General features: G+C 36.1%; 2 protein-coding genes and 1 long non-coding RNA gene across 3 annotated transcripts; 2 read left to right on the top strand and 1 right to left on the bottom strand.

Moving 5' to 3' along the window:
- Positions 1 to 28,969: 28,969 nt before the first annotated feature.
- LOC140181798 (uncharacterized) lies at positions 28,970 to 30,017 on the bottom strand. The gene is made up of 2 exons (XR_011877192.1): positions 29,805 to 30,017; positions 28,970 to 29,422 (listed from the first exon to the last, which is right to left on the bottom strand). It is a non-coding gene; the product is annotated as an uncharacterized lncRNA (long non-coding RNA).
- Positions 30,018 to 46,926: 16,909 nt separating this feature from the next.
- On the top strand, positions 46,927 to 51,148 carry LOC112776148 (serine carboxypeptidase-like 27). Its single transcript, XM_025820176.3, has 9 exons — positions 46,927 to 48,079; positions 48,183 to 48,278; positions 48,387 to 48,479; positions 48,574 to 48,659; positions 48,768 to 49,028; positions 49,322 to 49,449; positions 49,529 to 49,624; positions 50,429 to 50,534; positions 50,628 to 51,148. Exons 1-9 carry the CDS (start codon positions 47,704 to 47,706, stop codon positions 50,772 to 50,774), a joined length of 1,389 nt encoding a protein of 462 aa, XP_025675961.1. The 5' UTR covers positions 46,927 to 47,703; the 3' UTR covers positions 50,775 to 51,148.
- A 2,158-nt stretch (positions 51,149 to 53,306) lies between these two features.
- LOC112779538 (tetraspanin-6) lies at positions 53,307 to 55,663 on the top strand. Its single transcript, XM_025823837.3, has 3 exons — positions 53,307 to 53,979; positions 54,875 to 55,218; positions 55,344 to 55,663. The coding sequence occupies exons 1-3, from the start codon at positions 53,485 to 53,487 to the stop codon at positions 55,381 to 55,383; spliced, it is 879 nt and encodes a 292-aa protein (XP_025679622.1). The 5' UTR covers positions 53,307 to 53,484; the 3' UTR covers positions 55,384 to 55,663.
- The last annotated feature ends 16,426 nt before the right edge of the window (positions 55,664 to 72,089 follow it).

The raw sequence follows: 72,089 nt of genomic DNA, 5'->3' as shown, positions 1-72,089 counted from the left end.
TAGATAGCAACAATATCTTACATAATCTAAACAAATCTATCATACAATGCCAGCTGGAGGATAAGGAATAAGCCTTATCTCTTTCTGACTTTTCTTAGACAGGTGACAGAGGTCACTTTATTTTAGTGCACTCAATAATTAAACATAGTGGGAGCATTGTCTTAATAAAGGGATGGCTTGAAATAGTCTTCTGGAAGGGTCCCATCACCATCTGAGAAGGATGATGTCTCATTAGAGGCCAAATTGACTACTCTGAGATCCATATCCGGGTCTTGTAGATAGGTAAACGGGTCTTCCGTGTTTCCTTCATTAGGATCTTGGGCATCTTACAGATATGAGTCATATGGGTCTGAGTATGGGCCTTCAGCGTCATTGGGTATCCCTGCATCAATTCTAGTTGGGTTTGGTGGTAAGGCATATACTCTTCCACTTAGATCTTCAGAATTCAGATCTTCCTAAGAATTTCTGTTTGGGATATTGGTGTGGAATTTATAACCACAAACTAACCGGCAAGTGCACCGGGTCGTACCAAGTAGTACCTCAAGTGAATGAGGGTTGATCCCATGAGGATTGATGGATTAAGCAACAATGGTTGACTAATTTACTTAGTTAGACAAACAGAAGAGAGTGTTTTGGTATTCAAAAGTATTAAACAATAATTCAGAAATTAAAAAAAGTAAGCAGTAAATTGATGAGAATAATATATGGAGAAACAGTTATAAGGCTTTAGAGATATCTATTTTCCGGATTGAATTTTCTTACTAACTATTTTAATCATACAAGATTCAATTCATGGCAAACTATATATGACTAAGCCCTAATTCCTTAGACCTTCTTAGTCTACTCTAACTTTCATCAACCGCCAATTCCTTGGTCACTTAATTCCAATTAGAGGATGAAGTTCAATTCTAGTTTATGTGCCACAGAAACTCTAATTACCCAAACAAAAAAGAATTATATGTCATGTATCCCGTTAAATCCAGATATATTAGAAGTTTGGGAGAAATTGTTTTCAAGCTGTTGTTCAAGTAAAGAGCTTTTTCAAGTTATACAAGAACTCAATTAGAACAAGGGTCGTACTTCCGTTCCACCCAAATTCATAAAATAAAGAACGAAAACAATTCTTGAAATAGAAATCAATACATGAATTAAAATAGAAAAATAATAGTATCAATCCATACAATAGATAGAGCTCCTAACCTTAACAATGGAGGTTTAGTTGCTCATGGTTCAGAGAGAAAATAAGGATTCTGAAATACTGTAAATTGCGGAATGAGGTAGAAGAGAAGAGAAGAGAAACCCGAAGGGCTGATTCTTTTCCCTTTTATATCTAATCCTAATTAATGTAAAATATATTTTCTAAAACTAAAATAATATCTTTTCCTAATTGTAAATAAAATAAAATTTGAATCAAAATTAATTTAATTGATCTGTGCGGGGCTTGAAGAGTGTGAGGACCATTGGATTCATTAAGCTCCACGCTGAACTTGGCTTTTTCTAAGTTCAACGTGGAGAAGGCAGCAAGTGCTTCAGCATGTTCCTTTGAATCCACGCTGAACTTGGCTTTTCCCAAGTTCAGCGTGGAGAAGGCAGCAAGTTCTTCCTTGGAAGTTCTCCAATCCACACTGAACTTGGCAGGAACCAAGTTCAACATGGGGGATGCAGAGGTTGCTGGAGGAGAAATATGTACTATTATATATCTTTGGAAAGCTCTGAAAGTTAACTTTCTAATGCCGCTGAAATCACGTCAATTGGACCTCTATAGCTCAAGTTGTTCCAGTTTGAGTGCAAGGAGGTCAGGATTGACAGCATCATTTGCTTTCTCCCTTTTCTGCTACAAAACTCCGTCAAATCCCTCCGGATGCTACCTGAAATAAATAGAATTGTGCATAACTCAAAGTAGCATCCATAGTAGCTAAAATATATTTAAATCTTGATTAAACTCAACAATTTGAATGCAATTTTACTAGGAAAAGATAGAGAAGATGCTCACGCATCAGATATGTCTAGACGTGCTAGGCTGGTCTCTTGAAGAATAAAAAGAGTATTGTCCAAATTGATTAATTATTCCTGAAGTTACGAATCTGGACTGAAACTCTTGGAGAGTTATTGGCGGTACATATGTTTGAAATGGGAGTCCTTCAACTGCATCTCTTTCTCCATATAATCCAGGTTTCCAAAGTTGACAGAGGTATTTGGCCAAGGCATTTATGACTGTCTTTTCATCCGTGGGCCATATGGTAGAGTATCCAACAATATCGACTATGTTCATGGTGTGTGGGTCTCCTCCAGTAAAATAATTCCTCTGTAAGGTGACAAAACAACAGAATTTCTGTTTTGCCTGAGAAGATTTATCCCACAGTTGATGCCGGCCAAGCATGTTATATAACATTCCTCTCCATGCATCAAGTGGGGGCATACATAGAGAATAACTTGACTAGATGGGATTGTGCTTGAGTGCGATTACACAGGATATGGTATACAGGGAAGATTGGCACTTGATGAATGGATTCTTGACGGTTTAGAATTCACAAATGAAATCTCGTTGCAATATAGTTTCTAAACCAACAATAGTCCTTTTATACAAAAATTTGGTTGTCACAAGTAACAAACCCCTAAAATTATAAACTGGAGTATTCAAACCTCGGGTCGTTCTCCCTAGGAATTGTAATAAAATGTTCTTGTTATTGGTTATGAAGTATGTTTTGGGATTTTTTTATTAATAGACAAGAAATGTAAATGGCAAAGGAAATAAACTAACAACTAGAAAAGCTCTTGGCAAGGTATGAGAACTAGAAGTCCTATCCTAGTTATCCTTATCAATTGTGATGAGAATTGTCCATTGATCCCACTTAGTTAACCTCTAACTATGGAAGAAAGTCAAGTAGATGAATTAACTTGATTCCACAAGTCCTAGCCTAATCATGATGAAAGACTAGCTTTAGTGGCATTCAAGTTAATTAGCAACTTCTAATTATCAATCAACAAAGGAGTTTGATAACTCAAGAGTCACTAATTACTCTACCTAGGCCAAGAGGAGAAAAACCTACTCTAAAATCCAACCAAGCATTTTATCAAACACTTGGAAGGCATCTACACTACTCAATTGCAAGGAATCAACAACAATAAAGCAGATCAATCAATAAAGGAAATCAAAACATGAATTGTATTAAAATGAAAATGGAAGAACAAAAGTGCATCAACATAAAAGTAAAGAATTACAAGAATTAAATGTTAGGCTAGAGAGAGGAAAGGTAGAAGAAGAAGAAATTGCAAAGGAAAAGTAAATCAAAGCATGAAATTAACCTAGATCTAATATTATTGACCTAAACCTAATCCTAATCCTAGAGAGAAGAGAGAGCTTCTCTCTCTAAAACTAACTTTCCCTCCAAAACTAAACTAAAACTAAACTAATGTGTTCTAAAGTTGTGATTCCCATTCAGTCCTTGGGTTAAATAGCATCAGAGATGAGTTGGATTTGGGTCTGGAAAGCCCAGAAATCGTCCCCAGTGGATTCACTTTAAATGGGTCACGTGCGAACACCGACGCGTACGTGCACGTCACGCGTACACGTTGCTTGGCAATTTTCCATCCACGCGTACGCGTTGCCATGCGACCTCTTCATTTCACGCGTGCGCGTCTACTGCGCGTGCGCGTGGAGTGAATTTCTCCCAATCCTTGATTTTCCATGATTTCTCCACTTTGCTTGCTTTTCTCTTCATTCCTTTGATCCATTCCTAGCCTTTTCAACCTGAAATCACTAACACACACATCAAGACATCTAGTGAAATCAAAGGTGAGTTAAAATCAACCAATTAAGGGCATGTTTTCACACTTAAACACAAATTAGGAGACAATCATGAAACCATGCTATTTCCTTAGATAAATGTGGGTAAAAAGTGATAAAATTCCCTAAAATTACTACAAGATAAACCCTAAAAATGGGGTTTATCAGCACTATGATGACAGGTGTATATATGGAAGACAGAGCCCAAATATACCACATCATTTCCTCTGGTATAGGTCCTTGGATTATTGGTATAGTGCAAAAAGGGGTATCCATGTTGAAGTACCTTGGGTTCGGATGGATTTGGGTTATGATAAGGAGCTGATGTAGCCAATAGAACAAGGTTTGTCTGGCTAGATAATCTATTTGAAATTTTGTCCGGGGTCTTGCTTTGAGAGGATAAAGACCAATCTTTCTTCTGTATGGGCTTCTGTGGAGCGGACAATCAGGGAATGGAATGGTGTATGAAGGATTGTGTGTACTCATAGTGTAAATATAATGGATTATTTTTGGGATTGGTTCTTTGGTAGGTCTAGATAGAAAATCAGCAAGTGTGCTTTGGTGTCCCTTTATGTGTCTCACTTCGAATTTATAGCGAGAGAACCAGTCTTTTCACCGTAAGAGTTGAGAGTCTGGTAGGATCTTTTTCTTGACTTCCAGCATTGATGGGAAAGAGGTATTATCTATTTCCACAGTAAAATGATAAGAACTGAGGTGAAAATTGAATTTTTTATCCCTCGTTTAACAGCAAGAATCTCTTTGTAAGTGGCATGGTAATGTCTTTCAGATTCTTTGAATTGTTCACTAGCATGCGCATAGTAGTGTCTTGTCCCATCAATTTCTTTAAGTAACACAGCTCCCCAAAATTCATCACTAGCATCTGTCTGCAATATTCTTTTTCCTGTGCTGGGAATCTTTAAAGGAGGGGGTCTTGTGCTATCTTCTTCAGGATTTTGACAGCTGTGGTTTGCTCAAGTCCCCATGGTAGGGCTTCTTTTTCAGGAGTTTTGACAGCTGACTGGTGTGTCTGGTCACATCTGGGATAAAGTCTCTGATGTAGTTTACACTTTCCAAGAATTGTTGGACTTGTTTGACCGTCATGTTTTCATTAGGGAAGTGGATTAATTCTTTGGTAATATGATCTCCTGGTTGAAAGAATCAATCTTTGAAGACCATTCCGAGGAACTCAATCTTTGTTTTAGCAAGAGAGCTCTTCTTTGATGATAGCATGATTCCCTATTTTTTGACAATTTGAGTGAATTGGGCCAGGAGTGTCTTATGGGCTTCATTATCCTTTGAGAATAATAAGATATCATCAATGCAAATAAGTGTGGAGTGTAGTATGGGCTCAAATATTTTGGTCATGGCCTTTTGGAAAAGAGATGGGGCTACTTTGAGTCCAAATGGCATTATTGTCCATTGATATTGGGCTTCAGGGATGCAAAATGCTGTTTTGTATCTATCTTCAGGATGGAGCCCAATTTGCCAAAAAAGACATTAAGTGGCTTATAGTCAATGACAAGCCTCTTTTTTTCTATATTTTGCTCGGCTCTTTTTTCAACGTAAAAGACTTGACATGCTCAGTTAGAATTGGTTGGTTCAATGAGTCCTTGAACAAGAAGGGCTGCACATTCAGCTCTTGCTAACTTGAGATCTTCAAGATTCATCCCTGAGTGTGTGGCCTTTGTTGGGTTGATCTCCTCATTCTTTTTGAAGGGAGACAAACATAAAATTTTGGATTCTTCCACAAAGGTGCAGGATGGTTGAATTGATCATGACTGTCACAACAGGTACTAAGGAGTTGTTGCTGGACCTCCTTATATTCTTCTGGAGCTTTGATGAGCGGATATTTTATACGCTTTTTGGGGTTAATTTCAGATAGTTTTGAGTATGTTCTAGTTAGTTTTTAGTCTATTTTCATTAGTTTTTAGGAAAAATTCATATTTCTGGACTTTACTATGAGTTGTGTGTTTTTCTGTAATTTCAGGTATTTTTCTGGCTGAAATTGAAGGAGCTGAGCAAAAATCTGATTCAGGCTGAAAAAGGACTGCTGATGCTGTTGGATTCTGACCTCCCTGCACTCAAAGTGGATTTTCTGGAGCTACAGAACTCGAAATGGCATGATTCCAATTGCGTTGGAAAGTAGACATCCAGGGCTTTCCAGCAATATATAATAATCCATACTTTGCACAAGGATAGACGACGTAAACTGGCGTTCAACGCCAGTTTTCTGCCCAATTCTGGCGTCCAGCGCCAGAAAAGGATCAAAAGCTGGAGTTGAACGCCCAAACTGGCACAAAAACTGGCGTTCAACTCCACAAATGGCCTCTACACGTGGATTGCTTAATTCTCAGCCCCAGCACACACCAAGTGGGCCCCAGAAGTGGGCCTCTGCATCATCCATCATAGTTTACTCATTTGTTGTAAACCTAGGCTACTAGTTTAGTATTTAACAACTTTTAGAGACTTATTTTGTATCTCATGACATTTCAAATCTAAACTTTGTATTCTCTGACGGCATGAGTCTCTAAACCCCATTGTTGGGGGTGAGGAGCTCTGCTGTGTCTCGATGAATTAATGCAAGTATTTCTGTTTTCTATTCAAACACACTTGTTCCTATCTAAGATGTTCATTCGCGCTTAACTGTGATGAAGGTGATGATCAGTGACATTCATCACCTTCCTCAAACCATGAACGCGTGCCTGACAACCACCTCCGTTCTACATCCGACTGAATGAGTATCTCTGAGATCTCTTAATCAGAATCTTCGTGGTATAAGCTAGAACCGATGGCGGCATTCATGAGAATCCGGAAAGTTTAAACCTTGTCTGTGGTATTCCGAGTAGGATTCAAGGATTGAATGACTGTGACGAGCTTCAAACTCCTGAAGGCTGGGCATTAGTGACAGATGCAAAAGGATAATACATCCTATTCCAACCGGATCGAGAACCAACCGGTGATTAGCCGTGCTGTGACAGAGCGCGTGAGCGTAGTTTTCACTGGAAGGATGGAAGGTAGCCATTGACAACGGTGATCCACCAACATACAGCTTGCCATAGGGGGACGTGCGTGTGTGAATCAGAAGACAGAGGAAAGCAGAGATTCAGAAGACAAAGCATCTCCAAAACTCCAACATATCCTCCGTTACTGCGCAACAAGTAATCTTTAATTTATGCTCTCTGGGTTATTCACAATTCAACTGATAAACATAATTGACTTCCTGACTAAGATTTACAAGATAACCATAGATTGCTTCAAACCAACAATCTCCGTGGGATTCGACCCTTACTCACGTGAGGTATTACTTGGACGACCCAGTGCACTTGCTGGTTAGTGGTACGTGTTGTGAGAAGTGTGATTCACAATTCGTGCACCAAGTTTTTGGCGCCGTTGCCGGGGATTGTTCGTGTTTGAACAACTGACGGATTATTTTGTTGCTTAGATTAGGAAAAATTTCTTTTTTGTTTAGAGTCTTTTATTATTTATCCCTTGTTAAAACACTTTAAATCTATAGCTCAATTAGTTAGAACGTGGTGTTTATGTTCATGGTAATTGGCTATCATATTTTTTTTTTTAAAAAAAAAAACCTTTTTCAAAAATAATTTTTTCTATTAAATCCTGTGCCAAACTTTAAGTTTGGTGTTTTCTTGTTGATTTCCCTTTGGTTTTCAAAAATTTTGACTTGATTTTAAAATTTTTAAGTTTGGTGTTCCTTGGTATTTTCCCTCCAAAATTTTCGAAAATAGGGAGCATTAGATCTAAAAATTTTAAATCTTGTGCTATCTTATTGTTTTTCTCTCTCCTCTTTAAATTCAAAAATATCTTCTCTCTCTATTTTAAAAAAAAAACAAATTTTCGAAAATCATATAAAAAAAAATATTTTTTAAAATCTTTTCCAAATCATATCTTTTTCAAAACTTTCTAACCACTTTTTCTCCCCTCACTTTTTCGAAAATCATAATTTTTATTTTTGGTTAAGCTGTCCTCTTTCCATAAAATAAAATAATTAAAAAGGTAAATCAGTCCAAGTTATATCCATATATCCATCATGGACATAATTGGAGATGAACAGTCCAGGAGGACTCTGGGGTCATATTCTAACCCCTCTACTGCTTCATATGGGAGTAGTATCTGCATACCCTCCATTGGAGTCAGTAGCTTTGAGTTGAATCCTCAGCTCATTATCATGGTGCAGCAAAGTTGCCAGTATTCCGGTCTTCCACAGGAAGAACCTACAGAGTTTCTGGCACAATTTCTACAAATTGCTGACACAGTACATGATAAGGAAATAGATCAGGATGTCTACAGACTATTACTGTTCCCATTTGCTGTAAAAGATCAAGCTAAGAGGTGGTTAAATAATCAACCTAAGGCCAGCATAAGAACATGGAAACAGCTGACAGAAAAATTCCTGAATCAATATTTTCCTCCAAAAAGGATGACACAGCTAAGGCTGGACATCCAAGGCTTTAAACAAGGAGATAATGAATCTCTTTATGATGCCTGGGAGAGATACAGAGAGATGCTACGAAAATGCCCCTCTGAAATATTTTCAGAGTGGGTTCAGTTAGACATCTTCTACTATGGGCTTGCAGAAGGAGCTCAGATGTCTCTAGATTACTCAGCTGGTGGATCTATCCATATGAGAAAGACAATTGAAGAGGCTCAAGAGCTCATTGATACAGTTGCCAGGAATCAGCATCTGTATCTAAGCAGCAACCCTTCCATGAATGAAGAGGTTAAAACAGTAACTGCTGAATTCAGTACTGTAAAACAAGCTGCTGAATTCAATCAGCAATTGGATTTTCTAACAAAGCAGTTAGCTGAATTCAAGGACAGGCTACAGGAGACAAGGATAGCTAATATACATATGGACGAACAGTTTAAGCAAACAAAGCAGCATCTATCAAGGCAAATAGCAGAAGAATGTCAAGCAGTTCAATTGAGGAGTGGGAAAACACTAAATACCCCACCTCAAGGCATCAAAAATTCAAGAAATGAGCGACCCACCAAAGATTCACCTGAGGACAGTAAGAGCCCAGGGAAAAATAATTCTGGCACTAAAACGCCAGAAAATGGGTGGAAGGCTGGCACTGAACGCCCAGACCATACCCAAAACTGGCGTTCAGCGCCAGAAACAAGGCAAGATTGGCGTTCAACGCCAGAAATGGGCAAGAACCTGGCGTTGAACGCCCAATTGGGGCAGAATCCAGCGTTGAACGCCCAAAATGGGCACATTTCTGGCATTCAGGCGCCAGGAACAGACAGTGAGCTGGCGTCTAACGTCACTCCAGCTTCTGACTCTGGCACTCAATTGCCAGTGAGGGATCAGACACACACAAGTGCTGATAACAACCCCTCTAAAAAGGCTTCTTTAACCACTAAGGTTGAAGAATATAAAGCCAAGATACCTTATCCTCAAAAACTCCGGAAAGAGGAGCAGGATAAGCAATTTGCTCGCTTTGCAGATTACCTCAGGACTCTTGAAATAAAGATTCCATTTGCAGAGGAACTCGAGCAAATACCTTCTTATGCCAAGTTCATGAAAGAGATCTTGAGTCATAAAAAGGATTGGAGAGAAACAGAAAGAGTTCTCCTCACTGAAGAATGCAGTGCAGTCATTCTAGAGAGCTTTCCTGAAAAGCTTAAAGACCCTGGGAGTTTTCTGATACCATGCATATTAGAAGGTAATTGCACCAAGACAGCTTTATGCGATCTTGGGGCAAGCATCAACCTAATACCTGCATCCACTATCAGGAAGCTTGGCTTAACTGAAGAAGTTAAACCAACCCGGATATGTCTCCAACTTGCTGATGGTTCCACTAAATACCCATCAGGCGTGATTGAGGACATGATTGTCAGAGTTGGGCCATTCGCCTTTCCCACTGACTTTGTTGTGCTGGAGATGGAGGAGCACAAGAGTGCTACTCTCATTCTAGGAAGACCCTTCCTAGCAACTGGACGATCCCTCATTGACGTCCAACAGGGGGAAATAACCCTGAGAGTCAACGATGATGAGTTCAAGTTGAACGCTGTCAAAGCCATGCAGCATCCAGACACATCAACAGACTGCATGAAATTTGATCTCATTGACTCTTTGGTAGAAGAGATCAACATGGCTGAGAGTCTCGAATCAGAGTTGGAAGACATCTTTAAAGATGTTCAGCCTGATTTGGAGGATTCAGGGGACATGAAAGAGCCTCTGAACTTTCTTCTGAAAGAGGAAAAACCCCTTAAACCCGAGCTCAAGCCACTACCACCATCCTTGAAATATGCATTTCTGGGAGAAGGTGACACTTTTCCAGTGATCATAAGCTCTGCTTTAAATTCACAGGAAGAGGAAGCACTTATTCAAGTGCTAAGGACACACAAGACAGCTCTTGGGTGGTCCATAGGTGACCTTAAGGGCATAAGCCCAGCTAGATGCATGCACAAAATCCTATTGGAGGACAATGCCAAACCAGTGGTTCAACCACAGAGGCGGCTAAATCCAGCCATGAAGGAAGTGGTGCAGAAAGAGGTCACCAAGTTACTAGAGGCTAGGATTATTTATCCTATTTCTGATAGCCCCTGGGTGAGCCCTGTTCAAGTCGTCCCAAAAAAGGGAGGCATGACAGTGATTCATAATGAAAAAAATGAACTGGTTCCTACAAGAACAGTTACAGGGTGGCGCATGTGTATTGACTACAGAAGGCTCAATACAGCCACCAGAAAGGATCATTTTCCTTTACCATTCATAGACCAGATGCTAGAAAGACTAGCAGGTCATGATTATTACTGCTTTCTGGATGGCTACTCAGGCTACAACCAGATTGCAGTGGATCCCCAGGATCAAGAGAAAACAGCATTCACATGTCCATCTGGAGTGTTTGCTTATAGAAGGATGCCATTTGGGCTATGTAATGCGCCTGCAACCTTCCAGAGATGCATGCTCTCTATTTTCTCTGACATGGTGGAAAAATTTCTGGAAGTCTTCATGGATGACTTCTCAGTATATGGAGACTCATTCAGCTCCTGTCTTGATCACCTGAAACTTGTCCTGAAAAGATGCCAAGAGACCAACCTAGTTTTAAACTGGGAAAAGTGTCACTTCATGGTGACTGAAGGAATTGTTCTTGGGCATAAAATCTCAAACAAGGGAATAGAGGTGGATCAAGCAAAAATAGAGGTAATTGAAAAATTACCACCACCTGCCAATGTTAAGGCAATCAGAAGCTTTCTGGGGCATGCAGGATTCTATAGGAGGTTTATAAAGGATTTTTCAAAAATCGCAAAACCTCTAAGCAATCTGCTAGCTGCTGACACGCCATTTGTGTTTGACACAAAGTGCCTGCAGGCGTTTGAAACGCTGAAAGCTAAGCTGGTCACAGCACCAGTCATTTCTGCACCAGAATGGACATTACCATTTGAGCTAATGTGTGATGCCAGTGATCATGCCATTGGTGCAGTATTGGGACAGAGGCATGACAAGCTTCTGCATGTCATTTATTATGCCAGTCGCGTTCTAAATGATGCCCAGAAAAATTACACAACCACAGAAAAAGAACTACTTGCAGTGGTTTACGCCATTGACAAGTTCAGATCATACTTAGTAGGATCAAAAGTGATTGTGTATACTGACCATGCTGCTCTTAAATATCTACTCACAAAGCAGGATTCAAAACCCAGGCTCATCAGATGGGTATTGCTTCTGCAAGAGTTTGATATAGAAATAAGAGACAGAAAAGGGACAGAGAACCAAGTGGCTGATCATCTGTCCCGGATAGAGCCAGTGGAAGGGACGTCCCTCCCCTTTCTTGAGATCTCTGAGACGTTTCCTGATGAGCATTTATTTGCCATTCAGGAAGCACCATGGTTTGCCGATATTGCAAACTATAAAGCTGCAAGGTTCATACCCAAGGAGTACAACAGGATACAGAAGAAGAAATTAATTACTGATGCAAAGTACTACTTGTGGGATGAACCTTATCTCTTTAAGAGATGTGCAGACGGAATAATCCGTAGGTGTGTGCCTAGAGAAGAGGCACAGAGGATCCTATGGCATTGTCATGGATCTCAATATGGAGGCCATTTCGGAGGTGAGCGAACAGCCACCAAGGTCCTCCAATGTGGCTTCTATTGGCCCACACTCTATAAAGATTTCCGAGAGTTTGTACGTAACTGTGACAGTTGCCAAAGAGCTGGTAATCTGCCCCATGGTTACGCCATGCCTCAACAAGGAATCTTAGAAATTGAGTTGTTTGACGTATGGGGAATTGACTTCATGGGACCTTTCCCACCATTATACTCAAACACTTATATTCTGGTGGCAGTTGATTATGTATCAAAATGGGTTGAGGCCATTGCCACACCCACCAATGATACTAAGACAGTGCTGAAGTTCCTCCAGAAACATATCTTTAGCAGATTTGGTGTCCCTAGAGTACTAATTAGTGATGGGGGCACTCACTTTTGCAATAAACAGCTTTCCTCTGCCATGGTTCGGTATGGAATTCACCACAAGGTGGCTACTCCATATCATCCACAAACTAATGGGCAAGCTGAAGTCTCTAATAGAGAATTAAAGAGAATCCTAGAACGGACAGTAAATACCTGTAGAAAGGATTGGGCACGGAGCTTGGATGATGCTCTGTGGGCTTACAGAACAGCATTCAAGACCCCTATAGGGACCTCTCCATACCAACTGGTGTATGGTAAGGCATGTCACCTGCCCGTGGAACTGGAACATAAGGCCTACTGGGCAACCAGATTCCTAAACTTTGATGCCAAATTAGCAGGAGAAAAAAGATTGCTCCAGCTAAATGAGCTAGAGGAGTTCAGATTCACAGCTTTCAAAAATGCCAAGCTTTATAAAGAGAAATAAAAAAAGTGGCATGACAGAAAGCTGTCATCTAGAATCTTTGAACCAGGACAGAAGGTTCTGCTGTTCAACTCTAGACTCAGGCTATTCCCCGGGAAATTGAAATCCTGGTGGAGGGGACCATACGTGATTACAAGCGTATCACCATATGGTTATGTAGAGCTTCAAGATATTGACTCTGACAAGAAGTTCATTGTTAATGGACAGAGAATCAAGCACTATCTTGAAGGCAATATTGAGCAAGAGTGCTCAAGGTTGAAGCTAGATTAAAAGCTCAGCAAGGTCCAGCTAAAGATATTAAAGAAGCGCTTGTTGGGAGGCAACCCAATTTTTATTTATTTTCATGGTTTTTCATGTTTTATTAGGTTCATGATCATGTGGAGTCACAAAATAAATATCAAAAATTGAAAACGGAATCAAAAACAGCAGAAGAAAAATCACACCCGGGAGGAAGCACCTGTCTGGCGTTCAACGCCAGAACAGAGCATGGTTCTGGCGCTGAACGCCCAAAATGGGCAACATCCTGGCGCTGAACGCCCAAAACAAGCATGATTCTGGCGTTCAACGCCAGAAATGGCTAGTAAATGGGCGTTGAACGCCCAAAATAGGCACCAACCTGGCGCTGAACGCCCAGAGTTGTGTGCAAGGGCATTTTGCATGCCTAAATTGGTGCAGGGATGTAAATGCCTTGACACCTCAAGATCTGTGGACCCCATAGGATCCCCACCTTCCCTCCTCATAATCCTAGTTTTTTTTTTCCACATCTTCTTCTTCATCTATTCCTTCCTCTTTTGCTCGAGGGCGAGCAACATTCTAAGTTTGGTGTGGTAAAACAATTATGTGAAGGATCTATAGCTCAGTGGTAGAACATGTGGCTGCAAATCAAGAGATCCCTGAGATACCTCAGGGGATGCACTTCCCTCCACATAATTATTGGAAGCAACTGAGGATAGAAATACAAAAAAATCACTAGGAATCAAACCACAAAGGCAAGGAAGAGACATAAAAGAGCTCAAGAACATCATTGGTTCCTCAAGAAGGAAATGCCATCATCACTAAGGTGGACTCGTTCCTTGTTCTTACTTTCTCTGTTTTTCGTTTTCTCTATGTTAAGTGCTTATCTATGTTTGTGTCTTCATTACATGATCATTAGTAGTAATTAGTGTCTATTTTGATTTTATCCCCAATTAAGCTATAGTTTACTTTTCTCATCATCAGCAAACATGAATAAAGTAGTAGATCTTTTGAATAAGAGGCAATAAAATCTCGAGTTTTAATAAGAGAAATTCTAATTAGTTAAATGTGGTGGCAATGCTTTCTGTCTTCTGAATGAATGCTTGAACAGTGCATATGTCTTTTGAATTTGTTGCTTAAGACTGTTAAATATGTTGGCTCTTGAAAGAATGATGAACATGAGACATGTTATTGATAATCTGAAAAATCATAAAAATGATTCTTGAAGCAAGAAAAAGCAGCAAAGAACAAAGCTTGCAGAAAAAATTAAAAAAGCGAAAAAAATTATAGAAAGAAAAAGAAAAAGCAAGCAGAAAAAGCCAAAAGCTCTTAAAACCAAGAGGAAAGAGCAAAGAGCCAATAGCCCTTAAAACCAAAAGGCAAGGGTAATGAAAAGGATCCCAAGGCTTTGAGCATCAGTGGATAGGAGGGCCACGAAGGAATAAAATCCTGGCCTAAGCGGCTAAACCAAGCTGTCCCTAACCATGTGCTTGTGGCGTGAAGGTGTCAAGTGAAAACTTGAGACTGAGCGGTTAAAGTCAAGGTCCAAGCAAAAAGGAGAGTGTGCTTAAGAACCCTGGACACCTCTAACTGGGGACTTAAGCAAAGCTGAGTCACAATCTGAAAAGGTTCACCCAATTATGTGTCTGTGGCATTTATGTATCCGGTGGTAATACTGGAAAACAAAGTGCTTAGGGCCACGGCCAAGACTCATAAAGAAGCTGTGTTCAAGAATCATCACGCTGAACTAAGAGAATCAATAACACTATCTGAATTCTGAGTTCCTATAGATGCCAATCACTCTGAGCTTCAATGGATAAAGTGAGATGCCAAAACTGTTCAGAAGCAAAAAGCTACTAGTCCCACTCATCTAATTAGAATCTGAGCTTCAATCAAAAACTCTAAGATACTAGTGCTTCTCAACCTATTAGTCTTCTATTTTATTTGTCTAGTTGCTTGAGGACAAGCAACAGTTTAAGTTTGGTGTTGTGATGAGCGGATATTTTATACGCTTTTTGGGGTTAATTTTAGATAGTTTTGAGTATGTTCTAGTTAGTTTTTAGTCTATTTTCATTAGTTTTTAGGAAAAATTCATATTTCTGGACTTTACTATGAGTTGTGTGTTTTTCTGTAATTTCAGGTATTTTTCTGGCTGAAATTGAAGGAGCTGAGCAAAAATCTGATTCAGGCTGAAAAAGGACTGCTGATGCTGTTGGATTCTGACCTCCCTGCACTCAAAGTGGATTTTCTGGAGCTACAGAACTCGAAATGGCATGCTTCCAATTGCGTTGGAAAGTAGACATCCAGGGATTTCCAGCAATATATAATAGTCCATACTTTGCACAAGGATAGATGACGTAAACTGGCGTTCAACGCCAGTTTTCTGCCCAATTCTGGCGTCCAGCGCCAGAAAAGGATCAAAAGCTGGAGTTGAACGCCCAAACTGGCACAAAAACTGGCGTTCAACTCCACAAATAGCCTCTACACGTGGATTGCTTAATTCTCAGCCCCAGCACACACCAAGTGGGCCCCAGAAGTGGGCCTCTGCATCATCCATCATAGTTTACTCATTTGTTGTAAACCTAGGCTACTAGTTTAGTATTTAAACAACTTTTAGAGACTTATTTTGTATCTCATGACATTTCAGATCTAAACTTTGTATTCTCTGACGGCATGAGTCTCTAAACCCCATTGTTGGGGGTGAGGAGCTCTGCTGTGTCTCGATGAATTAATGCAAGTATTTCTGTTTTCTATTCAAACACACTTGTTCCTATCTAAGATGTTCATTCGCGCTTAACTGTGATGAAGGTGATGATCAGTGACATTCATCACCTTCCTCAAACCATGAACGCGTGCCTGACAACCACCTCCGTTCTACATCCGACTGAATGAGTATCTCTGAGATCTCTTAATCAGAATCTCCGTGGTATAAGCTAGAACCGATGGCGGCATTCATGAGAATCCGGAAAGTCTAAACCTTGTCTGTGGTATTCCGAGTAGGATTCAAGGATTGAATGACTGTGATGAGCTTCAAACTCCTGAAGGATGGGCATTAGTGACAGATGCAAAAGGATAATACATCCTATTCCAACCGGATCGAGAACCAACCGGTGATTAGCCGTACTGTGACAGAGCGCGTGAGCGTAGTTTTCACTGGAAGGATGGAAGGTAGCCATTGACAACGGTGATCCACCAACATACAGCTTGCCATAGGGGGACGTGCGTGTGTGAATCAGAAGACAGAGGAAAGCAGAGATTCAGAAGACAAAGCATCTCCAAAACTCCAACATATCCTCCATTACTGCGCAACAAGTAATCTTTAATTTATGCTCTCTGGGTTATTCACAATTCAACTGATAAACATAATTGACTTCCTGACTAAGATTTACAAGATAACCATAGATTGCTTCAAACCAACAATCTCCGTGGGATTCGACCTTTACTCACGTGAGGTATTACTTGGACGACCCAGTGCACTTGCTGGTTAGTGGTACGTGTTGTGAGAAGTGTGATTCACAATTCGTGCACCAAGCTTCTTGGATTTCAAGGATGCTTTGTATCCCTGTAAAAGGCAAGAACTGCCCTTTGTAACTTAGATCAGTGGGTTTGATATGTAGTCCATGGGTTCGGAAGAAAGCATCAAACCCGAACAGGACATCTTTGTCTGGGAGATAACTTCCCAGGACCCTGAGCCAAGTGGTCTGGCTTGCAAATATCTCCAATCCAATAGGTTTTTTGGAAATGAGATTGATGGTGAAGACTTCACTGTTAGCTACTGTGAACCTTTTGGAAAAAGGTGCCCATATTTCTTTTAGTAAGACATGTGGTTTTAGGACAGTGGCACAAGATCCAGTATCCATTAGTGCAACAGCCTTTATTGGTTTGTCATAGATGGATGTCTTGACTTTTAAATCGAAATGAGGTTGAGGAGTACCATCAATCTGTTTTATTCCTAAGGATCCAAGGTATCCAAGTTCTTCTTTTGGGATGCTTGATCCTTTAGGAATTCTTGTGGTGATAGAAGCAATGGAGGATATGGAAAAGATTGATCTCTTTGGTGGTAGGTCTTCTTCTGAACTGCTTCCTCCTGAATCAGAGTCTTGGAAAACATATTGGGTTTCACCATTTCTGCTTTCTTGTTCTTCAAGTACTGATTCAAGATCTTCTTCATCTTCGATGGAAGCTGCATCCATTAAAGACTGAAGCATTTTTATCTCATTCTTTATCTTATGAGGACATGATTTAGCAAAGTGGCCCTGTTTTTCACAAATGAAGCATTTGTTTGATTTAGTATGGGATTTTATTCTTTTGAAATAATGGTATCTTTGCTTCCTTCTTCCCCTTTTGAATGCCTTCTAATGGAATGTTCTGGCTGGTGGTTGCCAATGTGTCTTCTTCTTTGGCTTACATTCACACATGCTTGGCTCTTTGCATTTGATCTTCAAGTAGGATTTATTGCATGCCCCTTTGAGTTTGCCTGAATTATTGTTGAGCTGTTTGAACATTTGTTGTTGTTCACACGATTTGTCCAAAGCAGCTAGAGCCAACTGATATATTTCTCCAATGGTGGTAGCCACTTCTTTGCAAAGAGTCATCATCATCCGTTGTAATTCTGGCTGAAGTTCATCTGGCAAGGATGCCATGAAGACTTGTTTAAGTGGCGGATTATTATTTCCTCCAAGAGGATAATATTTAGCAGCCATCTTCTTGTAATGTTTCTCCAAGTCTTTTCTGTTGAGTGAACAACACTTCATTTCAAAATATTCTTAGGAATTTCTTTTCTGGATAATTATAATGTCTCCCAAGAATTCTTGATATATTATTCCCAAAACTGAGAAAGAGTACTATTAATGAGTTGGAGTCTTTCATACTCAGAAAGGTTGTTAGCCCATTCTCGGAGATTGCCAGTCATCCAATTTATGAAATCTACAAGGACTTGTCTGTTTGAAAGATTTGGGTTGGCCGTGAGAGTTTTAATCCAAGCACTAAATTCATTTAACCTTTCTCTATATCTTGCTAGTGGGATATCATCAAAGGTGAACCATTTGTTAGGTGTTTTTACTTCAAAAGACCCTACATGAGTATGATTAGTTGAAGCTGCTGGTTCATCCCTTTCAGAGGTTATTTCCTCTTCTTCTTCTTCTACATGGTTGACCATGGCTATTGCTGAAAGGTCTGCTTCATAGTCTTCTTCGGACCATTCAACAGTTTCTTCACTGGATTCAGCAAATTCATCAGTGATTTCTTCACTGTGTGATTGATTATCCAGAGTAAGGGTATTAATTGTCCGTCATGGGGCAGGTGACCCTTCTTTGATGCTCTTATCTTTTGTAGGAACATTAAAAGGTGTATCTTCTCTGAAAAAAATTTCTGGTTTCCAAGGAGGACGAGGTCTGGGTTGGAGAGATGGCTGAGACTGAGATGAGTAACGCCGCCCTTGAGGAGAGATAGATCTTTTGGTGTTTGCTTGTCTAGCTAAATGATAGGTGGATTTGAAAATGGACTCATAATCTGGGGTTTCAGGTGGTGAATATGTTGAGGGAAATAAAATGGGCGAATATAAGGGATATGGTTTAGGATACATGGATAATGGATCTATAGCCAGTGCTTGAGGTACAGCCGCTTTGCCTTTGTCCATCTCAATTTGTCGAAGTTGGGCCTTGACTTGATCCAGCTCTCTATTTTTCTTGTGAAATTCTGGGCCAAAGTACCTATTATCAATATAGGTCTTGAGTTCTTGATCAAGTTGAAAAGCCTGTGTGGAGCTGATTTCTGAGTTCAGCAACTTGTTCTGCCATAGAACCTAGTTGTGCTGAAAGACCTTCAGTTTTTTCCACGAGAACATCAAGAGTGTGATCTATTCGGAGTAATACTTTATTTTGGCTGACTGCATTATCTGTGTGCCAATTAAGTACTTCCTCTTGAGGAGTTGTTGCTTGATGTCCATGTGGAGTAATTCCCTGAGAAATTACATAAGGTCTTCTAGTGATTTTCTTTTCATCAATCTGGGTCAGCAAAGGTGGGAATTCTTCCTCATAAGATCTAAGGGTGGCAATGCATGGGATTGTATTGACTGGCTGATAAAGAAAATCTATAGAACCTTTGCGGGTCAGTCTTTTCTTCCTGAGCATCGATGCCGCATATGTATCATCAGGGGGCTCAGGCCTTTGATAAGAGCAAAGGGCTTGCAATGACCTCTTCTTCTTTTTCTTGTTCCTCTGCCACCTAGCATAATCTTCATCATCAGTGTCACTCCATTGGTTAGCACAGTCACAATCAGAATCACACATGGAGGGATCAACATCCCAAATGAAGTGGCCATTTATATGAGAAAACATAAACATGTTTTCCATTTTCATAGAAATGTACAGGTGGATCATCTTGATCGTGAGTTGTTTGCACATGAATAGGAGAGATCATATTAATCCTTCTGAAGGATGGTCCTCGTGGTGAAATTTGCTTGATTATTCCAGGTCTTTGGAAAACAGTAGTCACCGTTCTATCACTATTATGAGTAATAGTTGGAGGTGTTGTAGTATGAATATCAACCTGTTCCTTTGGGAAAGCTTTCTCATAATCAGTAATCTATTCCAATGGGATGATAGAAGAAAGTTCATCAGTAGTGATCATTCTTGGAATGTTTACGATTGCTGGCCCTCTAGCATTATCTGTGAACATGAATAATGCTTCTCCTGTAGTGTTTGGAAGATTGAGATCAAGAGCATGGTCTTGAACTCTGTAGAGGACTTGGTGATGCAAGGTGGCATGTTCAGCATTAGAGTCTTGAATTACTCCAACTAGCTGTATTTGGATTTTTAGCCTTTGACATATCGTTGGGTCTGATAATCTCATGGTGAAATTAGGAGCTATAGTAAGAATGACACTTCCATTTGAAAGTGTAGTTACTAATGCTCCTATCAAGGCATGTTGGTATTCTTTGAAAGTAGTATCCAAAAGAGCAACATTGGGTATCACCGGAAGGGATCTTCTTCCATGAAGAGTAAGAATAAGCCTAACTGCTCCCAGATGCAAATGATAGCCTTGGTTTTAATAATTTTGAATGAGTTCTTGTGAGATTTCTAGGATTATATACTGTTCAGCAGTAGTGACTTTTGTAAAATATTAGTTTTTAATTTATATTTAATAGTTAGCAAAAAAATGAATCCTTGGTCCATCAAAAAACTATAAACAACGTTTCAAAGGACATCTAGACCCACATCTGTGATAGCTTCTTAATATGCCACCTATTAACAGCATAATATGTTGATTTTTGGGGTAAGTATCATAGAATTTATTAAGTCAAAGTATGACATAGAATTAGAGGATGGCTGACTAAAGACAGAAATATCAAAACGTTAAAGCATAAAAATTTATTAAGTCAGAGAAATGACTAATCAGTTAATAACAATAGAAGTAAATACAAGGAAAAAACACAAAATAGAAGAGGTAGATATACAAAAATATTTAGCAATTTAGATACGTATTGGAGTAAATATTATAATATCGAGTAAATAGTTAAAACTTTAAACTGGTTTTTAAAATATCACGCAATCTCTATTTTACTTTTCAAATAATTTTTTAATCAAATTTATTTTAAAAAAAAATTGAATTAGTCACGTTAATATTTTTGTTAATTTCTTCGTTGACGTCGTTAACGAAAGCTGATGTGGCTCGTTAAGATCCATGTCAGGACACCCTTATAAATCCCAATTGTCTTTCAATAAGATAACTTAATGAAATTTCGTCAAATTAATCCCTAACCAAAGAACCCTAATCCCATCGTAGTGTGTATAAATCCCCTTACATTTGAGTGAAGCTATAGAGATTCATAGATCAATTTTAGAGGTTGCTGGCATGATGGGTGGTGAAAACAGAAGTCGTGATAGTGGGGCGTCTTCTCAGTCACTTGATAGCCATAAGTCCAGCTTGTTTATGCAAAGAAAGAGAAAAAATAAAGACTTAATATGTCATTGTAGGATAAAGACAAAGATGTTCCATATATGTCCAAGATATTGGGTGAGTTGTTCCTATGAATTTTTTCATCTTCAACATTTTTAGTATTTGTGGGGATTTTCAATGTTGTTCATTTTAAATTTTTGTAGAAGGGCAGCCATTGCAACTTCAAATGGGTTGGTAAAAATAAATATAACGAAGAAAATGGCGATGAAAAAACTAATGTAGAAATTGAGAGCAATCATGATGAGTGGAATTTGAATATGACATAAAAATAGGCAATTTGAAAACAGAAATTAGAGCCCTATGAATATTAATGTTCTTTTATGTTCATGGGGTTGATTATTGTGATTTTAGTAGTGGAATTAATTTGTATACTTTGTATTTTTAAATAATAGTTATGTGAAGAGTTTAACTTTAATCAGGGATGTATTGTATTATGAATTATGAATAAGCTGATATGTCATGTTCTATTTAATTTAGCAATGAATTGAAAAATATGATTTATTGAAATTGCTGTATGCGAGATCAACCATTACATATTGCAACCTCCTTTATTTTAAAAATAGGTGTTAAAGTCAATCCTGCATGGAATCAATCACACAATACACAGGTATAAACTATTGCACAAGATTCCAATCATATATAGATAAATCAGAGATTTCTATATATTGAGATTGAAACAGCAACATTGTCCGAACATAATTGTTTAATCCATATCTAAAAAACTAACCATAATTACTATTATTATCTTAATAAAATGACTAAACAAAAAAGAGGCTTAACAATCAAACCAACCATAATGTTTATAATGGCAATAAGAGAGTCCTATATAAAAAAGTCATTACCCCTATTTACATAATGTTCAAAAACCAACATCAAGTCAATTTATCTTTCTTCCTAAGATGCTTGAATCCCAAAGTGGAAACAAAAGTCATAAAGTTAACAAGTCTTTTAGTAGTGACAGAATTAGTTCCCCTAATGATTTCAGCAAAAAGAGGGGTTGGTGATGTTCCAATAGCTTGGGGGGAGACATTTCCTCTGACTCTTCCTGATATCGAACGAAACCTAAAATAAATTGAAAAATTAAAGAAATAGACTCCTCTACCTCAATTTTATTTCCTGATGCATTAGTTGAGGAAATCACTCTACCTCACCTGTTCACACCCAAGTTTCTCAAAAAAACTCAAAGAAATTTTCATTCATAAAAAATTAAAAGAAAAAATGGCTACCAGGTTTTAGAGGATTTTTATACCTCTGAAGTGTAAAACCCTAGCTAACTCCTAAGTTCACTAAAATAAAAATGGGCCAAACCATAATTGGATCTAACACAAATAAAATAAAATAAAATAAACATAAAATAAGTCTTAAAATAAATATTAAAAAAGTGATGCATCTGGTTTTTCATAATCGTTAACTATTGTCTTATCCAATTCTTGATGCATCTCCTGAACAAATGATTTAGCCATGTTTGTAAAACCTTCTTTTATTCTCTTAGTTGTTGCTCTTGTAATTGAACCAAATAATTCTCAGTCTGTCCAACAGAGCTCGTATCATTCTCTTCCTCCTGAAAAAAATTCGTCCTCGAATCTGCATCCAAATCAAAAGGAGATAGGTTAGAAACATTAAAAGTGTCAAAAACATTAAAAGTAACCGCCACATTATACTCACTTGAAAGGTCAATCTTGTAAGCATTGTTATTGATCATTTCGAGCACCTGAAATGGACCATCACCTCTAGGGTCTAACTTGAATTTTCTTTGAGTAGGAAACCTCTCATTTCTCAAATGAACACATACTCAGTCACCAGGTTCAAAGACAAGTTGTCTCCGACCATTATTCACCCTTTAAGTTGTCAACCTATTTTTCTTTTCAATCAACTCACGTTCTTTCAAGTGCATTGCTTTAACCTTTTCAGTTTTACCTTCTGCATCCAAGCTAACAAGATCACTCAAAGGCAAAGGTAATAAGTCCAAAACAGTTAAATGATTAAAACCATACACAAGTTCAAAAGGAGAAAAACTTGTAGAAGAATGAATTGTTCTATTATAAGCAAACTCAATAAAAGGTAAACAATCTTCTAAAGTTTTTAGATTCTTACTAACAATAGCATATAATAAGGTCTCTAATGTTCTATTTACTACTTCAGTTTGACCATCAGTCTGAGGATGACAAGTAGTAAAGTATAATAATTTTGTGTCCAATTTACCCATAACACTTTAAAGATTACTAAAAAATTTTACGTCGCAATAAAAAATAATAGTTTGGGGGACCCCATGCAAGCGCACAACCTCTCTAAAGAACAGATCAGTAATGTTTGTTGCATCATCAGTTTTATGGCATGTAATAAATGAACCATTTTACTAAACCTGTCTACCACAACAAAAATATTATCTCTACCTTTCCTAGTTTGAGGCAAACTAAGAACAAAATTTATAGAAATATCAACACTCGGATGCACAGAAACAAGTAATGGAGTATACAAACCTAAGTGTGGCCAAAATTTTTCAACATTCCTACACATGTGTGGCCAGTAAAAATATTCAGATAACACATCCAACGTCTTATGCACACTAAAATGACCCATCAAACTCCCATTATGTGATTCCAGAACAAGTAAGTCCCTAAGGCTGTGTTTGTTTTTGTGGACATGACAGAACATGACACTGAGATACAGACAATAGAACAGAGATACTAAAAATTATTCTTTGTGTATTGTGTTCGAATACAATGTACAAGACACTAATGTAATGTCCTGTATTATGTTTGGATAGACATGAACAAGACTAAAATATTATGCAAAATAACTAAAATAGCCACGTGATTTCAATTTTTTTGTATCAAGTATAAACTAATTTAATTGAGAATGAGAGTACATGAAAATTCGGGAAATTATAAGAAGAATTATTCTATGAACTAACAAGGTAAAAATGGTATTGAAGTAACAAAATTAAGAATAAATAAAGTATTGTAAGTAAAAGAGTGAATTAAGTTTCTATTGAGTAAACTTGCAGCATGCCATAGAAAAGAGAATAAACAATAAGAAGGAAGAAATTATCAAGTCAAGTAAAAAATTTTGCAAAGAAAAAAAAAAAGAAAATACTTGGAAAAAAAGAGAGAAAGAAAAAGAACGCAGAGATAGAGAATTGAAAGGGCAGAGAGAATAGAGTACTTTTTGAGAATGATGATGCATAGAAGAAGCTTAAATTAGGAAAAATAAAAAGGGGTAATAATGGAATAACAAAAAATATCTATAGACAAAAAAGAACAAAATTTTCATAAAAAAATCCGTGTCCACCTTCCCAAATCTTGTGTCCATCATGGTCCTTTGTTTAAAAATAAACACAAAAATGAAAAAAAAAAACTGTCCTAGAGACACTATGTCAAATGTCCATGTCTTTTTGTCCAAACACATTTTAGATATTTATTGTCCACGTCTCCATGTCCTGTCCACGAAAATAAATGCCGCCTAATAGAATAATCAGACACACAAATTCTATTACCACAAAACAGAAAATCTTTATGTCTATAAAATTTGTTAAATACACCATGTTCACAAGAGACATAAATAGCAGAAAAGTCAGAATCAGTGACATATAACTCCTTTAAAAACTCAAATCCTAGCAACTTAGAAGTAAGTGTAATAATCAAAGCATACCTCCTAGATGAAGCATCAACAACTACATTCTCTTTACCTTGTTTAAAGACAATCACAAATGAAAATGTCTCAATGAATTCCACCCATTTAGCATATATTTTATCAAGTTTACCTTGTCCTTTTAGGTGCTTCAAAGATTCATGATCCGTGTGAATCACAAACTTCTTAGATAAGAAGTAGTATTGCCAAACCTCCAAAACTTGAATCAAAGCATATAATTCTTTGTCATAAGTTGAATATTTCCGTTGCGCTAAATTCAACTTTTCACTAAAGAAGGCAATGACGTGCTTTTTCTGCATTAAAACGGTACCTATATCAATCCCAGAAGTATCACATTCGATCTTAAAGGTTTTATCGAAGTTAGGTAAAACAATAATAGGGGAAGAACATAATCTTTTAAGACATGAAATGCAATTTCTCGTTCCTTTTTCTATTTAAACCGAACATCTTCTTTTATAACCTTTGTGAGAGGCACAACAATGGTAGAAAATTTTTTCACAAATCTCCTGCAAAACCCAGCTAACCCATGAAAACTTCTTACCTCAAAAGCATTCTTAGGCATTGGCCATTCACGAATAGCCTTCACTGTTTTCTCATCAACCTTAATTCTACTCGGACTCACAACAAAACTAAGAAATACAACTCTATCAATACAAAATGTGTACTTTTTAAGATTGGCATATAATTTTTCTTTTCAAAGCACTTCCAAAACAGATGAAACATGTGACAAGTGTTCATCCAAATAAGTGCTATAAATGAGAATATCATCGAAATAAACAACAGTAAATTTACTCAAAAATTCTTGCAAAACATGGTTCATTAGACGCATAAAAGTATTAGGTACATTAGTTAGCCCAAAAGGCATTACTAACCACTCATATAACTAATGTTTTGTTTTAAATGCAGTCTTCCATTCATTCCCTGGTTTCATTCTAATTTAATTATACCCACTTTTCAAATCAATTTCAGTGAATATGCATGCACTATATAACTCATCAAGCATGTTATTTAACCTAGATATGGGATAACAATACTTTATCACAATCTTATTGACTACACGACAATCCACACACATCCGTCAAGTACCATTTTTATTTGGAATCAACAAAACTGGTACAGCACATGAGTTCATACTCTTCCTGATGTGACCTTTGGCTAATAACTCCTCCACTTGCCTTTGAAGCTCCTTTGTCTCCTTAGGGTTACTCCTATAGGCTGGTCAATTAGGAATGCTAGCACCAGGAATAAAATTAATTTGGTGCTTAATCCCTCGTAATGGAGGCAAACCACTTGGCACATTAGTAGAAAAGACATCTGCAAATTCCCGCAATAAAGAGACAAAGCTATTTGGCAAATTTGAGTTAAGTTTAGTGTTAGAGAATAAAGTATCCCTAAACTGAACCGTAATCAAAGCTTTCTTGTCTATTAAAATACTCTTTAAATCTCTCTCTTTCTTTCTCTTGCAAAGAAACACAATTTGCTCTCAACTCTCTCATTTTTCTCTGTATTCACACTATTCACATGACATGTACTCTTTTCTTTCTTTTCATTCACCTTTGGGCCTTTTGCTATATTCTTTTCTCTCATAGTCTCTTTTTTCTCATATTTTTCTGTGATCTTACATCCCATTTTTCTCTTGGTATCCTATTGAAGCTTCAACTGGTCAAGGTAAACTTGCTTAGAAGATAGTGGAGCAAGAGTAATTTTACGACCATTAAAATCAAAGGAGAACTGATTCGTGTAATCATCATGGAATGTTCAACGGTCAAACTGCCAAGGTCTCTCCAATAATAAATGATAAGATTATATTGGCACCACATCACACCATGTCTCATCAACATACTTTCCAACAAAGAATGCAATTGTCACCTATTTGTCAACCTTGATCTCACCACTGTCATTCAACCACTGCAACGTATATGGTTTAGGATGTTGAACACATTTCAAACCCAATTTCTCCACCATAAGTGTAGTAGCCATATTAATCCAACTCCCGTCATCAATAATCAAACTACACACCTTTCCGCCCACTAAGCATTTAGTGTGAAAAAGATTTTGGCGTTACTCTAGACTATTTTCTTTCACCTGCAAATTCAAAGCACGTCTAACAACAAGAGATTGCATACTCAACATCACCATTAGAAAAATCTTCCAAAGGTGGCATACTATTATGATCAAAATTAGACACAATATCATCTCTTCTAATAACCATCATCTTTCTATTTGGGCAATCACTAGCATAATGACCCATACGATAACACTTGAAGTATTTAATATCTCTGTGCCTAGAGGTAGCAGAAGAAGAGTTAGAATTACTTTTCTTCTTTTTAGCATCAAATAACTTTTTGGGTTCAGCACCCTTAGTCTTTGTTGTGTCAGTACTACGAGACATTTACTTTGGATTAGCATGAGACAATCTCCTTGGTACTTTTCTTTGTTGTTGCCTCTCCACCTTCATTACCATACTGACTAAATACTCCATCTCCATATAATGATGTAACCACATCAGTAATCGCTCTATTCAAACCACCTACAAATCGTGCCATAGTAACCTCAGTGTCCTCTTCTATGTTGATAGTGATCATATGCATCTCCATTTTCTTATGGTAGTCTTCAACGGACTTGGAGTCTTGAGTCAGCTAATGTAACTTCTGATGCACTTTCCGATATAGTAATACGAAGGCACAAATCTTTTATTTATGAGGCGCTTCATAAGATCTCAAGTCTCTATAAGGTGATCGTCATTCTGCCGTCTTGTCTTCACTAGTTCATCCCACTAAAGCAAGTTATAGTCAAAGAATGCAACTGCTGCCAAACGAACCTTCTTTGCCTCAGAGTAATTATGATAAGCAAAAATTCTTTCCACCTTACGTTCCCACTCAAAATAAACTTCAGGATCATTTCGTCCTTTTAATGGTGGTATTTGCATCTTGTTGGCATTGATATTGCTATCTTAATTTATGTGTTGAGGTATTGAAGCCCCATCAGAGTCATCATCAGAAGGTAGATAATTTTGATGCCGATTCCAAAAAGTTCCTTGTTTAGTAATCCTGGACAATGTATGTGTCACCTCCTGCCTCCATGCTTCCAATTTATTCAAGCAATTAGTTAAGTGTTAATTGTCATCTCCATGTCAAGTAAAATATCTTTTGAATGAGCCGCCATAATAATGAACATGTAACAAAAATGTTATATAAAGGACCTCACAATCACTCTTTCAGGTGTTTCACTCAAGGATAGACACTCGTGTGTACTCTCAAAATTAGCTTTTACCTGCTATTGAACTCACCATTCTTGTCTTTTACCACTCTTAAATCTGTTTTACTGTTGCACTTTAGAAATCAAATAAAATAAAAAAGTAGAGAAATCCGACGCAATGATAAGAGAAAAAAATGACTGAAATAAAAGACAAAAGACACCAAATACAAAAAGGTAAAAATAAAAATAATAAATTATCTAAAGATTTTTTTAAGGTTTTTTTTGTAATTTTTTAAATTTTTTTATGATAACATAAATCCTTTTTTTTGTGCAATGAATGCTTTTTTTTTTGTCTTGTTGTTTTTTTTTGTTACTGAATTATTGTTTTTTTATTTTTATTTTTTTCAAAATAAACCTAATGCTATGAGGAACATAATAAGAAAACCTAATGTTATGAGAGAAACAATACGAAAATCACAAACAATAAAGAAATAATAAACAATAAAAAGAGACAATGACAAAAAGGAATAAAAAGAGACGAAGATGAACAATGGACGACGCAGAAAATGACGCGAGTTTTTTTTAATATTCAAGATCACAAAGATGCAAATAACAACGGCAGAAATTTAATGAATAAGAGTTTATTTTTTAATTAGGATAAAGAAGAACAATTATAGATTAATAAAGTTAATCTAATATCTGAAATTTGATACCAAATAATACGGAACAGAACCCAAAATAAACTGAAAAATAAAAAAAAAAATGGACTCTTCTATCTCAATTTGATTTCCTGATACAATAGTTAAGGGAATTACTATACCTCACCTATTCACACCCAAATTTCTCAAAGAAACTCAAAAAAAAAATTTATTCATCCAAAAAAAAAAGTGGCTACCAGATTTTAGAGAGATTTTTTATACATGTTAAGTTTAAAACTGTAACTCATAACTTCACTAAAATAAAAATGAGTCAAATCATAAATGGGCCTAAAACAAATAAAATAAAACAAACATAAAATAAATCATAAAATAAATACTAAGAAAGTGATGCCTATTTGATTCAACTTGACTAACGAGAGTCTTCAATGTAACTTGTAAATAGTAAGACGTTTGGCTTTCCATAATCGTTAACCATTGTCTTGTCCAATTTTTGATGCATCTCCTAAACAAATGATTTAGTCATATTTGCAAAACTTTCTTTTATTCTCTTAGTTGTTGCTCTTGTAATTGGACCAACTGGCATATGATAGTTCTCAGTTTGTTCCACAGAACTCGTATCACTTCCCTTAACAACTTTCAGTTTTGGTGGCTTTGTATCATTTTCTTGCATAATTTCAGCAGCAACTTCATCCAACATTCAGCAATAATTTTAGGTACAAAAAATAAATAACAACATTTACTTTTTACAATTTAGAAGTCTATAATCTGTTGTGAGTTTTGTGTGTGTTATGTTGATAGAAAGCCATCTGTCTGTTTATCATAAGCTCATTTGGAGCGTTTTGCTCAGCTACAGGTGGTGGAGGGAGTGAGATAACCAAGGAACCTTCCAAACACAATTGTCTGCCTTAACATACCCCAACTCTTTATAATATCCTTTCACATAAAATATGTTTATCTGCTTCAACACCTATTAACACCTCTGTGTGATTCAGGTTCATAAATCATTCTTCCCTTAGCGTCAGTTTTAAATTTTTTGCCGTGGTGAAACACAAATGTCATTAGAGGTCCTTCCATCTAAAAAAAAAAAACAGAGATAAAACTCAAAATAAACTCAAAATAACAAACAACTCTGTCTTAAAAACTTGGTCTAATATAGTCATAATTCAAACGATCACAGTTCATATACCGTAACCTAATTCCAGAAATAACAAGCATAAACAATAAACCACCTACAATAAACACATTCGAAACACTTCATTCAACACAACAAACATATCACTGTCAAAATTAAAAAAAAAATAGAGCATACATAGACCTTTGCAAACTGAATGACTAGGGCACAAACAAACCTAGGGCAAAATCGGACAACATGGGGTTCAACTAAAAAGAATCAGCAGAATCTCATAAGCTATTTTACAATCAGAGATAGGACATAGGTTATACAAAAAAAATTTACCTTCAACTTGTGCCAAAAATGTTGGCTTTTTCATTGTCCCGTGTGCGAAAGGCGAATGGACTCTCGCCGAAGATGACGCACACGAAACCCTTCGTTTAATTGCGCGTCAAAGTCCAAGCTCGTTCATCTCCCAGTAAGCGTTGTTGATGGGTTCCAAGAGGAATGAAGAACACGGTTTTTTTTTTCTCACCGAGAATGAAGGGAAGTGTGTGTGGTTAAAGTGTGAGGGAGTGAGTAATATTTTGCATTCCTTGCTACTCTATACGGTGTCGTTTCAATGACTCAACTATTATTAATATAAAGTGGCGTCGTTTTCATATGGTGACATGGACTTTAACGAGCCACGTCAATTTCTATTAATAGCGTCAGCAAAAAAATTAACGAAAAGACTAACATGATCAATTTAAATTTTTTTAAGGATGAATTTGATTAAAAAATTATTCGAAAACTAAAATGGAGATTGTGCGATCTTTTAGAGACCAATTTAATTATTTATTTATTCGTTACAAGTTATCTTTTGGACTTCGTTATCAACATTGAAAGGAAAGAGGCTCTCTAACATCTTCTCAACTCAGATTCTCCAAACATTAGTCCAAACAAAACTATTCAAATTTCTAATCACTTTATTGTTTCTAATAGTTTTAAGGGATAAAATGTTAAAAAAATTATAGCTTTTAATATTATGAAAAATAATATAAAAAATAATACTTAATTCTTAAAAAATAATACTTTTTTCATATAAGATATTTAAATGACATTTTTCCCTCAATTTATTTAAAAAATATCTTCTGCAAGACTAAAATAACCTACTATTTAATCTTCTTGATTAAAATATCTTTCAATATTCATTGTAATTATATATAAATTAGAGATTATTTTTGTTAATTTCAATAATAATAATAATAATAATAATAATAATAATATAGAATATATATTTATTATGTAATAAATTTTATTCATTTTTAATATTTAATATTTTATAATTAATCATAAAATATATAACAATTTTCAATTGAATATTTTTGTAACAAGTTAATATTTTATATTATTATTATTTGAATTAATCAAATAATTATTTTTAATATATATAATTATATTAATTCTTGAAAAGTATTTTAACAAAAAAATTAAAAATTAAGCTATTTAATCTCATAAGAGAAATAAGTATATATTTTATAAATAAGTGTGCAAACAACGTCATTTAAATATTAGTTTCATTTTTATAATTAAAGAACGAATATTTATTACTCTAAATAGCTAAATATTGATAAATTTCTTTAGTTAACTTGCACTCCTATTATTTTTTCTCTAAAATAAACTAACACTAATAAAATAATTTTAGATGTTTTAATTTTTAATCAGAGCTAAATTCCTTATTTTTTTTGTAGTGAAAAGGAGTAGCAGTATAACTTTTTTGTTTTGAATTGTATTTTTTTTATTTATATCACATTAAATAATTAAAAACAGATAAATTAAAATATAAAATTTAAATTTAAATAAGAAGTGTTAAATTATCTATTATTGAGAGAAATTTCTGCAATTCTATTTTTTTTCTCTACATCAAAGCAAGAAATTTTTTTAGAAGGCCATTGTCCTCTCCCTCGCCTCTTTCATTTCCCTTCATCTATCTTCACCCCTTTTTCTTTCTTTTTTCACCCATCATTTTCTTCTTCCATTTCTCTCTCTTCTCATCTCTTTCTCCTTGTTTCACGGTTCATCTATCTTTCTTGATCACCAACATTCTCCTTCTTTTCTTTTTCCTTTCGATTCTCTGATATTGTCTCCATTTTACTCTTATTTTTTTACTCTTTCACAAGTTATTCAAGTCTAACTTTTAATAATCTCTTTTTAATTTGATTATATTTTTTTAATAACTCTTTGTAGTATATTTTTTATTCTTTTGTGGTGTTTTATTTCTCCTATTATGAGTGACATTGTTAAGATTTAGATATGAGAGAACATATCAAGAATAATATTTTGTTCGTCGAAATATGTTTAGGTTAACAAAAGATAATTTATCCAGAGAAAAAAAAAGATATCTCATAATGTTAACATACTATACTTTTTGTATACTTAAAAAAAATCAGATTTATTTTTATTTTTATATGTTAAAATTTTATAAAATTAAATATTAGGCTAATTTTTCAGTATTAGTTCAATAAAAGGAATATTGGATTTTCTTTCCTATACTTAAATTTAGTGTCGTTCTAGTATCTGTAAATATTCTACAATTTTTTTTTATGAATGAAATGTTTGCTAGCTCATTTTTTTTGTTATGAAAAAAAAGTTGGTGTTGTCCAATGAAATGGACCTATAGACAAAATTTTCTCTACTATAGTGTCAGCTCAAAACGTATCCTACGTTTTACTTTTGTCTTCAATTTTTTTTTGTTCAGGAAACTATACAAACACAGCCAAGGCTGCGTTTTGCTTTTTGCAAGGTTTTCAAAAAAAAATTTTATTTCGTTTAAGCCCAAACGCAGCATGCGTTTAGTGATGGGCAGTATTTTTTTTTTAAATAACAAAACGCAGCTTGCGTTTTGCTTTTTGTGTCAGCTTTTTTTTGGAAGATGCAAAATGCAGGCTGCGTTTTATGAACTGTCAAAATTTTTTTTGGGAAAAATAAAAACGCAGGTTGCGTTTTGTTTGAAAAAAAATATTTTAATCAAGAGTCCTGACTATAAATACGAAGCAAGACTCGTTCAACTTGTCTCACTCCACTTCTACTCATCTTATTCTTCTTTCTTGCACATATGTTATAGTTTTTAGTTTTTTTGGCAGTTAGGTGTGTCAAAAAGGTTGGATTAAGTGAGGTTGAAGTTATGGAAAACATTGCAAATTTGCGAGTGTATTATAACGGTGAGGTTATACCAAACACACATGAAGGAGTGACTTTTGTTTGTGAATATTCGTTGTCATTTGCTATTCCATGTACCATGAGTTTTGTAGAGTTACAAAATGGGCTTTATAATAACATTCAAAGCCACATTTCGAAAAGGGTGAGCAACATTTTATACAGGAATCCTGTACAAGTATTTGGTGGGCTGATACAGTTTCAAATAATGCCTATCACTGACGATTCCAGTATGTAACAGATGTTATGTATTTATCAACAAACCAAATTTCACGTGCCGATGATAGAGCTATACATTGAGTTCGAACAGCAGTCGGGGTTGGGTGCGGTTGGCGAGGAGGTCAATATTGATGAGCTCGGGGATATAGATTAGGAAGAAGATAATAATGACAGTGAAGAGGAGTTCGAAGCCAACTATGAAGTCGATGACAAAAATGATGACAGAGACTTGGCAGGTAATCCGGCGGTGCAAAATAAAGCGGATGCGATTGTAAGCCAGCACTCGTTTGGTGTTCTGTCTTTTATGCGGACTCTAGATCTCGAAGCCATGCATACCCCGGAATTTCCTGAGTATGCGAATATGGGTATGTTATGATTATTAATTCAAGTTACCTACAGTGTTTATTTTATTTGCCTTGTCTGACTGATGGTGGTGTGCATGTCGTAGGTGAAGGCAATGCTGCGGAAGATAGTGAGTTTAGTATCGGAATGGAATTTGGTTCGAGAGAGTCGGTGATATCTGCAATCAAAAGCTATCTCTAGAGGAGTTGATTACATTGTGTATGATTCTGAACCGCATACATTCTATGCGAAATGCAAGAGTTATGGTGCAGGTTGTGATTGGCTTATCCGAGCTAGCTTGATTCGAAAGAAAGCTTGTTGGGAGATCAGAAGATACAATGGCAAACACATGTGCACCATGGGCACGATTTTACAAGATCATGCCAAGTTGGACTCAGACACAATTGTAGAGGCTATTAGGCCGTTGGTTGAAGCAGACCCGTCGATAACGGTGAAGTCTATTATTGTAAAAGTTCAATCCAGGTTCAACTACACTGTAAGTTACCGCAAGGCTTAGTTAGCAAAGCAGAAATTTGTCGCAAAAGTTTTTGGTGATTGAGAAGTTTCTTACCAGACTCTGCCAGTATAGTTGAAAGCAATGACTGTGAAGATGCCAAGGTCTCGTGTGTAAATTAAAACGCTCCTCGTTTACCGCGAGAGTGAGGAGGTTCAAGGTGTAAGAGTACTGCACCGCATTTTTTGGAGCTTCTATCCATGTATTGTAGCATTCAAACACTGCAAGCCATTGGTGCAAGTTGATGGCACGCACCTGTACGGTAAATATAAAGGTGCACTTCTGGTTGCAGTTGCACAAGATGGGAACTAAAATATTGTGCCCATTACATTTGCGATAGTCGAGGGTGAGACGGCAGACGCGTGGGAGTTTTTCCTAACCAATTTGCGGAGATATGTTGTTACCATTGATGGCGTGAGAATTATTTCTGACCGCCATACCTCCATCGATGCTGTAGTAGCTCGCAGTAACAGTGCATGGTCACCACCAAGAGCGTGGCACATGTACTGCATCAGGCACATCAGGTCCAACTTCTTAAGGAGGTTCAAGGCTCCGTATTTGCATAAACTGGTGGTTAACATAGGTATTTCATTTCGCTATAATGGTCCTATTCATAGTAATTTTGTGGTATCTGCTTACGAATAAATGAATTGTTCAACAGCTATTTTAGGAGGAAACAGGAGTATAACAAAAGCTACCAAAGGCTTAAAGAACGGGGTGAGGCATATACTCAAAGGTGCGATGACATCGGTGTTGAGAGATGGGTGTTGGCATTCGATGGGGGTCATCATTGGGGACATATGACGACAAACTTGGTAGAGTGCATAAATTCTATCCTGAAGGGTGCACACAACATTCCTGTGACTGCCGTTGTTAGGTATACTTTCTATCGGCTGAATGAATTGTTTACTCAGAAGAGCGCCGAGGCTCATGAGCGTGTCCGCAACGGATTCACGTATTCAGAATTTACAACGAAGAGAGTTGAAGAAAGCTTTCGACGTGCAGGAAACATTGTGGTCAACCAGTTCGACAGGCGCAATGAGATGTTTGAGGTTCGCAAAATGCAAGATGGTTCCATTTACACTGTTAACCTCGCGCAACAACATTGCGACTGTGGCCATTTCCAGGTCAAGCGACTCCCATGTCGCCACGTTCTTGCATGTTGCAGTATGAGTGGGCCATCCATCTCTTTATAGTTGTATCGTGATGCACAACACAACGATCTGTATAGGTGTGCCAGACTGACTGCCCCCAACTGTATGCTGAAATCCGGTGAAAATTCCGAAGTAGCGGTAGAAACTTCGAGTTCAATGAAGTGGTCGACTTATTTGGAAACACAACTGTTCCGAGCACGCAGAAAATGTGCGGCCGGATGTACCGCTCAACAGACTCCTGAGTGTCACACGGCTCGGTGTTTCTGCATCGCCAGACCCATGCAACATTAACCTTCTCTAACACGTGATCTTGCGGACCGGGTTTCCAACTAAAACACGCAATGCAGTTCTCCACCAAAAACTGGTGATTGCTGTCTGATCTACCCGTAATGGGCTCCCGATTAATCGGGAGGCCAAGAATATAGGTCACATCTTCCAGCGTCACCGTCACTTCACTGACCGGAAGATGAAATGTGTTAGTCTCCGACCTCCAGCGTTCCACCAAGGCACTCAGTAGTACAGAATGACCTCTCATTTTACCTACTCACGAAACATGTTGAAACCCAGTGCCTGCTAGTGACGCTGCAACTACCTTGTTAAAGGTCTCTGATGAATCTAATTTCCTAGACAACAAATTCCTGATAGCCTGAAAAAAAAATATAATAATCATAATAATCACAACAATGTTACCCATGATAGTAATTATTATAACAAAGTTACTAATAATAACAATAATATTAACAATATAATAATGATATAATAAAAATATTAACAACAATGCAAATAATAATAATAATAATAATGAGGTTACTCTACTCATGATGATAATAATAATAATAATAAAATTATTTAATTAACTATACAGTATTCTATTCTATTGTTATTATCATAACATAACAGTAAACACTAAATTATTAAGAATTAATAAAAAATTGTTAAACAATATTCTTTATTTTAATTTATTATTACACAGATCACATAAAAATTAATAATAAATTATTAAAAAAATAATAAAAAACTTCTACACAATTTTGTTTATTATAATTTATTACACAACCGTATCATAAAAATTGACGACGACAATAATAATAATAATATTATTATTATTATTAAAATTAATAATAACAATATCAAAATAAAAAAAAATTACTTACCCATTGGAGATAATCCAGATATTTAATAATGTGTTCTTCTGATTTGGTAAAATTATGAACCATTTTTTTTTCTTCCCTCAAACTCTAATCCTTCACAGTATATTTCTTCTTCTCCCACCCTTGCTTCTTCACTCTTCCTCCTTTAGTAACCTTTTGTCATTCTTGCTTTTTCACTCTGGTTTTCACTCTTCTTCACTAATATTTTTTCACCCTTGCAGGAACCTGCGTTTTGGTTTTATAAGCCCCTCCATTACACGCGTCGGGCATACAGCTAGGGAGGCTATCAATCACAACCTGCGATTTGTCCTGCACGACTAACAAACGCAGCCTGCATTTTGCCTTTCCCAAAATTGATCAACAACTGCTCCTGTCTGCATGCAGGGGACATCTTGCCATGTTTTGAAAATTTGTTGTCCTACCCTGTCAATCGCAGATTACGTTTTGCAGAATGCAACATTTTCTTGATCTTCGTTGCACACAAAACATAGATTATGTTTTGTTTCTTTTAACACTACCAGTTTTATATTTTTGCATAACACGCCATTCCTCTATTTTCTAGTATTTCACCTTTTTGAATCTATTTATAAATTAATTTCTGATGTTTGTTCTTGTGATATATATAAATTTTATACATTATTAATATAAAATTATTTTACACATACATCTAATTATATAATATTATATTAATAAAATAACTATTTTTTTATATTAATTACATGAATAATTATCTAAAAAATATTATACTTATACGAATTACTCATATATATATATATATATATATATATATATATATATATATATATATATATATATATATATATATATATATATAAATAAGACGTTTGGGTGTATATGTGTATGAACAAAACTACTACAAATAATTATTTTTGCCAGTACATTATTATATGACACGTGATTCATGATCTCATACTGCTATTGTTTACCGACACTTTTGACACGTGACAGCCAACATACCAACACATAAATATGTTTTAATTTTGCTTTTATACAATATAGTATGTTTTATTTTTGCTAATCAATCCTGTAGTAGTAAGTGATTTGCTACTGACTTTGCCTTTTTAAACAGAGTCTAAGCTATAGTATAAACTTTTATATATACTATTATTCAACCATGGTTTAATTATTTAACACTTTTATATTAGATTATTTAAAAAATATGTAAAATAAAATAATTTAGTTAATCCTAATATATTGATAATATAATTTTTTCTGTACCTAAATGAAATTCTTTTATTATCATATGTTAATTAAGTTCACATGAAATTATAATTTTTCCTCTTTTTTGAGTTCAAATATGTTAGACTAATAAAAAGTATATTAGAATTAATTTAGAAAATATCTCTTTAAACAAGAAAAAGATTAATAGAAGTATATTAAAATTACGAGTTAAGTTTTAAAATAGTCCCTAAAATTACATTCGAGTCTCAAAGTAATTTCCGAAGTCAATAATTATCCAAATTTATCCTCAAAATTACGCTCCGAGACTCATAGTAGTCCCTGAGACATTTTTCGTTCATCGAAAGTTCGAAACCTTAAAACGACGTCATTTTAAAAAAAAATTAGTTACTAAGTTTTTTAGTTGTTTTCTATTCTGTAATTATTACTAGTTTTTTTTTATTGTTGCTATTTTGTGTGCTTGTTGCTGTTTAGATTGATTGATACTTGCTATTTAAGTTGATTGATTTTTTCTGATTAATGCTGGTTTTTTTTGTGATATTTTGTGTTGTTGATTTTTATTTTTGTGATCTGTTGAAGACGAAGAAGAAGAAGAACAGAGTTGAAGAAGAAGGAGATTGTTGTTTTTTTTAAATATAAAACGACGATATCTTTCTATGCTTCTTTTTTTTTCAAAACGACGTCATTTCAAGGTTCCGATGAACGGAAAATGCCTCAGGGACTATTATGAGTCCTGGAGTGCAACTTCGAGTTGGATAATTATTAACTTCAGGGGTTATTTTGAAGTTCGATTGCAACTTCAAAAACTACTTTAAGACTTAACTCTAAAATTACTTTGAAAAAATCTCTCTCTAAAAAAAGTATATATTAAATTAAAAAATTTATTTTGATGTACCGATATAAAAATTAGAGAAATGTTAAGCGTTCAAGCATATTTTGAATCAAATTTTTAACGAAGTCCGCACATTTTTTCTTTCATTATCGTTATCGTTATTATCGTCGTCATCATCATCTTCTTTTTTTTTTGTGTTTTTTCTTCAAGTCGTTGTCATTTTTTCTTCTTTCTCATCTTATTGATGTTATTGTTGTTGTTGTTTAATTTCTTTTTCTTTTTTTCTTCCTCTTTATCCTCTTTTATTATCATCATCATCGTTGTTCTCGTTGTTTTTATCTTTTTCTTTTCCTAACCAATGAAATATGCAGAGCACCCAAATGACAAATACATTTACAGCAAAAATTTATATACTGTATCAATAAAATATGCACAACACAAATTTTGGTATACAGCATAAAAATCTTAGTGCATAGCACATAAATTTTTGGAAGATTACTTATTACCACAACATTGACTCATCCAATTAATAAAATATATTTGCAGCAAATATTTGTGTGCTATGTAAAAAAAATTGTGTTATATGAAAAAATTTGTATACTATGCTAACAAAATACATTCAAAAATTTGTATACTATATCAATGAAATATGCATAACACATAAATTTTGGTGTACAGTACAAAAATTTTGGTGCATATCATAGAAATTTTGAGGGTAAAACACTATAATAAGCCAAAGAGAATGAAATTTTATACAAATAAGTCAAATGGAAAACTGGTTCATAAATCCACCAATGCACATTACTATATAGTTCGAATCAAGTTCATTCGAACTCTATTCACACATAATTCAAATCATGTTGATTCGAATTATACACAAATGCGCACACACACTAATTCGAATCATATTGATTCGAATTACACTCACACACGCTGCACATAGTAATTCGAATTGACCAAATTCGAATTACTCATGATTGAATTCTGTCCATTTTTATTAAAAAATTAATAATTGATTAAAAAAATTAATAATTTAAAAATTAAAAAATATATATTTTATTTCATGCATTAAAAAAAAGCTAACAAAATATTTTATTACGAGACTTCTTTAAAATATTAATGAGCTATCAATTCGAATTTCATACAATACTCTTTTGCGCATTTTTAATAGCTCATGAATATTTTTTATAAATTTTTTAAATAAATTTATTTAAATTATACCACAAAAAATATTTTATTCTATACAAAATAATTTTAAAAAATGGCTTAAAAGATGTTAGGAGTACTATAAAAATTTGTAATGTCCTAATGACTTAGGACATTAAAGAAATACTCTACATAGTCAATAATAATTTAGAAATTAAAAAAAAATATAGTTATAACTAGTATTTACCTAAATTACTAGAATATTACAAACTTTTATAGTACTCCTAACATTTTTTAAGCTATTTTTTTTTAAATTGACTCACCCAACTAACAAAATATATTAACAACAAAAATTTGTGTACTTTTTGCAAAGATTTGTGTGCTATGTGCAAAAGTTTGTGTGCTATATCAATAAATTTGTGTTATGTGCAAAATTTTTTATGCTGTACTTCAAAAGTTTGTGCTATATATCAATAATTTTTTGTACTCTCTAACAAAAAGATATATGCTGCAAAAAGCTCAAAAAAAAAAAAAGAGTAGTAACGTATGCACACTTTTTTTCGTTAGGTTTTACATTAACTTAGTTGGACTTAGTTAAAAAAACATTTGAACATATATCATTACTCTAAAAATTTAACACACATATCCAGTATTAATATAGTTACAAAAATAATTACTATTCACAATGATTTTATGAATAATTATCTAAAAAAGATATGTAATTGAATAATATTGTAAAATAGTTTTTTTTTTTACTTTCTATGATATTTTTTAATTGAGCAGGTCAAGAATTAATCTATCGTAGCTAAAAATTTCATTTAAAGATTTGTCATTAATCGATGGGTCACTGCATATACAACACAGAATTCAAACTTTCGACACTTATTTATACAGACTAGTAAACTAATCATTAATCCAATTAATATACTAACGACATTCACACATCAAAATTAAACTTCTATTTAATTTAAAAAAATTATCTTTCTAAAAAAAACTTAACGAAGACAATCCTATCTCAATTGTCTACACACTTGCCAATCTACTATATATTAAGGGTGTTTAAGATTCTGCCCTGACCTAAGGTATATTTTGCCGGATTTAAATTATTTTTGTTTGGTGTTATTTTTGGGTCGGGTTCTGGCTATTGTTCAGGTCACTCGGTCTGCCCCGTCCCGAAGTTATCATTTACAATAAAATATATATTTTGGAGTGAAATTAGTAATGTTATATTATACTTTTATACTTCAATTAATATTTTTTATATTATACAGTATTATTTTATTTTAAAATAATTTATTTTGGTACAAATATAATATAACATTTGTTAAATTTAATTTTTAAAAATAAAATTTAATTATTTTATTATATAAAATTTACAAATTTGTATATACTAATTTTATATCGAATCAATCCGATTCAACTCGGTTTATTTTCGAATCATTTCGGATTGAATAAAAATAGATCCAGTAACTTTTTAGGTCGGGGTCTACTTAAATCCGACCCGTCCTGTCTCATGAACATCCCTACTATGTACTGTATTAATTATAAGATTTCTTTTGGTGATGTATTAATTATAAGACTTATGAGTGCTTTTATGTTATGTTAATTTGGTTGTCTCTTTCTATCTATCTGAAATTCGTTGGATCGATCCGCGTAACTCGCCAAAAAAGGTGGGTCAGACTTAAAATTTAAGACCGTAATAATAAAAAAGTCTGCTTAACTCGCACTATCTAACCCACAGATTTTAGCAGGGTAGGGCAGGGCAGACTTATTTGGCGGGTCCGCCATCCTATGATTTTATATCAAAAAATTTGATTAATAATTATATTTATTAGATATTTAGAACTATAAAGACTTTAATGTTTGTAAATTTAAAAATTTTAATTTTTTTATCTTTAAAAATTATAAATTTATTAAAATATTTATAAAATTATATATTTTTAATATTTAATAATTTAATAAAAAATTTTGGTGAACTTGATCTACCAACCTATAATTAAACAAAATAAAATAGAAATTTGGGACTCTCTTATTAGACAGAACAAAATAAAAAAACCCACCAAATAACGAACGACAGAACAGAATGAGATAGAACGTACTATCAGTTTGCCACCCCTAATATATCTAATTATCTATCTTCTATCTATCTATCTATCATATCTATCTATCTGAAATCACATTAACTACTCAAGCCAAGCCGGGTCAAATTTTGCATTTGTCCTTCTTCATACGAAAAAAAGGCCTCCAAATTCTACACTTTCCGTTTTGGTCTTTCTTTCCTATGAAGTTAAAGTTGCCAACCTTTTTTTACATTGATATATATTATCATAAAATAATATATTTAGTAGTAGACTAGCAGGTGTATGTTTTGATCTTTTACCCATTTTTCATATTTTATTTGAGTCGAACCAAACCTTGTTAAGTTCATAACAATAAAATTTGAATGAAATTATTCAATAATTAAAAGAAATTAATTTAAAAGGTGATCGTTTGAGTTAGTGCACGCAACCAATCTAAGGTGAACCCCAATCTAAATCACTATTTTGAACTTAACTTTCAATCGTTTGCTTCAAATACGAACAAGTGATAATTATGATGATGGTGACAAACTGACAATGCTATTAACTTATCTTATATGTTAGAGAATTATTAGAATCTTTTTAGATCAGTTAGTATTGTTTATATTTATATAGTATATCTGTGTATTAATTGTAGGATTTTATGTCTTTATTACTTTGATTTTTCTGGCACCTATATATACCTCTTGTATATTATACTTTCAGATCACACAGAATAATACAGAAAACACTTTCTTTAGTTTGGTCTCTTGTTTCTAATATGGTATAAAGAGCTTAGGTTGTTTTTTTTTTTTTTTCAGAAACATTTGGTTTCTGGCTCCTTTATCTTGTTTCATCGGCAATACTTTGTGCTTACTTTTCGAGTCCTTTCCGACGCTTTGGTTCGTCACCACCGCCACCCTCGCCTTCTCCTCGTTGCAAGCTTTCCAACGCCACCGGAATCATCGCCGGAAGACGCCGGACGCGCCGCCCAAAGTTGCCTGTCCGCGTTCATCCGTTCTCCTTCCAGACGCATCCAGCGCCGTTAGATCAGCGCTCCAGATCCACGGCTCTGCTTCTGCCACGTGTCACGCCGCTGCTCTCCCACCCAAGCTCGACCCGCGCGCCCGACCCGACCCGATGGTTGACCCGCGTGCCATCTCGTCGCCAGCGTGTCTCCTTCCGCCTCTCAGGTGCTGCCACGTGTCGTAACATCGCTGACGTGGCACTGACGATCCTGCTGACGTGTCAGACAAGTGGGACCCTTCCTAAGGTTTTTTGGTGAGCTCTTTCCGATTTTGCCCTCTATTTTCTCATTTTCGGCTTACAAGTTGTAGTTTTTCTCTCCTCTTCGTGATCTCTATATTTACTATTATGGAAAAGTCAGTTGTTTTTGCTACCACACACGGAAATGATAAATTCTGTCGAAATTGTAACCGTTTTGCGCACCTCTTCTCCGTCTGTCCTTCTGTTGAATGTCGCACATGCCATCAGAAAGGTCATATTAGCTACCATTGTTCACAACTATTCTCCCATTATTGCAAGCTCTCGGGACATTTGCTTACTACCTGTCCTATTCGCCCACCACATCGTGTGCTTGCTTCTGCTGTTCATGCTACTCCTGAATCTACCACCTCTGCTCCTCTCACCTCGTCTTCTGTCTCTCTATCTGATATTGTGTCTCTCCTTCAGCGACTTCTCTCCCTTTCTGGTAATACCCCTGCTGCTCTTTCGACTCCTCCAGATAATTCTAAATGGTATTTTGACTTGGGATGCTTTAATCACATGTCTCCGTCGCGAAATCTCTTCTCGTCTTTGTCTACCACTACAAATGGACCTTCTGTCAATACTGCTAATGATTCCCTCTTGCACGCAACACACAAGGGTTCTATCTCCCAGTCGACTCTTCATCTTCCTAATACTTATTTTATTCCCAATTTAAGCTTTAATCTTATTTCTGTTGGTCAACTTGTTGATCTGGGTTTTGATGTCACTTTTTCTCTCTCTGGTTGTCGTGTACAGGATCGTCGGACGGGACAAGTCATCAGGACTGGACGTAAGTTTGGAAGGTTGTTTGAAGTCGAGAATCTTCATATTCCTCCTGTACCAAATATATGTGCTGCTTCTTCTCCATCTACCCTTCACTTATGGCATCAACGTCTTGCCCACAGCTCCTTAGGAAAATTGCGTCCTCTTGTGTCTCAAGGTGTTTTGGGTCAGGTTCCTAATGAATCTTTTGATTGCATTTCTTGTCAAACTGCCAAACAACCTGCTTTATCTTTTCACAATAATTCATCTCTTGCTTGCTCTCCTTTTGATCTCGTTCACTCTGATGTTTGGGGTCCCGCTCCCACCGCTTCTATGGGAGGAGCTCGATGCTTTGTTGTTTTCATTGATGATTATTCACGTTTTACTTGGGTTTATTTGATGACCAATCGCCATGAGTTACCTCAAATTTATATAAACTTTGCCACTATGATTAAAACTCAGTTTTCCAAGGTCATTAAGGTTTTTCGCCGTGATAATGCTATGGAATACCGTGATTCCAAACTCTTAACCTTTCTTGCAGAACAGGGTACCTTGTCTGAGTTTTCTTGCCCTAGTACGTCTCAACAAAATGGCCGAGCTGAACGCAAACACCGTCACATTCTTGACTCTGTTCGTGCAATGCTTCTTTCTTCTTCGTGTCCTGAGCATACTTGGGGTGAAGCTGTTCTTACTGCTGTTCATGTTATCAATAGACTCCCTTCTTCTGTTCTTGGTAATGTTACTCCCTTTGAGCGTCTTTATCGTACCTCCTCAGATTATAATTCTCTTCGAGTTTTCGGTTGTGTCTGTTTTGTTCTTCTTCAGCCTCATGAACATACTAAACTTGAACCTCGGGCTCGTATGTGTTGTTTCCTTGGTTATGGAACTGAACACAAGGGTTATCATTGTTGGGATCCTCTCTCTAAACGTATTCGTATATCTCGTCATGTTGTTTTCTGGGAGCATCACATGTTTTATCGGTTCTCCTCCCTTGAGTCTACTCCTCCTACTCAGTCACCTTTTTTCACTAACCCCAATGTTGATCTTTTTCCTAGTGATGATTCTACAGGTTCTATCTCGAGTCACCCTCCATAACCTCCTGTTCTTCTGCCTTCTCCATCTCCCGATGATTCTGGACCGGACGACGCTCCTACTCCTACCGTCATGCCGCCTCCTTCCACTCGCTGTTCCAGGGTGAGAAATCCACCTCCTCATCTTCTTGATTATCATTACTTTTCTACTATTCTTCATCAACATGAACCTAAGTCATTCAGAGAAGCCTCCACAAATCCAAATTGGCAACAAGCAATGCAGGAAGAAATACAGGCACTTGAAAAAGTACACACTTGGGACTTGGTTGATTCTCCTTCAAATCAGGAAATTATGGGAAGCAGATGGGTATACAAGATCAAGACTCGCTCTGATGGTTCTATTGACCGTTATAAGGCACGATTGGTTGCTCAGGGTTGTACGCAAGAGTATGGTATTGACTATGAAGAGACTTTTGCTCCTGTTGCTCGTCTCACATCTGTTCGAGCTCTTCTTGCCATTGCTGCGGTCAAAAGATGGTCTCTCAATCAGATGGATGTGAAGAATGCATTTCTTAATGGAGATTTGAAACAGAAAGTCTATATGAAACCCCTCCAGGTTATCCTTGTCCTTCTGGCAAAGTTTGTCTACTTCGCAAGGCACTCTATGGGCTTAAGCAAGCTCCTCGTGAATGGTTTGACAAGTTCAGCACTACCATATGCGGTCTTGGTTTCACTTGCAATCCTCATGAGAATACTCTCTTTATTCGTAAAAGTGAACGTGGAGTTATTCTTCTACTTGTGTATGTTGATGACATGATCATTATTAGAGATGATGCTGATGGTATCTCTGATCTCAAAGCGTCCCTTCAGCATACTTTTGAGATGAAAGATCTTGGTTCTCTCAGCTATTTTCTTGGTCTAGAAGTTATATCCACCGATGATGGCATCTATCTTTCTCAAGCTAAATATGCTTCAGATCTTCTTGCTCGAGCCGGAATTACCGATAGTCGCATTGAGTCTACTCCTCTTGAGCCTAATGTTCGATTTACTCCTATGGATGGCACTGTCTTGGATAATCCTACTCTCTATCGACAGCTAGTTGGAGGACTCGTCTACTTAACTGTCACCCGACCAGACATTGCCTACTCCGTTCATGTACTTAGCCAGTTCTTGTCTGCTCCTCATACTACTCACTATGCGGCAGTTCTTCGCATTATTCGCTACATCAAAGGCACTTTATTTCATGGCCTTTATTTTTCTGCCCATTCCTCTTTGACTCTTCAGGCATACTCCGATGCTGATTGGGCTGGTGATCCCACTGATCGTCATTCTACTACTGGTTACTGTTTGTTTCTTGGCGATGCTCTCATTTCTTGGCGTGCTAAGAAGCAAACGTTCACTGCTCGCTCAAGCACCGAAGCTGAGTACCGTGCCCTCGCTGACACCACTGGTGAGGTTATCTCGATTCGTTGGCTTCTCGAAGATTTGGGTGCTCCTCAGTCATCCCCTACTGATGTTTTTTGTGACAACCGCAGTGCTATTCAGATTGCTCATAATGATGTCTTTCATGAACGCACCAAACACATTGAGATTGATTGTCACTTTGTTAGGCAACATATCCTTATTGATGCTGTTCGTCTCATTGCTGTTGGAACACTGGATTAGACTGCTGATATCTTCACGAAAGCTCATCACCCGACTCGTTTCCGGATTTTGTTATCCAAACTCAAGTTGGTATCCTTAGCTCCCACTTGAGTTTGAGGGGGGATGTTAGAGAATCATTAGAGAATCATTAGAATCATTTTAGATCAGTTAGTATCGTTTATATTTATATAGTATATCTGTGTATTAATTATAGGATTCTATGCCTTTATTACTTTGATTCTTCTGGCACCTATATATACCCCTTGTATATTGTACTTTCAGATCACACAGAATAATAGAGAAAACACTTTCTTTAGTTTGGTCTCTTGTTTCTAACATTATATACTAACATGTTATGGAATACTTTGTGTTGTTAAATTATATAATTATATGATTTAAAAGAACAAAATCAATCATAATTTTAAGTAATTAAGAGTTGTGTGTAAGTAACTTTAATTTTCATAGTCTAATATCATGTTCAGTTATTCATTATAACCATTTTGAAATTGTTTCTAAATGTGGTTCAATCAAATGAACCGAATCAATTCCTTCACATTTAATAAGACGAAATTTAATCATTATAGTAATATATATAAATAAAAAAAGAATTGACAATTATAAAAGAAAATCCGTATTATAACAAGAATAGATAATCCAAGAAAGTGCCATCTCTTTTATATATATATACATTATCTTAAATTTAAAAGAAAATGATAAATAAGTTATTGAACTTTTGATTTGGAGATATTTAAATTTTTTAAAATTTAAAAATATATTTAAATTTTTGATTTATTCAAAACTTCGAAATCAAATTTAATTTCAATTGTATCACAAATAGTCAAATAAATACGTAAGAGAATTTTTAAAATGAAATAAATTAAACACTTCAAAAACTTAAATTTATTTTTAAATTTTCGAAAACTTAAATATTTTCGGACCAAAAATTATGGTATGGATATGTCATTTTCTCTAAATTTAAAAGCCTGAAAGGTTGAAACTTTGAGCAGTGCCCATGTGCGCCAGCCATTTGCCTCTACTCACTGCTCAGTCAACTTGGACTCTGGTATGAACGAAATGTGAGGGATAGTAACAGTAACTCTCTAACAAACAAAGAAAATTCAAAGGGTGAATTGATGACAAATGCATGCTGCTGAAATGAAAGAACCTGCTAACAACTCATTTTGCAACTACTAACAATCATTGTTGTCACTGTTATAAATAATTCATAATATCAAGACACAGCTTTAATGAACATGTCTCTATTCTGCTGTCTCTGTAACCAATAATAATCCCTCTCTCTCTTTTGCTGCTGTTGTTTTCACACTTGTTAGATTTTTCTTTATCTGAGTTTAGGTAAGTAATAACTGGACCAGGTGCCACTTCAAATCTGTGTCATTTGAATAAAATCTAGTAATTATCTAGTTAAGATCTGTTTTGCTGAGTAGAAAGAATCAAAGATCTTTTCTTTTTCTGTAACTTTTGTTGGGATTTGTGTTTACTTGAATTTGGTCTTTGACCCTTTAGAGTACTTCCATAAATTCCCACTGGTTCTCTCATATATTCTTTGATTCTCTCTGCTTTTTTGTTTCTTTGTCATGGAGTTGTGGTAGGTGGCTAAAGCTAAAAGGCTAGCAATCCCAGAAATATTCTATTAGCACTTCATTTTTTTTTAATCTTTTCTTTTCTTTTCTGGGTTGCTGCAAAAATCTTGTTTTGATTAGCTGAAACATGGGTTATTATCTTTCCTATGTTGTTGTGTTGGTCTTGTTCATTTTTGTGGGAGTTTCAGTTTCCTTATCTTCTTCACCAATTGAAGATCAGAAGAGAGATAGGGTCACTGATTTGCCAGGGCAACCCAAGAATGTGGGGTTTGCTCATTATTCTGGCTATGTCACTGTGAATGAGAAGAGTGGGAGTGCATTGTTCTACTGGCTCTTTGAGGCTCCGGCGAGCCGCCGACCGGAGAAGAGACCACTGGTTTTGTGGCTCAATGGTGGCCCTGGATGCTCCTCCATTGCTTATGGTGCATCTGAAGAAATTGGCCCTTTTAGGATTAGGCCTGATGGGAAGTCACTTTACTTGAACCCTTATGCTTGGAACAAATGTATGAACAAAATTGAAAAATTTTGCATCACCAACTGTGTTATTTTTTCTTGTTTTCTTGTTCTTTACATGCTTTTGATTGCTTGCTGGTGTTGGTGTTGCAGTGGCAAACATATTGTTCCTTGATTCTCCTGCTGGTGTCGGATTTTCGTACTCGAATAAGACGACGGATCTGTACACATTTGGTGACCAGAGAACAGGTAATGAAGTTGTCACATTTGTTCATCATGTCGATTTTGCTTTGTTCATTATGATCTTGAGTTGGTTGTGTGTTTGTATTTGGGATCTTGGGGTTCCTGAATTTGCAGCTGAAGATGCATATACATTTCTTGTTAAGTGGTTTGAAAGATTTCCTCAGTATAAGCATAGAGAGTTCTACATTGCTGGAGAAAGCTATGCAGGTGATTGATTGATATACTAGTTTTTCCTTAAAGATTTAGGTTCCTGAATTACATGAATTGATGAACAATTCAGCTCCCTAAAATTACTTTTCAGGGCACTATGTTCCTCAGTTGTCTCAAATTGTTTATGAGAGAAACAAGGGAATCAAGAATCCAGTGATAAATTTCAAGGGATTTATGGTGAGAGATTGTAAGATCCATTTTGATTGATAAATGTAACCTTTGTTAAACCTTATTTATATATGTAATGATCTAATTAGGTGTGAATTTTTTACTGATTGATGCAAGGTTGGAAATGCTGTTACTGATGATTATCATGATTATGTTGGAACATTTGAGTATTGGTGGACTCATGGTTTGGTATCGGATTCCACATACAGGATGCTGAGAATTGCTTGTGATTTCGGTTCTTCACAGCATCCATCAGTGCCTTGCATGCAGGCCCTTAAAGTTGCAGTTGTGGAGCAGGGTAACATTGATCCTTATAGCATTTATACGCAGCCTTGTAACGATACATCGTCACTCAGACGCGACTTGGGGGGTCGCTATGTAAGCCTTTTCTCTCAATTTGTTCAATTTATTCATAAACACCATGTCTAGATCCAAGTCCATACATAATTGTTAATGGAACATGTTAACATGAAATTCTAGTTCTAGTAGATCCTCTTGAACCAATCAACATGAAACTAGTACTATTGTTCCTAAGATTTTGCAATAGCTGAAGTAAATTAGTTAGATTCATTCTTGTTTAATTCTGTTTTATCTTTAGATTTTGGTCAATCTTGGCAAACTGTTCCATTGTTATTTTCTCTTGTTTTCTCTTTTGTTCTCCTTAAACTCAGCCGTGGATGTCTCGAGCATACGATCCTTGCACTGAGAGGTATTCCGACTTGTATTTCAATCATCCAGAAGTTCAGAAGGCACTTCATGCCAATGTAACCGGAATTCCTTATTCATGGAAGACTTGCAGGTCTATCTCCTGCTCATATATTCAACACTGAGATGTTTTTACACAAACTATTCTGATAGAATCTTGAATCTTTTTTCAGTGATATTGTGGGGAACTATTGGACTGATTCTCCTCTAACTATGCTTCCTATATATCGCGAACTTATTAGTGCTGGTCTCAAGATATGGGTATACAGGTGCTTAAGTTTTGCTTCTCATCTTCCATGACTGTTTTGTGAATTGAAGCATATGAATTATTTGGTTCTGCTGCTGATGGATTTTGCTTTGTCTAAGGAGTTAATAGGAGATGATTCTATGTTATAGATTACAAAGAAGAGATAATGTAAGCTCATTGATATAGAAAATTTTAGGCCTCTGATTCCCAAGTGGCATTTCACAAAAAGTGACTATCCACATGAGTGATAGTTAAACATGTCAAATCATTTAACGGTTATCAGCTATCATTTTCACATGGAGATGTCTTGGTGTGAGTAATCACCTCTAGAAAATATCTTCTAGAAAATTGGAAGGAATACGTACAACAACCAAACTGGATATTGTTAGGTGGGATCGATTAGACAGATCAAACAAATATTAAGTTTGATTATTATTTCTAACATGTAGAAAATCTTCAGCCAACCCTGAAAAGTTTTTTTGTGCCTACTAGACTAGTGCATATATTTATTTATTTAGGCACTGTTGTTCTTACTTTTGCTTTCCCTCTAATTGATTGCAATCTCAATATCATTGACTTTGGGTATATTTGACCAGTTGAAATTGATTGTGGAACTTTAACTAACATGATTTATTAATTCCTTCCTTCATGCTAATTGTAGCAGAATATTTCCAACTTATTCTAATAAATAAATAAATAATGATATTGTAGCTTTATTTAGTAAGCAATAGTTATTTGATGATTAAGGTGGATGACATAACTAACAACAATGGAATTGAATGCTTTAAATCCTTAACTATATTCATTTTGTATTTCTTGGCTACAGTGGAGACACTGATTCAGTGGTTCCAGTCACTGCGACTCGATATTCAATCGACGCATTGAAGCTACCAACCCTCACCAACTGGTACCCTTGGTATGATAATGGCAAGGTTGGTACTGACTAATTACCATGATTAACAAGCTAATCAATCAAGCAGACACTAATCATATCTGTTAGCTGAGATCTTTATTTTTGTTTTCAGGTTGGTGGTTGGAGTCAAGTTTACAAAGGACTCACATTAGTAACTGTAAGAGGAGCCGGCCATGAGGTTCCGCTTCATCGGCCGCGCCAAGCCTTCATTCTTTTCAGGTCTTTCTTGGAGGACAAGCCAATGCCATCTTCAAGTTAGAGCAGCAACAAGTCAATAACTTGTTCATTTTTTTCCCATTTTGTGATTGATTCATCAAAGAAGAAAAGATAAAAAGAGAGTATAGAATCATAAGTATCACCATTCTTGGACCTTAGGCTAAGAATAACTGCAATTCAGATCTATATAAATATATATATATATATGGATCAGGCTGAGACAGAAGAATAAGGAATGCATTCCTCATGAGTTCCATCTTGGCTGGCTCTGCCTGGAAAAACAAAAAAGAAAATAATTAAATTGATTGATAAATTTATTTATCAATTCTAGTTCTCCTATTTTTATTTGTTATTGAAAAAATTGTTATTATTATTTATATGGAATGTCATTCTTTCTGGATTTTCCATTATTATACACATGGCTATGAGTTGGACTCAATTATTTTTAATTTCTTTATTACTTATCTTTGACTACTTTTATCAGCATTGAATGAATTTAAAGAAATGTAGTCTTTGTCTAGACCTTAATTAGATAGGGTTTTCTATGTAAAAATTTAAACTAAAAAAGTGTGAGCATCACGTAAATTACACAACATATTAACCCTATGTATATGATGCTAAGTTTAATATATTGAATAAAATTCACATATATATGAGGACACCACAAAAATAGAATTAACCTAAGATGCAATGAGTTTGGTGAATATTCTTTCATTGAATTATAAAGGCATATCCACGCCAAAAGCTAAGTGGGCCTAACTATATGGATTTCAAAGCTTTTTACCAATAGTTAGTTATACTGTAAGAGCTCATAAATGAGCCCACAAAAGAAAGTGGCCACATAACCATTGTCTCCTTAATGCACAAAAAAAAAAAAAAAAAAGAAAGGCATTTGTCTATTTAAGTTTTCCTTTAGTTGATGTTGATTCAAGTTCAACCACTCACATGAACAAGAATATATTCACTTTTGAATCAACTAGAACTATGAATAAATTCAATTCTATCTTGAGCATAGTTTAAATCCAACACGAAAACGAATGATAGCCATCTTAATCACCATACAAATGTATAACTTTGTCTCAAACGGCTACTTTATACTCATCACTTATCACTCTTGTTCCTTTTATTGTGTAGGCGAATCATGGAATATATCATCTATTCATTTATATTGCACTCATAAATAATATTAATAAAACAAAATATTATTTGATATTTGTGATGAATTACATCTTATCAAGTTTAACTTAAATGATTTAATTATTCTGTTGGTTCTTATAATTTTATTAAATTTTTAATTAGATTGTTACATTTTTTTTCAATTAAATTTTTATATTATTTTTTATTTTGTAATTAAATCCTTCCTAGTATAAAAAATATTAAAATTAACAAAATATTTTTTCGTAAACTAAAAGTATCTAAAATTAAGAACATAATTAGATATTTGATCACATATTTTTTTAGAGAAATATTCTATTAATTTTAATATTTTTTGATGTAAAATAATCTAATTATAAAATTAAAAATAATGTAAAGACTTAATTAAAAAAATATAAAACCTAATTATAAATTTGACAAAATTATAGAGATTAACAAAATAATTAATCCGCCAATGAGTTATAGCTCAAATGACATAGTCTCTCCATACTCAATTAAGAGGTTGCGGGTTCGAGTCTCCTATAAAAAAAATAAAATAAAATAATCCATAGTATACGAATAAAATGCCAATATAAATGATGATAATAAAGAATATTAGACAAGCTAATACATTTATGTAGAGTTTGGTATGCGAATAAAAGAATTTAATTCATTGACAAAGTGAAAATTATTTTGTTTGAATAGAAACTCCCATGTTAGAATAAGTGTAACAAGACAAGATGCTTTGCTAAAGTATGATTTGGCAATGACAAATCAGAGCTTGGTGGAACTTCTTTAATATCATCAGAACAAGTGACAAGGATAAGAAAAAAAAAAAAAAAAAGAAAGAGCATCCATTGATCCATACATGGTGCTACTATTCTATAATACTTATTCAAGAATACTCCAATTTCTATGTTCCATGATCTTCCTTAGTAAACAAGTCCAAAATGGGCTCCATACCCTAAAAAGCAACATGCACAAATGATGTTATTACCAAAATGTCCATTAACTTGTCCTGAATTCCTTTCATGCCTTGTCTAAACGCACATGGAATAATGGAATTTGAGTTTTAAAAACCGAATAGATTATTAAACTAGTAGAATTAAAAATTTAAAAATTCAATTAAAATTCAAATGAGATTAAATTAGATATAATAAAATAATATATTTATATATAAAATATATTTATTTATTATTTTAAACAAATTAACCGATTTATTATTATTAATTAATTTTTTATCTGAACTAAACCGATTTAATAATCGATTCATGATTAATCTAATTAAACCAATTAATTCGGTCTAATTCTGAGAACCATAGAATTATGCCATCAGCTATATGGATAAACATGTCAAAATTTGTGACTATAATAAAATAAGTGAAGAAGGGCAAATTTGTCATCTGAAATAAAAATACAACTTCCTTAATAACTAAGATGAAGAGAATTGGATATTTATATATATAGATATCTGCACTACTCCAATTAAAGTTTCCTGATACACTGATGCAGCAAAAAAGAAGAAAAAGATTTGATTTAGCCACAAACAAATAAAAAATAATTGGCACTAACCCTTTTTAAGAGGCACCACAGAACACAAGTCACAAGAAATTATTATCATGATGTATAGGTTCAGCAACACAGTGATTGGTTTCTTGAACTTGTTGACACTGCTAGCATCAATTCCAATAATTGGAGCAGGGTTATGGATGGCAAGGAGCAGCACAAGATGTGCATATTTTCTACAAACACCACTTCTTGTGATAGGGTTCATAGTGCTGGTGATTTCACTGGCCGGTTTCATTGGTGCATGTTTTCATGTGGCATGTGCACTGTGGATTTACCTGGTGGTGATGTTGATTCTAATAGCAGCACTCATTGGTTTGACTATGTTTGGTTTTGGTGTGACAAGCAAGGGTGGTGGTGTTGAAGTTCCTGGTAGGGTGTATAAGGAGTATCATATTGAGGATTATTCACCATGGTTGAGGCAAAGAATCAAGAATCCTAAATACTGGAACACTATTAAGAATTGTATTTTTGGTTCCAACACTTGTTCTAATGTTATCAATTGGACCCCTTTGGATTATATGCAGAGAGATATGTCACCAATTCAGGTACAATTTATCATTCCATCATTTTATTTATTTCACTCTTGTCAATATTTATTAGATTCAATATTATTTTTTATGTTTTTGTATTTGATCTTTGCTTTACATGCTAAGTGAAATTTTTAATAGCTAATTAGAGTTATGAGTTAGTGAAATAAAAAGTTAAATTAAAAAGTTTATTTATTATTATAATCCAAATAGGAAGAAGAAGAAGAAAAAAAGAGTAAAGATGATTTCAAATATTTTTGGTCTCCCTCCAGCCTAACTCTACATATTTACATAATTATATTATATATTTATTTTATTTTATTTCGGTACCATGTATACCTTAATCTTTACTAAAGCTCACTAATATTTTTCTCTATCATTATATTATTTTTTAATTCTTCTCTCACTTTCCTTTTTAAATTACTACATACGATTACTATTATACAACTATTATAATTACGATTATTACTGCTATTTAAAAGAAGATGATAATTAACAAAGGAAATAGAAATTTTTAGGAAAAAAAAATTATATTGACTAAGAAACTAAAATAAAATTTTAAAATAGAAATAAAATGTTCCAAACATTACGATGAAATTAATATTCAACACCATTTTTATGAATTAAAGGAGTACTTTATCTTAAATATTTTTTACACTATGACTATGAACTATATATATTAAAAAATAGGAATATGTTATGTGAATATTAAAATTAGCTATCAAAATCAGTCATTAGTATAAAATATATGTTAAAATATAAATACACCTTAAAAATAAATTAAATCATATATATATTTATATATAAATACATTAATGGCTGATTTTAGTGGATAATTCTAGTGTATGAATAGCATTTTTATAGAAAATAAAGCTGGTTTATAAAAGTGTTGATACAATATGCAACCGTACAGTCTGGATGTTGCAAACCACCAACAGCATGCACTTACGGCAACAACATGGAAGAGCAAGCAACAAGAATGTACAACGAGGAAGAACAAGATCCTGATTGCTACAGGTGGAACAATGCCCCAAACTTGCTGTGCTATGAGTGTGATTCATGCAAAGCTGGTGTTCTTGAAGACATAAGAAGGAACTGGCACAAGCTCTCTGTGCTCACTCTTGTCATGCTTGTCCTCCTCATTGGGATCTACACCATTGGTTGCTGTGCTTTCAGGAATGCAAGGAGGGCTCAGACTGATTATCCCTATGGTCATAACAGGATCACCAAAGTCAGGCCTAGATGGGATTACTATTGGTCAGTTGCTTCCTCTCTTTCACTATTTTTCCTTATCATTCTGTTAAGATTTAAGTGATGTTGTGTAAAGATTCAATATGTATGATGGTATGAGTCATATGATGTGTTATTTTTTGTTTGTGAAGGTGGAGATGGTTGCATGACAGGAGAGAACGGCTTTATTAGCTAAGAAGCTTTATCCACCAATCAATGGCCTCTGCTTCAATCAGCTTCCTCCTTTGATGTGCTTTTTTTTTTTTTTTTTTTTTTTTTTTTTTTTTTTTTGTACAAAAGCTTAATTTTGCTTTATCCGAGGGTCATAACAGTCACTTTATCTTTTGCATTTTCTTTTTCAGTGTACGGTTTTGAATTTTATAACATAAAGTAGGTTCAAGTATATCTGAAAATTAAAAGAAAAAAGAAAAGAAAAAGTAGGTTGAAGTATATGCATTGGGATTGGACGGAATTAGCACCTTAATCTCCACTTGCTTATCTATATATGCTTATAATATTAGACAACTGCCACTAAAAAGTAAAAGAGTAAAAGATAAATAGGTCTCTGACCTTTTAAAACGAAGACATTTTCGTCCCTCAAGATTAGAAAATACATTTCGATCCCTTACGTTTTAAAACGGCCGACAATTATACCCTTCCGTCCATTTTGGGCCAAAAATGGCAACGGAGCCAATTGATATGGAGGGTAGAGAATGACGTGTCCGTTACACTTGCTGAAGTGGATTGGGACAAATTATTATCGGAGATATTCGTCCCTTAAGGCCAAAATGACTCCGTTCTTCCGATGAATTCAATATTTCGACACTCTTCTTCTCCGCCGCGTTTAACTGCCGCCATTATCACCCTTCTTAAGGCCTGCAAGACCATTCATCACCTCTACCAAGTCCACGCCTCCATCATCCAACGAGGTCTAGAGCAAGATCACCTCATCATCTCCCGCTTCATTTTTCTTTCCGCCTCCTTTGCCGCTACTGCTTCATATTACACCTCCGTCTTCGACCGCGTCCTTGGCCCTTCCCCTTTTCTCTCCCTTATCGGAGCCCACACCAAAGGAAGTTACTTTTTCGACGCCCTCTCTGCTTTTATTCGCATGAAGGCACATGGGTCTCTACCCGATAGGTACACTTACTCTTCTGTGATTAAGGTCTATTCAAGCATGTGCAGATCATTGACAAACCCCATTTGTAGGGTTTATCTTGTATTGATTTTTTGGGATTTTATCAACTTTTACCCACATTTATTCAATGAAATAGCATGGTTTTATAACTTCTCCCTTAATTGTGCTTAAGAGTGAAAACATGCTTTTTAGGACTTAAAATAGCTAAATTTAATTCACCTTGATTCTATTAGATGCCTTGATATGTTTGTTAAGTGATTTCAGATTTAGGAGGCAAAGATTGGATTAAGGGAATGAAGAAAAAGCATGTAAAGTTTGAGAACTCATGAAGAAATGATGGAACCAAAAAGTTGTCAAGCCTGACCTCTTTGCACTTAATTGACCATAACTTGAGCTACAGAGGTCCAAATGATGCGGTTCTAGTTGGGTTGGAAAGCTAACATCCGGGGCTTCGAAATGATATAAGATTTTCCATAGTTGCATCGCTCATAGGGGCGCGCACGCGCACAGTACGCGGACGCGCCGTTGATGGCACATGACTCACTTAATGCAACACGTGGCCAGCGATTTTAGAAGCCTTGTGGGCCCAATCCAACTCATTTCAGATGCTATTTAAGCCAAGGATTGAAGAGGGATCAAGATACTTTAATCATTAGTCATAGTTTAGTTTTAGAAGTAGTTAGAGTTAGAGAGAGAAGCTCTCTCTTCTCTCTAGAATTAGGATTAGGAATTAGGGTTAGATTAGGATCTCATAGTTCTAGGTTTAATTCAAGTCTCCTTCTACTTCTACCTTCAATTGATGATTGCTACACTTTGGTTCTTCTCTCTATCCCTATTCTCTTGTTGTAATTTCTCTTATTTTGTTTTTAGGTTTTGTAATTGAGATACTCTTGTTCTCTTTATTTTCTTTCAATAATGCAATTTGAGGTAATTCATGATAATTGTGATTTCCTTGATTGTTGTTGTTAATTCTTTACATTCAATTGTAGTTAGAATTCATTCTTGTTGTGATTGACTATACTTTTCTTTTGTGCCTTCCAAGTGTTTGATTAAATGCTCGGAAGAATGTTAGACTAGAATTTTATGTTCTTGGCTTGAGAAGGTAACTTAGGATTTATTGAGTCACTAGTGTCCAATTGATTGATAGTTGATAGCCATTAACTCTAGCCTTCATTAATCCAATTAGTGGAAAGCTAGGACTTATGGACTAGGATTGATATAACTCACTTGACTTTCCTTTGTTAATCGATTTAAGGATGACTAAGTGAGATTAATCCTTGCAACTACCATACTTGTGGCTAGTGATAATGATGAAGACCCTTGACAACCAAACCTTGCCAAGACCATTTTGTGAATAAAGTTTTCCTACCATTTACTATTCACATTCCTCATCCAAAACCCCAAAATAAACAAGTCCATAACCAATAACAAGAACACTACCCTGCAAGTCCTTTGAGAGACGACCCGAGGTTTAAATACTTCGGTTTATAGATTTTAGGGGTTTGTACTTGTGACAAACAAATTTTTGCATGAAAGGATTATTGTTGGTTTAGAGACTATACTTCAACGAGATTTCATTTGTGAAATTCTATACCATCAAAAATCCATTCGTCAAAATGGCGCCGTTGCCGGGGATTTGCAATGGTGTTATGTTATTGGTTATTGTATATATGTGAATATTGTGAATAGCTTGATTTTTGTATTGCTTGTTAGTTTTGCTTGTTCTAGGACTTTGTTTCATTATTTCTTGTTAGCTTTTGTTTCTTATTCTTAGTTTTACGATGAATTCTCACTTTGGCTATGAGTGTGATTACAACTATGTTGTAGGAAATGGGAACTTCAATGAAGATGTGCATCAAGGATGGGATGACCAAAGGTGGGTGGAGCCATATGCATATGATCAATCTTCATGGCAACAACCTCCACCAATGCACTATGAAGAAGAGCCATTCTATGATGCACACCAACCCAATGGCTATGGTGAATCTCCTTGTGACTTTCAAGAACCACCACCATATGCCTATGATCCATACCCTCAACATGAACCTCAACCATTCTCACAAGCCTTTCATCACCAAGCACCACCCTATGATCCATATCCATCATATAACCAATCATCCATACCATATTTTTATGGCCATTATGAGCAAGAACCTCTAGAATCACCACAACCATATCAAGATTACTACCATGAACCACCTCAATACTCACCATCTCCATACCCTTACCAAGAAGAACCACCTTCCTACCATGAACCCTCTCTCCAAAACGATGAACCTTCCTACCCACCCCAAGCCCCAATAGACGATCCTCTCACTTTGTTACTTCAAGGACAAGAAGCTATGAAGCAGGATACACTTGAGTTTGTGACCAATTTGATTAAGGTGGTGTACACTCTAGCCCACCAATGTTTGAATACTCAAGGTGCTTCCATAGCCACATGTGGAACCGCAGAAGAAGAGCAAAGCATGAAGGAGAGATTGGAAACTCCGGTGGGGGATGAGAAATGCCATTTTGTATTGGAGCAACTAGAGGAAGCTATAATCATTGAAGAAAAGGAAGAAGTGGTTGAAGATTTAGGAGATGTTGAAAGTCCAAGGGAATGTAGTCTCATGGAGCACTCTTCCAAGAAGCTTGATATTGATGTTGAAGAGGGTGCGCAACCTCTAAGGCATACCGTCGTTGGAGACTTGGAAGAGGTTTATCAAGAGATGGATTCAATCATGGATGAATTCCTCTCTACAATGGAATACTCTCCCATTGGACATAGAGTTGAAAGTATAAAAGAGTGTGCACAACCTCCCATACCCTTGGTGAGCAATGAGAAAGAGAGCTACCAAGAGGAAAACGTTGGCATGGTGTATATCGAAATTGAAGAATATGAAGAGGTTGACCAAGAAATGGATTTATTCATCAATGAATTTCTATCCAAAATTGAACCACCTCCCATTAGGCAAGAAATCAAAGTTCTTGAAGACAACACCAAGCTATGTGATAAAAGGGGAAAGGTTGAAATCAAGGAAGCTCGCAAAAAGGTGGAAATACACAAAGAAGAGCACACGGAAGTAGACCTTGCATTGTCTAAGTGTGGGGAGGTCTCCCTTCCCGAGTCACCATCCAACACAACATTCAAGTGGGTAAAATTCTTATCCATAAGCTTTACTTTCACGCTTGAATATGGTTTGATTGAAACAGATGGACAACTTAGAACTCTTTGTGGAATTAAAAGCAAGAATGAGTTGTGTAGTGGTTGCGAGTTGGGAATTAGGCTCATTAAGGTCAAAGCTTCAAGGTATAGGAACGATGATTGGAAGAATACCACTTTGCATGGGTCTCGACAGAAGGCTAGGTGTGCTAAAGAGAATTCTATATGTCAACCACCCGGAAAGAAAAAGTATGAAGATCAAATTGAAGACGGGTGCGAAGATAAGATATGGGACCCCGGCTCGCTGAATGAAGACCAACTATGGGGACTCATATCTTGGGTTGAACTTTGCCCAAGCTTAGTGAAGACGGTTAGATATTCTATCAACCAATTGAGAGGCAAAGATCCTTGGAGATTCAAGGATGAGTACAAACATAAGCCACCATGACAATGAGCCCCTCAAATGTCCAACTTAAGGACTTAAACTAAAAGTGCTAGGTGGGAGACACCCCACCATGGTAACCTCTTTCCATTCTCTTTTGGTTTTGTATAATAAGTGATTTGAGTTGCCATTGTAGGTAGATTTTCATTTCATATTGATTTGTTTGTAAAGATTGGTTGTTAGTATGTTGTATTCATTAGTAGTAGATGAATAAATCCTAAAATCAAATTGCATTTTTGTGAATTGTTTGATATTTGATTGAATAAAGAAGAGTTTTGGACATTATAGGGAGCTCTTGGGCAATTTTTCTGCTTTTTGGGCAAAAAAAAAAAAAAAAAGGGCCATCGGCGCGTTAGCACGCTGTGCGCGCGCGCGCACATTGCACTTCCGCAACTTCTGGTACAAAAACCAGAGAGTTGTGCGCACGTTGTGCCAGCATTGTGCTTGGAGCACAAGCTCATCCACGCGTAAGCGCGCTGTGCGCGCGCGCGCGGATTTGCGCCCTGCTTTTCTCCTTCCTCCTTTCTCCTTCTTTCTTCTTCTCTTCTTTCTTTCTAATTTTTTTTTCTTCTTCCTCTCTTAGAAAATTTTTTCTTTTAATATAAATGAAATTAAAAAAAAAATAATAATAATATAATAAATAAATAAATAAATAAAATACTAAAAAAAAAAAACCAAAAAAAAAATTTTTGTTTTTTTTTCTCTCTTTTCCTCCATTTTCTTTTATTGCATTTGCTTATTTTCATTCATTGCATTTTAATTTTGTTTTTTTTACCTTGTTCTCATTTTATTTTCTAAGTTTTCCATTTTAATAATGGTGTTGAACTTTCCTACTCAATTGTTGAGACTTTCTTACATTATTTTGGTGCTTCTTGACTTGTTTGATATTGTTGGGTGATGAAACTTTTAAATCAATGCTTCATCCTGTATGACTTTTGTGTCTTTGTGCATTGATATGACCTCATATTGTCTTTCATGACCCACTTCTTCTCATTTGAACTTGATGCTCAACACACTCTTCCTACTTTAACTTTACTCTTGCATCGAGCTTAATGATATGCCTTAGCTTACATTGTTTTCTCACTCACATGCTTAGCTAACATGTAGTAGGAAATCATACTCTTATTTGGCATTAGCCCCGCCTATGTTCTAATTGCCTTGATATCTTTGTTATAGGCTTAATTTTCTTTCCTTTTCTTTCCTTTTAGGTTGGCCACCAAGAAGGGAGAAAGGAAAAGCTTTTAAATGGGGCCCCAAACAAGTCCTCCGCGCAACCTTGTGAAGAAGCTCATCAATTGTAGCAACCCGTCTACCTTGCTCTTCTTTGCATGCACCGAGGACGGTGCAATCTTCAAGTGTGGGGAGGTCGTCTGACCGATCTCCATGGGTAAAAATTTCCTTTTCAACACCAAATTTTTTATTTTCTTTAATTAGATTAGCTATTGCATTGCATGATAGGTTGCATGTTAGTTAGAATTTGTACATATTTTTACCACTTCTTTGTTATTAGGACTACTTGGTTAGGGTGATGATTTTCTTTCCAAGAAACCGTTTTAGGGTAACCTACCAATTTGAAAATTTTTGTTGAACTTGCTTGAAAGAATTTATTTTGGAACATGGTTTTTGAGCTAAGAACATAAGCAAGTGAGATTTGAGCCTAATGGTGTGGTTACATCTTATAACCACTTATTTTCCTTCTTGCGTGTAATTGTTCTCTTTCTATGATTGTAATCTTTGATTTGTTGAATCTATATGTCCCATTATTCCTTGTATTCATGCATTTATATGATTGAGGCCATCATTTCATTAGCTCACTTATCCAAATAGCCTTACCTTTTACTCTCCTTTGTTAGCCGATTTTGAGCCTACGCTTAACCCACTTGTTCTTATTTTAGCACATTACAAGCCTTAAAGCGGAAAACAATGAATGTCCTTTATTTGGATCTTTGATTGGCTTAGGCTAGTGAGTGTGAGTGTCATCCAAGAGTGGAAAAACTTTGGGACATTGGTTGGGATAAAAGGGTGTTTGTGTTTTGTATTTTTATATTGGAGAATTGGTACATACTCATGTATTGATTAAATGTATAGACCTTATGCATTGATGTTCTTGTGTATAGTTTGAAAGAAAAAGAAAAAAAAATGAAATGAAAAGAAAAAAAGAAATAAAAGTGAAAAAGAAAAAAAAAGAAAAGAAAAGAAAAAAATGTATATAGAAAAAGAAAGAAAAAAAAAAGAAGAGCAATAAAGGGGACAAAATACCCCAAAGTGAAGCTCAATAAGAATCAATGCATAAGTGTTGTGAAATGAAAAGAAAATGCATGAGTATGTGAAAAAGTGAGGAATGGGTAGTTAGATTAGTACTTAATTGTATAGGTCATTATATAGGTTAGGTGGAAAAGTTTAAGTTAATCAAAGATTCAAATCCTTAAGTCCACTAGCCATATATGATCCTACCTTGACCCTAACCCCATTACAACCTAAAGAAAAGACCTCATGATACGTGTATGCATGCATTGAATAATTGTTGATTGTTAGAGGAAAAACAAATCTTGGAAAGCATGATTAGGGGAGAATTGAGAGAATCAACCCCAAACACCGAGCGACTAGAGTGCAAACACTTCCGGTGAGGGTTCGATGCTCAATTCCTTGATTCCCGGCTTTCATGAGCGTTCTTCTCGCAAGTCTACTTGCACTTCATTTTGATATTCGAATTGGTAGGATTCATGAATCGTTATATGATCTTGGCCCTACTTGTGCACGTATGACTTGGAGGATTGATTTATTTTTAACCAAGTAGGTAAAACCATTTTGTATTTAGTTGCATATAGTTTAGGTTGCATATAGTTCATTTACATGGAATAAATGTTGATACCCTTTGTTTCTCTTTTGGCTTAAGCATGAGGACATGCTTGGATTAAGTGTGGGGAGGTTGACAAACCCCATTTGTAGGGTTTATCTTGTATTGATTTTTGGGGATTTTATCAACTTTTACCCACATTTATTCAATGAAATAGCATGGTTTTATAACTTCTCCCTTAATTGTGCTTAAGAGTGAAAACATGCTTTTTAGGACTTAAAATAGCTAAATTTAATTCACCTTGATTCTATTAGATGCCTTGATATGTTTGTTAAGTGATTTCAGATTTAGGAGGCAAAGATTGGATTAAGGGAATGAAGAAAAAGCATGTAAAGTTTGAGAACTCATGAAGAAATGATGGAACCAAAAAGCTGTCAAGCCTGACCTCTTTGCACTTAATTGACCATAACTTGAGCTACAGAGGTCCAAATGATGCGGTTCTAGTTGGGTTGGAAAGCTAACATCTGGGGCTTCGAAACGATATAAGATTTGCCATAGTTGCATCGCTCATAGGGGCGCGCACGCGCACAGTACGCGGACGCGCCGTTGATGGCACATGACTCACTTAATGCAACACGTGGCCATCGATTTTAGAAGCCTTGTGGGCCCAATCCAACTCATTTCAGATGCTATTTAAGCCAAGGATTGAAGAGGGATCAAGATACTTTAATCATTAGTCATAGTTTAGTTTTAGAAGTAGTTAGAGTTAGAGAGAGAAGCTCTCTCTTCTCTCAAGAATTAGGATTAGGAATTAGGGTTAGATTAGGATCTCATAGTTCTAGGTTTAATTCAAGTCTCCTTCTACTTCTACCTTCAATTGATGATTGCTACACTTTGGTTCTTCTCTCTATCCCTATTCTCTTGTTGTAATTTCTCTTATTTTGTTTTTAGGTTTTGTAATTGAGATACTCTTGTTCTCTTTATTTTCTTTCAATAATGCAATTTGAGGTAATTCATGATAATTGTGATTTCCTTGATTGTTGTTGTTAATTCTTTACATTCAATTGTAGTTAGAATTCATTCTTGTTGTGATTGACTATACTTTTCTTTTGTGCTTTCCAAGTGTTTGATTAAATGCTCGGAAGAATGTTAGACTAGAATTTTATGTTCTTGGCTTGAGAAGGTAACTTAGGATTTATTGAGTCACTAGTGTCCAATTGATTGATAGTTGATAGCCATTAACTCTAGCCTTCATTAATCCAATTAGTGGAAAGCTAGGACTTATGGACTAGGATTGATATAACTCACTTGACTTTCCTTTGTTAATCGATTTAAGGATGACTAAGTGGGATTAATCCTTGCAACTACCATACTTGTGGCTAGTGATAATGATGAAGACCCTTGACAACCAAACCTTGCCAAGACCATTTTGTGAATAAAGTTTTCCTACCATTTACTATTCACATTCCTCATCCAAAACCCCAAAATAAACAAGTCCATAACCAATAACAAGAACACTACCCTGCAAGTCCTTTGAGAGACGACCCGAGGTTTAAATACTTCGGTTTATAGATTTTAGGGGTTTGTACTTGTGACAAACAAATTTTTGCATGAAAGGATTATTGTTGGTTTAGAGACTATACTTCAACGAGATTTCATTTGTGAAATTCTATACCATCAAAAATCCATTCGTCAATCATGCGAATGAAAATTGCTCCATGGCTCGGCGTTGAGGTGTGGGGGTTGAAGGTGATATGTTTGTTGGAACCTGTTTGGTTGATATGTATGAAAAAAGTGGAAAGATTGGTGACGCTCACAAGGTGTTTGATGGAATGTCTGAGAAGAATGTAGTTTCATAGACGGCTATGGTGGTTGGCTATGTGAAGATTGGGGATATGGTGGAGGCAGAGAGGCTGTTTGATGAAATGCCTCAGAGGAATGTGGCATTGACGAATGGATTTTTGATGGTATAGAATTTCACAAATGAAATCTCGTTGAAGTATAGTCTCTAAACCAACAATAATCCTTTCATGCAAAAATTTGTTTGTCACAAGTACAAACCCCTAAAATCTATAAACCGAAGTATTTAAACCTCGGGTCGTTCTCCCTAGGAATTACAATAAAGTGTCTTGTTATTGGTCATGAGTTATTTTGGGGTTTTGGATAAGAAGCATGAAAAGTAAATGGCAATGAAAATAAACTAAAAACTATAAAAGGCTCTTGGAGAGGTATGAGAACTAGAAGTCCTATCCTAGTTATCCTTCTCAATTGTGATGAGAATTGTTCATTGCTACCACTTAGTTAACCCTTACTAATTAAAGGAAAGTCAAGTGGATGAATTGACTTGAGCCACAAGTCCTAGCCAACTCCCAAGGGAAGACTAGCTTTAGTGCACTCCAAACCAATTAGCAATCTCTCCAATTATCAATCAACAAAGGAATTAGATAACTCAAGTGTCACTAATTACTCTACCTAGGCCAAGAGGAACAAAATCTACACTAAAACTAAAAGAGACATTTCAACAAACACATAAAGTGCAAGAGAAGTAAACATTATTAAATGCAAGAATTAAAGGAATCTACAACTACAAAAACAAGAGATCAACAATAGAAAAGCAAAGAAGACACATTTATTATGAATTACCTTTTATTGAATTGAAAGAAAATGTAGAAGGAACAATACTAGATCTACAACAAAGTATATGAACAACATAAAGGAAATTACAATAAAGGAATAGAAGAAGATTGAATGTAGCAACAAAGAATTGAGATGTAGAAGTAGAAGAACATGAATCTAAATCTAGATCTAAGAACTAAACCTAATCCTAATTCTAATTCTAGAGAGAGGTGAGAGCTTCTCTCTCTAAAACTCTAAAACTAATCCTCTCACTAAAACTAATGACTAAAAGTGATTATTGGTCCAAAGGTGATGATAATGATGCCTTCCCCTTGATCCTTCATCCTTTTATTCCTTTCCCTTAGCAATTTGGCGCCAAAAATGGGTTCAGAAACCCTCTCAAATCGCCAGGCACGTGTTGCATTAGTGAGGTCATGTGCCCTCATCGACGCGTGCGTGCACGGTACGCGTGCGCGTCCCTGGCTAATTCTGCGATGTGCGCGCGAGCGCCTTGTGCGCGTGCGCGTGCATGGCTGACTTTGCTTCTTTGCCTTTTTATGCTTCTCTCCACTTGTATACTTCCTTCCTTGCTTCCTTTGATCCATGCCTAGCCTATTTCAATCCTGGAATTACTAGTAAACACATCAAGGCATCTTATGGAATCAAAGAAGAACTAGAATTCATCAAAATAAGGCTTAAAGAGCATGTTTTTACACTTAAGCACAAACATGGGAGAGATAACAAAATCATGCTAATTCCTAGGCTAAATGTGACAAAAGGTTATCAAAATACTCTAAATTCAATGCAAAACAAACCGTCAAATTGGGGTTTGTCAACCTCCCCACACTTAAGCCTTAGCATGTCCTCATGCTAAAATAAGAAGGAACTAAGGGTTATGACATTTATTGAATGCAATTAAACTATATGAGTCCTATCTAAATGTAATTATCTAAAGCAATTGGGAATGCTTAGTTCAAACAAATCAATTCCCAAGAGAGCATGTGTAAGCACAAGAGCTAGGCAATAAGGACTAAGTCCAAATCGCAATTGTATTGAATTGTCAAAAGGAGTTCAAACTTGCAAGAATATAGATAAATTGGGTGAATACATGTGATTGAACTTTTGAACCCTCACCGGATGTGTATCCGCTCTATTCACTCAAGTGTTTAAGGGTTAATTCACTCAATTCTCTTCTAATCATGTTTTCCAAAATTTGATTTTCTTCTAACAATCAACACTTATTCAATGCATGCATACATTCATCATGAGGTCTTTCATTTAGGTTGTAATGGGGTTAGGGTCAAGGTAGGATCATTTATGGTCAAGTGGACTAGGATTTGAATCTTTGATTAACATAGACTTTCCCACCTAACCTATTTAATGACCTATACAAATGCAAGCTATTCTAACTACCCATTCTTCACTTTTTTTTTTCTTACATACTCATGCATTCTTATTTGATTCATAATACTTATGCATTGATCCCCCTTTTTATTGACTTCACTTTGGGGCATTTTGTCCCTTCTCTATTGTATTTATTTTTTTTTTCTTTTTCATCATCATCATTTTTTTCATTTTTCTTTTCTTTTCATCATTTTTTTTCTTTTCTTTATATATATATTCTTTTTCTTCTTTCAAACTAAGTACAAGAACATCAATGCATGAGGTCTCTACATTTAATCAATACATGAATATGTGCCCAATTCCTAAACATAAAAGTGTACTGCCCCATCTTTATCCCATCTAATGTTCCCAAGCCTCACCAACTTTGAATAATAAAACACTCTCACTAGCCTAGGTCAATCAAAGATCCAAACAAGGACTTTTCATTGGTTTTCCGCCTTAGGCTTGTAATGTGCTAAAATAAGAATAAGTTGGTTAAGCATAGGCTCAAAATTGGCTAACAATGGAGAGTGAAAGGTTGGCTATTTGGGTAAGTGGCTAATGAAAGAATGGCCTCAATCATATAAATGCACAAACACAAGAAATAAACGGATATATAGAATCAAGCAAATCAAGGATCACAATCATGGAAAGAGAACAATTTCACACAAGAATGGAAAATAAGTGGTTATAAAATGTAACCACATCAATAGGCTCAAGTCTCACAAGCTTGTGTTCTCAATTCAATACATGCTTCACAAGGTATGAAATTCAAGCAAGTTTCAAAAATTCTCTTTCAATCAATTGGGTTAATGCCCTATATTTAAACTTCTTGAAAAATCTCAATGTTTGACTAAGCATTGTTGTGATTGAAAAGTTCAAAAATTTTCTTAGTTCACCCTTTCCTTTTTCACTTAGAACCAATATATTATGCAAAAAGGGTGACTAGATATTTGCAATCCAAAGTATGATTTCTAATCACAACTACAAACTAAAAACAAAGATAAACAAAATGTATAAAGAAGAATCCAACTAAAAGTACGGAATCTAACATCTAAAAATATCCAAAAGCATCAAAATATCTAAAATCCAAAATAAGCAATAAGAGTATCCAAAGTAAACTAGGAATGCATCAAAATATATACAAAGATGTGCAAAATGAGATAACTAGGCCGAAAAGTTCACCGGTTCCCAAATAGTGCTGCCTCGACTGCTGCTCTAGCTCGAGAACGGCGGCTGGTCGGGGGCCTCTCGTGTACCCACACACCCCAGGGAATAGTAACTTCCTTGTCGTCGTCATCTGGAGGTGGTGGTGTCACGTCATTGTCCTCCCACGGGACATCAGCTAGCTCAGCTAAGCTAGTAACCAGTGTGGGAAACGGTAACAAGTCGCGAATATGAGCTCTCCACATGCTATGCCTAATCAGTCGGGGAAAATATACTTCCTTCCCCTCCATGACACACCCGATCAAGACCAGCATATCCATCGGAATCTCCGAAAAGTGAGTGGTAGGGAAGACATAGTGGGCAAATATTTGTTGCCAAGTCCTAGCCTCCCTATTCAGATGTGCAAATAGCATGCCCTTGGGCTTTGTGTTGCTCGAATCCATGACCCAAGAAGCATCTGGTGTAGCAATCACGCGCCTAAGTGCCTCATAGTCGAAAGTCATGGAGAGGAGAGCTACCTCTGCCTGCTGGTAGGCACAAGTCTCAGGAGTGCCAACTCTGCAGAGCAGTGCATCCCTCAAGGCATCCTCAGTGATCATGATCTCTCTACCCCTCAAGAATACTGAATCCAAGCCCGGTCGAAAGAAATTGCAGTAAAATTCCTTGACCCACGAGATGTTAATCCGTCCCAAGTCCCTATCGATGAAATCCAAGCCCAGCTCAGAAATACGGGCGTTTATGGCACGCCTCACATCATTGGGAAGATTCAGCTTCTTCTCAATATTCAGATTCTTCTTTGTATAACGGGAGAGGCGTAGCTCGCAGTAGAGATTTGGAAATTTGGTTGGATCAATGGACGGGAGTAACTGATTTTCTTTCTCCTCCTCATTCAGCGGATTCCTCGCATAGTTAGCAGATGGTGGGGGTGTAGAGGTCTTGGAGCGCTTCCTTTTTTTGGAAGCAGAGGCTATAGCTTTTCCTCTATCCGACATCCTGAAAAATATGATAGAAGATATAAAACATTTAGCATGTAACAAAGAAGGCATGTTCAGGAGACAAATATCAAAGAGCAATCATGATGTTGCACTGAATACGTAAAAGTGAACAAGTAAGCATAAGTAAATGAACCAAGACTGTAATCTTCATTAAAGGCAACATCTCATATTCAAAAGGCAATAATATCATCATATTTTTGAAAGAATTGTTAAAGAGGGTTAAAAGTGAGTGGAAGTAAAACAGTTAAAGAAATTAGTAAATTAGAAAAGTGGATTAGCGATATGATGATATATAGGCTCAATTGAACGAGAAGTTGCAGTTCATGTTCACAATGATTGTGCAAATCCGGGAAGTCAAAAAGGGAAACAGAAATTTGCCCAAAACGGAAATAAAGATCAAAATGAAACTAATTTCCTTGAAAATCGGGCAGCATTCTGGCTTAAAATTGGACGTTCCCGGATAGCAAAATAGCACAATTAGCACGAAAAATAATATCAATCACGCACAGCAGCAAACAGATATTATTTGGCAACACATATTGCATGGAATATCAACCCAAAACCAACATACTGTACCCAAGGAAGCAAGCAGCAGATATGCACATACGGAGTAATTATCAGGCCTAGAATCCTCTATCCAGCCCTAGCTACCTAACAGCAATTATATCTATCTAACCTAACATACAAAATTTGAATTTAGCTAACTAATCATGCAATTCTAGGAACTAGCATAAATGAACAAATAAAAAGGAAAAATAGAAAAAGAAATAACAGAAATGGAGCAGGAACCTGGGAACCGGGAAAAACTGAGAATGGAAAGGGGGACTACGATAGGGCAGGGGCAGGAACTAGCACCGCCGCGAACGGTGGCGGTGAAGACGGCTGGCGCGGTGGTTTGAGAAACTGAGGGCAGAGTGAAGGTAGAGCAGGGGAGCTGAGAGATGGAGAGAGTGAAGAGGAAAGGGTTGATGGAGGAAGAGAGAGGGGTTGCCGGTGATTGTCGCCGGCGGTGATGGGCGGGATCGGCGGTGAGCACAGAGGTGGAGAGGAACGGAGGCAGAGAGGGGTAAGAGAAGTAAGAGAGAAGGGCGGAAAGAAGAGGGGAAGGGCGAGGCTATGGCAGCGGCGGTGACGGAGACGGAGCGCTCGCCGGAGGACAGCCGGTCAAGAGAAGAAGAAGGTAAAGAACGGTGGGGAAAATGGAACGTTAGAGGAAGAGAGTGTTGGGGTGCGCGAATGCGCTAGGGCTCGCGTCTCTGGGGTAAGTGAAAATTCGAATCCGCGCGGGCGCGCGCCGTGCGCGTTCGCGTCCATTGAGAGAACGTGGGCCCTACGCGTGCGCGTACAACGCGCTTAAGCGGGGGTGAGCAGAATAGGAAAGGACGCGTGCGCGTACCGTGCGCGCACGCGTGCATGGAGTTGGGCTAGGGGCTTAGAGTTGGCCCAACTCAGGCCTAACTCTCTGGAGACTGGCCTGGGAGTCGCGCACCAGACCTGCGCGCACACGGCATGTACGCGTCCGCGCGCATTGGGGAAAAGGGAGATTCATGCGTGAGCGTGCAGTGCGCGCTAACGTGGGGTAGCATATTAGGCAGGGGCGCGTGCGCGTACGGTGCGCGCACGCGTACATGAGATTGCGCCTGAGGCTTAGAACGGGCTTGAGGCACGCCCGACTCTCGGGTTCGTGGCCTAGATTGGTGACAACACGCAAGGACGCGCGCGCGGTAAATGCGCGTCCGCGTACATTGACGAATTGTGAAATGGCGCGCTGGCGCAATGCATGCGCTCGCGCAGATCGGGTTGGGCCTGGGGCCTAAAGCTAGCCCAGAAATGGCTTAACTCTCTGGGGTTTGGCTCAATCATTTGCAGCAGCAAATCGGCGCGGACGCGGCAGGTGCGCGTCCGCGCGAACTTCCATGTTCTAATAGTCGGCGCGCTTGCACGTAGTGCGCGTCCGCGTGGGTCAGGTTGGGCTCAAGGCACAATGTTTGCCCAAGAGAGGCCCAACTCTCGGGAGTGTGGCTCGTGGTGCATGCGCACCGGGACGCGTACGCGTACGTTGTGCGCGCGCGTCCACGCCCTTTCTCTTTTTTTTTTTTTTTTTTCAGAAAAAACTTGCTGGTTGCTCCCCTTAGTGTTCACAACTCTTATTCACTCAACCATCATACAATTCACAAAAATGCAATTTTTGGTATTATTCATCTACTACTAAACACAACATGCATGTGACTAAGCTAACAATTAAGTTGTACAAACAAATTTGTATGAAACATCTACCTACAATGGTAACTCAAATCACTTATTAAGTAAATCTAAAAAAGTGGAAAGAGTTTACCATGGTGGGGTGTCTCCCACCTAGCACTTTTAGTTTAAGTCCTTAAGTTGGACATTTTGAGAAGCTTATTGTCATGGTGGCTTATGTTTGTACTCATCCTTGAATCTCCAAGGATCCTTGCTTCTCAATTGGTTGACAGAATTTCCAACCATATTCATCAAGCTCGGGCACAGCTCTACCCAAGATACGATTCCCCATAGTTGGTCTTCATATAGCGAACCGGGATCCCATATCTTATCTTCACACCTATCTTTGATTTGGTCTTCATACTCTCTCTTTCCGGGTGGTTGACATATAGAATTCCCTTTAACATACCAAGCCTTCCGTTGAAACCCATGCAAAGTGGTATTCTTCCAATCATCGTTCCTATGCCTTGAAACCTTGACCTTAATGAGCCTAATTCCTAACTTGCAACCACTACACAATTCTCTTTTTCCTTTAAGTCCACAAAGAGCTCTAAGTTGTCCATCCGTTTCAATCAAACCATATTCAAGCGAGAAAGTAAAGCTTATGGATAAGAATTTTACCCACTTGAATGTTGTGTTGGATGGTGACTCGGAAAGGGAGACCTCCTCACACTTAGATAATGCAAGGTCTACTTCCTTGTGCTCTTCTTTATGTATTTCCACCTCTTTGCGAGCTTCCTTGATTTCAACCTTTCCCCTTTTATCACATAGCTTGGTGTTGTCTTCAAGAACTTTGATTTCTTGCCTAATGGGAGGTGGTTCAATTTTGGATAGAAATTCATTGATGAATAAATCCATTTCTTGGTCAACCTCTTCATATTCTTCAATTTCAATATACACCATGCCCTTCTCATCTTCCTTGGGAGGTTGCGCACACTCTTTTATAATTTCAACTCTATGTCCAATGGGAGAGG

Source organism: Arachis hypogaea, chromosome 19 (genome assembly GCF_003086295.3).
Source record: "Arachis hypogaea cultivar Tifrunner chromosome 19, arahy.Tifrunner.gnm2.J5K5, whole genome shotgun sequence".
In the NCBI taxonomy this organism is placed as follows: domain Eukaryota; kingdom Viridiplantae; phylum Streptophyta; class Magnoliopsida; order Fabales; family Fabaceae; genus Arachis; species Arachis hypogaea.
The sequence above is the reverse complement of the archived record's forward strand: the minus strand, read 5'-3'. Positions and strand labels throughout refer to the sequence as shown.

What these genes read in the sequence shown, in the direction of transcription:
- LOC112776148 (XM_025820176.3), top strand. Translation starts at nt 47,704, where the DNA reads ATGGGTTATTATCTTTCCTATGTTGTTGTGTTGGTCTTGTTCATTTTT. An exon ending in TGCTGGAGAAAGCTATGCAG is followed by an intron (nt 48,480 to 48,573) that starts GTGATTGATTGA and finishes ATTACTTTTCAG; the next exon opens with GGCACTATGTTCCTCAGTTG. An exon ending in TATTCATGGAAGACTTGCAG is followed by an intron (nt 49,450 to 49,528) that starts GTCTATCTCCTG and finishes ATCTTTTTTCAG; the next exon opens with TGATATTGTGGGGAACTATT.
- LOC112779538 (XM_025823837.3), top strand. Translation starts at nt 53,485, where the DNA reads ATGATGTATAGGTTCAGCAACACAGTGATTGGTTTCTTGAACTTGTTG. An exon ending in GAGATATGTCACCAATTCAG is followed by an intron (nt 53,980 to 54,874) that starts GTACAATTTATC and finishes GCAACCGTACAG; the next exon opens with TCTGGATGTTGCAAACCACC. An exon ending in CCTAGATGGGATTACTATTG is followed by an intron (nt 55,219 to 55,343) that starts GTCAGTTGCTTC and finishes TTGTTTGTGAAG; the next exon opens with GTGGAGATGGTTGCATGACA.